This window comes from Phyllostomus hastatus, unplaced genomic scaffold (genome assembly GCF_019186645.2).
Source record: "Phyllostomus hastatus isolate PE091 unplaced genomic scaffold, TTU_PhHast_1.1 phas_contig_58, whole genome shotgun sequence".
NCBI classification, from domain to species: Eukaryota; Metazoa; Chordata; class Mammalia; order Chiroptera; family Phyllostomidae; genus Phyllostomus; species Phyllostomus hastatus.
Window position 1 is genome coordinate 21,108,468 of NW_025333916.1, and position 71,882 is coordinate 21,180,349.

Genomic DNA, 71,882 nt, shown 5'->3' on the forward strand with positions numbered 1-71,882 from the left:
CTGTGAACCAAAGTATCACAGGTTCGATTCCCAGCCAAGGCACACGCTAGGGTTTGCAGGCCACGACCCCCAGCAACTGCACATTCATGTTTCTCTCTCTTTCTCCCTCCCTTCCCTCCCTAAAAATAAATAAATCAATCTTTATTTTAGAAAGTCACACATTCTAAATTTATACCATAAGAAATCTTGCAATTCTAAGTTTTCATTTTAGTGATCAAATTCTTAAACTTTATTTTCCAAGCCTGTTTAAAATTTTATGTACCAACTGGAAACTGACATAACACCTAGTGCTCCAAGGCATGCTGAGTATTGCCCAAACTAAACAGCAGAAAGGTCTACTCCAGCTAGGGTTGAGGTACAGAGAGCTAGTTACATTACCCCACCCAGATCATGCCTGTGAGAAGACCGGGATTTGGGGTGTCTGCTAGATGTTTTGCCTATTCTGGGTTCTAAATGAACCCCTCTAAGCCATATAAGGAACTTTCAGGAATATCTAATAATCTAGTCTTCTATCTGATATTTGCATCCTTTCTGTAAAACTAACTTCTTGAACACCTCCAGGATACAGAAAACCAAGGAGAGAAGCCTCAGAATGAAATCAAGCCTCTGACTTGTTGATCTTGGACTTCTACCCTCCAGAACTGGGAGAAATAACTTTCTGTTGCTCAAGCCACCCGGTGTGTGACATTTTGTTATGGCAGCCCTAGCAGACTAATACAATCTCTAAATCCCCCTTGCATTTGTGTGTACTACCTGGAATGTTCCCTCTTCCCGCTGCCCATCCATGTCCTCCTTATTCTGTGACCCTGTCTTCATGTGTGACCTCCCAAGTTGCTTTCTCACACTACCTAAATCCAAGCCCCTAGTATTTACTGCTTGGTGTTACTAGTTTCTTCTCCCAAGTAGCTGGAAAGTGTGTCATGATCTTGTTTAGGGTTTTACACTTTGTATTTCCTATAAAATACCTTGAACATAGTAGATGCTCAGGAAATATCAATTAGGGTGTCTTCAAATACAATAACAGAAAACCCTACTCAAAATGAATTTAGCAATAAGGAAAGTTCATTATTTCACAGAAGTCCAGAGGTAGGAACTTCAGGGTTGGTTAATTCTACTCCACATTGGCACTGTGTTTCCATCTTTCTTCTGGCTCCCGTCACAGTGTCAAGATGGCTCTGCTGTTACAAGCAGGTGTACATGCAGACATAGCATCATTAGAAAAATATTTTTTTCCCCAATGCACATCTTTTGGGAAGAAACCTTTCCTGAACATCACCACCACTCTGGAAAATTGGCCAGTGTCTCAGAATTGTACCATCTGCCTCTTCCTTAATCAGTCACTAACCAGGGAAGTAGGTTAGCCTTGATTAGCCTAGAGCCTTGATTAGCTGCGAGAAGTAAGTACATCCCCATGTGAAAGAGAGTAGTTAGCTGTCCAGACTCCAGATTGCCAGTAAAGAAAAACAAACAAACACCCTGTATGTGAAGAGAAGGGGTTGAGCATTTAATATATACCAGTCATTGTTATAAGCACTTTCAGTGTATTAACCAGTTTCATCCTCACCACACCTGTGAAGTAAAAAATATTACCACTGTCTTCAGATGAGGAAATGGAGGTACAGGATGAAGTAATGTGGCCCAAAATCACACAGCTACCAAGTGGTAGAGCTGGGATTCGAACCTGGTAATCTGGCTTCAGAATCACACTGTGAGGGACCCTAAATTTTCTCTCTCTCTCAATCAAAATATATGCCTGAAAACATGTTCAATGTTAAAAACAATGTCAACATCATTCTGAGTGATGGTGATTCTTTTGGCTCCTTCCACGTGAACATTCTGAGGGAATCAGTGTTTGCGCACTTTGGTGAATGACAGGCAGTCGGGGAAGACGGAGTGACTCGTAGGTGGAAAATGGCATGTAGATGTCTTAACTGGGTGAGTTTCAGTATGAACACATTGGTATCTGCTCTTGGGCTCGCTCTTTTTCAATCCAGGGAGTTCCAGGTGAAAAGAATGAGTAATACTTATTCATATGAGATATTGCCCAAACTCAATTTTCATGGGGACTATCCTGTTGTTTTTAAGTGAATGCATGTGTCCATAGGACCTGGATTTTAAGTCTCTGAATTTCCAGTACTATGAGGGCTAACAGCACGTAACTGCTCCATTTGTTTCTTTGGCCTCCCTCTATTCTATTTTCCTCATCCCATTTTTGTTGACACCTATACAGAAGGAAACCAGGAGCATATCTTTCTTAAATCTGTAAAAGCCAAGAAATGTGGTAAGTTTCTGCTTAAACTTGATCATAATGTTCTGACACCCCTAATTCTTTTCCCACTGAAATAAGAGGAGCAGAATTGGAGGCCATGTCAGGTCAACTTGCCTCGGTCTTCATTTAAGCCCCAAGTACAGGCTGCATGGTCAGCCTGTAAATTCCTTGGACATATTTGTAAGTTCTCATTCTTTCATTTTGGCTACTTTGCCAGGGTCTTTAAAATAGTAATGGTAGATGCAGGCCTTTGAAGCTATAATGTAAACAGTGGTACTTTTAAAGGTAAAAGCAGTTAACATTTCTGTCTTGAGATGTTCACAAGATGCCTGGCCGAGATACGAAGCTGGGCCATGTCCCTGCCAAGCTGGAGAGAGGCAAGCGGTGAGGCGCGTTACCCAGCCGGTGGGGGAGCCTCGCCGCCACCTGGCATCGGCATCTCAGCACGGCTTTTTTGTTCTGTTCATTGTTGCCTACACATTATTAGTCATGTGGAAATTAAACAGAACAAAACAAACCTGATTTTTTGTTTTAAAATGTTCCCAAAAGATATGCTGGTGATGGAAATGAAGTTTAAGAAAACACTGGTCCTTGGTGCCCGTGTTCCCAAAGAGATACCCAGGATAAATAAAGGTGTAGACAGTTAAATTTGGAAGAGCCCAGCACTGTGCCACAAATGGTCACACGAGCAGTCCGCAAGCCCAGGGAGCGCTGAGCAGCCTGGCGCTGTGGCCCTCCTTCCCCTTTAGAAGCCGAGAGGAGTGACTTGAGCCCCTCAGTTGACATACAGTGCAAAGGCCACTGAACTGCACCACTGTCAGTAACCCCCTTTCTCCACTTTTCCCCACATTTTCCCAAGAATAGACTCATGCTCTCCCATTGTACCCGCTTTTCTATGAAAAATTCCATCTCCTGCTGGTCAGCTTGGTCCCTGGTCATTGCTCTCAGCCACTGGTGCCATCACCCGCCCCCATGCCTCTGCCTCTTGCTAATCTCACCCCACCCGGACCTTTCCTGGAAGCACCGCGCGCCCCAGCTGTCATGGAGCAGGAGCAGGCTTCCCTGAGGGCCTGATGGTAGTAACAGGGAAGGAGTTACAGCACAGCACAGCAAGCAACTTAGACATGAGGGGGCATGGCCTCTCCCACAGGGACTTCTCCTTGGTGATGTACCCTTCAGACCCCGCCTGGGTTGAGGCAGTGCAGGGCGGTGGATATGAGCACAACCTCTAGGCTGACGTCCTGGCTCCCTCACTTACTAGTCATGGAGCCTGGTGACCCTGCCTAGGTCTCATGCCATGTCTATAAATGGAATTACCAGTGCACATACCTTCCTCTTAAGATGTGTGTGAGGATCAGATGAGATCATCTGTGTGAAACAAGCAGCCCAGTGGCTGGCACATAGTGGTTGCTAATAAATGAGTATATGTCGCTGTCATGAGAAGTTGCCCAGGCTCCCCTTGTTCTCTCATGAGAAGTGGCTGCATGATAGCCATGAGCACAGGAAATTATACTGCATTGCTGCTTTAAACAATCCATTTTTTTTACAATGGTGAAAGTGACTATCATTCTCTCCAAATTGGCTTTTTGTGTAAGTCCCTATACATGTCCCTTCCAGACCAGGAGGTAAAGGGTTCCAGCTGCGGAACACCAGAAACTAGAAGCCACTGGAGCACAGCCCAGTGGTACTCAGAGCTCTGTTAAGATATTTCTGCCGATCTTAGGGGGCTTGCAACCCTGGCTGCACATTAGCATTCCCTGATGAGCTTTAAAACCTGGCCCCAACCCCTGCCCACCCCGAGATTCTAATCCCATTGTTCTGGAGTCTGCATCTGTGTGCCAGCATTTTTATAGATGGTTCCAGTGAGTGGCCACTCAACTTCTGGAAGCTGCTCATCTCACTTCACATTTCTCTCCCGCCCACCATCATTCACTGTATCAAGCTCATGTGTCCCATGCTGCCCCAGTGACAGAATTGCCCAGGATGCCTCTTAAAGATACAGATTCCTGGGCCTCGCTCCAGGCCTACTGAGTCAGAATCTCCAAGGAATTTTTTTGACAGGTGTCTAGGTAAGTTTTATCAGGCAAATTTGGAAAACGCTGCATTAATTCAAGTGATGTTAGCCCATTCTCCATTGATTAATAAATACTTCATTCACTTAACTAGTATTTAGTGAGAACCTAATAAGTGTCCAGCATTGTTTTAGGTGCTAGGAATACAGCAACACGACAAATTCCATGTTGTCGAAGATATTATGTCTAGATATGTCTACAGTGAACAGCAAACGATTTAATTTCAGATAGTGATGCCATAATGACCACATATCGGGATGAAGGGCTAAAAGGTGCTATGGAGGTGGGGCAGGCTGTTGTTTTAAAGAGGGGAGCAGGGAGGGCCTGGTTTTGAGAGGTTGCATCTGAACAGCCAACTGAGGGATAACAAACTGCTTAGGAATTCCACTGCAGTCCCACTCACATCATTTTTAATCTGTATGTCTCGTGTCTCCTAAATTAGATGCAATTGTCTTCAAGGTCAGGGGCTATCTTCTATATTTTGTATTCTCCCATAGCAACCAGTGTGGCACTTTGCACAAGTGAGAATTTGGTGACTAACACTAGACACAAAAGCATTTCCTCCTTAAATATACCTTTAAAGACTATGGAGCATGCTAAGTAAAAGAAAATCCAGAGAAACACATTCAAACATCAGACAGCCCTTGGTTAGACTTCCTTCCTGCTTGCTTCCAGTGGCTAGCCATAGTTACAAACTCTAATCGGAAAACTCAGAAAGCATGCCAAGATCTGGTTATTAAGTGCGTGACTCCACACTGGTGAGATTAGACACTGAGCTTCAATTATTAGTTTCTGCTGCTTACCATCTTGCGATGTAATTTCTTGTCTTTTGTAGTCAGTTTCCCCTCAACTTCTTACCAATGTCTCTGTGTGCCTTCAACCCTCATTTCCTTAAGATAACCGGCTAAGCACTGCAGAAGCCCACTGGATCCTATGATGTTTCTGAAGGCCAAAGAAGATCCTCTCATACACTTGAAAATCCTCAAAAGGTTTGGTGAAACCAATTCAGGTGTCCAGAGATGGATCACCACAGCTCCAGTTTGGGAGTCTCATGGATTTTAGGGAAGCTTTCCATTTCTTACAGGGTTACCCTGCTCACCACATGTTTTCCTTGGGCCAGGACAACATGATCAGTACTGAAAGGCTGACCCAGGAGGCCCCATCATTTGGTGGGAAAATTCCTGAATGAGGCATATCGAGACCAATGTGTTTCCTACCAGTCTACAGAAGGTTTGCTGTTTGACCTGGGTGAGTTTCTTGACCCCTTTGAGCCCCAGGATCCTTGGTTATTAAACACGACATTCCTTTCTCTGATGACACTCAGGATTTTCATAAAGACCAAATTAATTAAAGAAGAGAGCACTTTTTAAAGCATGCTAATTGCTATGACCTTACTGCATACTATTATTATAGCTAAAGTAATTGATTGTGTTTTTATTGGGGTTGGTCAAAAAGTCTGTATGCTTTTTTCTGTAAAATGAGACACATTTTTCATTTTCACCAGTAACTTTATTGATTTGGATATTTTGAGTATCTTGGCTGTCTCCCACATGGTGGGAGACATTGATTGGTCTCAATTTGATTTGATTGCTATAAACTTCAACCAATCTATAGGACTATGGAGCATCATCCAGTGAGAATCTCCAGCACAAAACTTCACAAACCACTTTTGACACATTCAATCAGTCACAGCACCTTCTCCATACACTGTCTATTTTTGTGTTTCATTTGCATTTTTACCTATCTTGAAATAATGAAGCATAATATGCTCAAAATGTGTCTTTTCTTCCATCTTCAATATTAAAGTGGCTACACAAAAATTTATCAATCTTGATGAGTTTTTTTACAGCCTGACAAAATTGTTTCAAATGAAGTTAAAGACAACTAAGCACTACTAGAGCCATCTTATGGGAAAAAAAAACAATGAATTTTTTGGCCAACCCAAAATATTTGCTATAGTAGATGTTTGTATTCTTTCAGCTTCTCATTTCTGCAGTGGAAGTCCCCCTTGGAGCTGTACTTTTGTTATGACCTCCTTCCTTAGCTTTCGTTTTCATACTTTCCTTCAAGGATGTGCTTGGATCACCCTACCTTTGAGGTGAAGTCCTTTAGTTGTGTCCTCAGTGACTGTGTCACCTTGGCTGAATTTCTCAAACATGGCTGACATTTGGCCCATGAATTGTCATTTGTCCCAATCAGTTGGCTCTTAGCATGTCCTATCTTGTTGGTTAGTTATGTTCCGGGTGCAGGGACTACCCCTGTAACTATAGGGTCTTTCTTTGAGGGCAGGGACTGTGATTTATATCTCTTTGCATTCTCAACTCAAGCAGTACATTTTCATTAACAGTGGATGACTTCTAGCCATTGTATCAGATTGAACCATATCACTGCCTCCCCAATCATGTTTTGCATATGAAATCAAGTTAAGATGAAGTCATACTGGATTACAGTGGCCATAAAATTTGGACACAGAAGAGACCCAGGAAAAGAAGGCCATACAATGATGGAGGCAGAGACTGGAATGATGCAGCTGTGAGCCAAGGGTGCCAAGGATTGGCAGCAACCACCAGAAGCTACAAGAGGCAGAGGATTCTTTCCTTCACAAGGAGCACAGCCCTGCCAACACCTTGATTTCAGGCTTCTGGCTTCCAGAACTGTGAAAGCATACATTTCAGCTGTTTCAAGTCACCCAGTTTGTGGTCATTTGTTAAGGCAGCCCTGGGAAACTACTGTATTTTGCCATGTATAATGCACATCTTTTGCCCAAATTTTTGAGGGAAAAATAAGGACGTTCACTATATATGTGTAGTACTAATTCTGTATTTATATAAATGTTTTTAATTCTTTGATTTATGCTTATGTGTTAAAAATGTAACTTTAGAAAGTAGTAATAATACTTGTATGCAAATAATACCCTGCAATATGATAATCGGTTTTGTTTCTAAATATAAATAAATAAACGAATTAAAAAATTAAAATGAAAGATTTTTTCCCCCTGAAAGTCTGGGCCAAAAACGTGGGTGCGCATTTTACATAGCAGTGCATTATACACGGCAAAATACGGTAATACCCTGGAATGCTGCGCATGCTGCAGTGTTTAGTAGAGGCCTTTTGGGGCCACCCTCCAGCCTTGGGCAATTGCTTTCGGAAGACCCAAAGTGCTGATCAGAGCAAGGATTCAAGGGAAGGGTCCATTAGTCCAATGGAAGGTAGTACATGGACAGGACAGAACAAGAGCTAGGTATGGTGTGCGTGTACAACAATGCAAAACAAAGATTACAGACTTTATGCTAAAGGTGTTTTTAAGGTCCCATCATAGGAGCAGTTTGCTTTATGACAACAGGGTTGATCTGAGAGTTGGAGACAGTGGAGCAAGTGAGTCACTACTGAACAACCACTTCATGGTGTGATCTATTCAAAGTAACCAGACGGACCTATTTGGGAGGCATAGCACGTGCGGATCTCATAGCGCCCCTTCTTGAGGTAACGGGCAGCCCCGTTGTGTGAGCCGGCCGATTACGTCTGGTGAGCCATTCGGATGCCAGTCCTGAAGCCTCAGTTTCCTGAGTTGTGAGCAGCAGGAACAACAGGACCAGCCACCTGCTTCTGAGCTCTGACTCCGCCACTTAATAGCAAATTGTTTTGCCTCGCCCCGCCTCCTCATCTGTAAAATCAGAAAACGTGGCACCTCCCTCCTTAGCGCTCTCAGGATTGAAAGCTAATTTGCGTACATTGCCTAGAACAGAACCATAGATGGATAATAGAAACCTCAGTTGTTTTTATCATCATCATCATCATCATCATCATCGTCACAATGTGCAAATGAGGGAGACCAGGAGGGAACTATGTCACCTTTAATGACTCTATCCAAGAAGAGTTGTTCACACTGGGAAAAAGACGAGTGCAAAACTAGCCATTTGCTTGAAAATGAGTCTGAAAAATGGATGTTACTTGCTCCATCCGAGCACAGGGAACTTTTAAAAAGGCAGGGTAGTCTCAGAGTCTCCATTACTGTGGACAGACTCTAGGTCCTAGGAGCAGAAAGTATGGGATCGCTCGTGGGGCTCCTAACCGGTTCTATCCGGTCCTGTCCATCTCCGCACCAATCGGCCAGGCACACAGCGGGCCCTCAGTCTACGCGGACTGGCAGAGGAAGGAATGAGGAAACCAGCTGGGACTTTCTGGTGCGCTCCCTGCCGCGTCGGGCAGGCCCTGGGAGCTCAGGCCCGGAAAGGAAGCGAGCGCTGCGGGGGTCGCCTGCAAGTGCGGGAATTTCGAGCGCAACGCAGAGCCTCCACTTCATGGAGTTAGCATATTCACAAGAACCCACTACAAAGGCAGAGTCGTTGATATTGCCCAGCTGGCTAAGTAGGTGTGTGCTTGCTTTCATGCAGTTTTTGGGTGAGCAGGCTTGGGACCGGATACCGCGCCCGCACGGCCCGCCGCCCTCACCCCCGCTTGGGGTTAAAGAGGAAGCTTTAGTGTGTATTTGGCACGTAGGCACTGATTGAAAAACAACTTTAGACACTATTTATTGGACATAAAGCTCCACCTTCCCACGCAGCTCCTAGATGACATGTCTCCAGGCTGCGTGGGACACTGTCCGCATCTTACCAATGAGAGCCGGCGAGTCCTGCACAGCCAGGGCCTCGCGGGGTCTGGCCTTCGGAGAGAAGCAAGGAGACACAGATGTGAGTTTGCTTTGTCACCGCCCTCTGAGCGACTTGGGGCAAGTCACTTAGTCTCCAGACCTGGGATTTCTGGCCTAGCGCGGCAGGGAACGGAACCTGGGTGACACTCAGGGCAGCGGCGGCCGGGCCAGAGCAGACAGCGCCGCGCGCGCCTGGGAAGTTTGCCCCGAGCGCGGAGCCGGGATCCCGGAGCGCAGGGGCCGGGAGCTCCCTCTGCGGGAGCACGGCAGCGGCGCTCCTCCTTTCCCCTCCACGTCACGGGGGCCGCTCGGCGCTCTCCCACCCCCGGCCGAGGGAGAGCAACTCCCTAGCAGGGCGCGCCGCCGAAGTGGCGAAGGAGGAGGAAGCGGGAGGAAGCCGCCGCCGCAGAGGGACCGGGAGGCCGGAGCGCAGCTTGCGGTCCCCGCAGGGGCGGCTTCTGCAGCCTCGGAGACCTCGCGTTCGGGGCTGCGCCGCTCCCTTTCGTAAGTGGACTTGGCCCCGCAGGCCGGCGAGGGACGCCGGGGCCCGAGGTGTGGGGATGTCCCGCGGTGGCGGGTGCGGAGCTCCTGTCCCAGGTGCTGGGTGGCCGGGACGCTCAGACCTTCTCCTCGCGACTCTCGCTTCCCTGCTGGAGAAAACTTGGGCGCCGCGTGCCTCTAGGGGATGGGGGTGGGGTGGGCCGGAGAGTCGCCTCGGGACTGAGGGCTGAGCCGGGGCCTGGACCCCCGCCCACCGGCCTGCGGGTGACCCCAGGGGCTGGCGCAGGCACCCGGCAGGCGAAGGTGGACTCCGCTGTGCGCGGCAACTTCGGGGCCCTGCGCGGCGGCCGGACGCTGGAAAGTTCCCCGAAGCCAGCGCTGGGTAAGACCGTGGCAGGCTACGGGGGAGCCCGCACGTGTCCGCGCCCGGGCGTCCTGGAGACCCAGGTGCGGGTTGGCAGCCCGGGTTCCGGGGCGGAGAGGCCCGGGGTCGCCGGGCGCGTCCCAGGGTTTTCCCTGGGACTCCCCACAGCCGTGAAAGCGTGGCTGCGGGGAGGCGCCCTTTCCCGGCGGGGATCCCGCTGTGCGGGTCGCCGGGCGGAAGGCCACCTAGACCCACCCAGGTGAGGGGAGCCGACGGACGAGGTCCCAACGCCCGTTTTTCTGGACTCACCCTCCAGCTTCCCCTCAGCCTTGGACCTGCGGGGCCGGGCCACCCCGCCCAAGACCTGGGCGTCCCGGCCCCGGGGGGGCTAGAGGCGAGTGGGCGGGAGACGGAGGCGGCGCGTGTGGGAATGGGCTGCGTCCTCGGCTTTCCCTATAGGACGCGGTGAGTGTGGCGGGGGCGGGGTGTCTCCTAACAGTTTGGGCGTCAGAGGCCGCGGGTCTGGCCTCCCCGCCGCGGCCTCCGCAGGGACGATCTTCTGCACTTTCTAAGGTCAAGTGTGGGTGCGGCGGAGCTGGCCGGGAATCGTCCCCCTGCGAAGCGGCGGCGCCTCTCCCGGCGGGCTCGGAGCCTCCGGAGGTCGGAGTCAAGAGGTGTGGACTCTGGAGTCAGTTTACCAGCTTTACTTGGGCTGACGGTGCGAGTGGGCGGTATTGTTTTGTTAATTTAAGAACTGAGCTTTCCGACGGGGTAGGGGGGAGGTTTTCCGTGTGTTGTGGCTGGAGAGCTTGTGCGCTGCACCCTGGCCAGGCTCTCGGAGGGGCGGCGATAGCCTCAGGCACTTGTCCTCTCCTCTTCTCATCCTCGAAATTGAAAAGCAACAAACCAGAATATTAAGGGAGTTGGGGTAGATGATTTAAGTGTTCACGCGGTTTGGTAGGCATAGAAGTCGCCCCCTTTTGATCTTATGTGCAGAAACATGCCCTTACTGTGAAACCACCTACCGAATACACTCTAGAGCCGGTCCTTTTCGACAGTTTGTGGACCGTGTCTTGAGGAAGTAAAATCTTTAAAAGTAAGTGAAGCACTGCGGAGAGCAGTTTGTATGCTGCACTTTCTAAGGTCCGTTTCTCTGTGAAAAATGACCAATTAAGAGGCTGTCGAATCATAATGAACTTGGATTTGCAGAAAAGCAATAGCCACAGCGGAAGAACCAGGTTGTGCGCCCCTGAATGTTTCTGGGAAAGACTGCGAAGTGGTTCCTGTGGGAGTGAAGGAGAAGTGTCCCTCTAGGTTTTCACTTGAACTCGGTCCTTTGAGAGGCAAATATTGCCTCTTGCTGAAGTTACTTGCTAAATGCCATATAGTCTGCGGAGAGATAGTGTATAGGGGTGAATGGCATAATTGGGCAATTAGTCAAAGTTGCCACTTGGTGGCACAATGCTAAGTGTCCTCAGGGTAGACAGGCAAGAAACAGTTATGAAACTAACTTTGCATGAACTTGGTCATGGGGGCAGACAGAGACCGTACAGAGAGTACCCAGTTTCTGCTCTCCCTCCCATGAAAGTCACCAACTAGTGGGGCTGCTAGTGCTGGGACCGTGGCTGGGGACCTGGGGCTGACTATATAGCACACAGTCTGGAAGTAAAACTAGGTCAGCTTCAAAGGATTTCCTTCTTAGGCTGGAAGCAGGAAGAAGGCAGTAAGATTATGAAATGCCAGGATGAAAAGTCATTTCATCCACCCAGGTTTATTGAGCACTTACTGTGTGCCAGGTCTTATTGGGTGCTGTGGGAACACAGACTGCTGGGGTGAGGGCAAGAGGCCTTCTTGGGGAGATTTAAGGTGGAACCTGAAGGATGAATAGGAGCTGCGTAAACTAAGTAGAGGGAGGAGGAGGAGAAAAGGGGGAGTATGCCCCCTCAAGGGTATGCCCCAAGACAGAGGAGGAGAGAACAGGCATTGTTCCAGGCCCAGCAGGACCCGAGGGGAGTATGGCACCAGGTACCAGGACTAGACGATGCCAGGTCTCTGGGTCATTTTGTGGAATTGATCCTCAGGACTCTTTCACATCTGAAAGTATATTGGTGAGATTTAAATTCAGAACAAAACGAAGCTCCAGGGGCTGTGTGGAAAATGGACTTGCGGAGCCCTTCAAGTTGTCAGGGCTGGCTGAGGGCTGTGAGGGGCCTGGTGGTCCAGGTGGAGCAGTGGCCGTGGGGATGACACCAGTGGGTGGACTCAAGGTGGACCCCGGAGTGCCCTGGTGATGAGTTCTGTGTAGGGTGTGAGAGTCCAGAGTGACTCCCGCTGACCTGGGGCTTGAGCACGTGGGGGGATGGCGCTGCCATCTACGGAGGAGGGAGCAGTGGGGGGGGCAGATTGGGGGAGGAAAGACAAGTTTGGTTTTGTGGGGTCTGAGCTGCTGTCCAGGCTCCTGAGTAGAAATACTTACAATATTTTGCCATGCATAATGCACACGTTCGTGCCCAAATTTTTGAGGGAAAAATAAGGATGCTCATGATACATGGGTAGCACTGACTCTGTGTCTGTATAAATGTCTTTACTTCTTTCATTTATTTAATTAAAGTGTAGCTCTAGAAAGCAATTATGATCTCCACGTGCAAAATAATACCCTGGAATATGATTGTCATATTGTTTCTAAACAGGGTTTTGTTTCTAAATATAAGTAAATAAAAATTGAATAAAAAATTGAAACGAAAGATTCTTTTTCTTGAAAGTTTGGGCCAACAACGTGGGTGCACATTATACATGGGAGCATCTTATACACTGCAAAATACAGTAATAAGTATCTGGATAGATCAGGCCCAAGATTACCCTCTGGTGAGCTGGGGGGTCACCAGTATTGGGCTGTTACTTTAATGCTGAGGTGGGTTGGGGGAGGAGTGTGGATCTGGCAAAGAGCCCCTGTCTTCATGGGGAGAAGTGGGAGGAAAACCAGGGTGGTTTTCCGCTGAAGCTGTGAGAGGGAGTGAGCAACGCCTGGTGTGTTCCTGTGTGCACAGGGGGCTGAGGTGGGGGGGGGCGCTCTTACTTCCCTGGAAGCTACTCCTTGAATGAGAGGTGGGACAGAGGGCTGGCTTTTTTAAGATGAGAGAGCCTGCTGATCTGTGAATGGAATGAATGAATGGGAAGGAGTGGGTGAACATACAGGATATCGCAGCCCCTCCCACTCCTGAAGTATTAGGTAAAAATCTGATCGTGCTGGCATTTTGATACCAAACTCATGTAACAAACTATCAATATCTTACTAAAACAGTCTTTTGAAATGTGAAGTTTTACTTCGTAGATATGCAAAGTGAATGATTAGGAGAAGCAGAGATGGAAATCAGAGAGCAGTCCTGTGGTGTGACTGAGAGAGGCCCCTGGAGTGACACTGCTATGGCCCTGGCTGTGGCCCTGCCACTGGCTAGCTTATGACCTTGCACAAGTTTTCTGCACTTTCTGTCTTGGTTTCCTGGTCTCTTAAATGGCACCACATCTAAGAGGTACCTGCTGTGTGGTGCCTTCATGAGGGCTCTGGTAAGGAGTGCATGTGCGCACCATGAGTGCCTCGTGTGTGCGTGCATCCTGTTGCACAGTGCGTGTGTGTGTGCACTGTGCCTGGAACCCAGTGAGCACCCAGTGAGCCTCAGCACTGGTGGGTTTATTGTGATGATTCGTTTCTATCACTTCCAGATGTAGAATCTGAGACCTAGAGAATTTCGAGAACCTGCCCAAGCCCATAAGAGCCAAACAGTGGCAAAGCCAAAGCCAGGACCCCATTTGTCCAACTCACGCATGGAGGTGTCTTCTACTTGTCATGTCAACAAGTGTCAGGTGCTGGGTGCTGTGTAAAATTAACTGTAGTGAAAGGATCTGGTGGCGCTTGCCAGAGTGCAGAGAAGCAAAGCAGACATCAGTGTTGAGGCATACAGACTTTTCCTAAGCAATTTAGAGATGTATGTTTTGTATTAATTTGCATTGCTTTGCATGTCATTTTATATGCATTTCCATCTGCTGGTAATTTTCCTAAAGTCTGAAGCTTCAAATACATAAGATCAAATAAAATTAATCAGGAATTAAATGCAGCTGCTTCACAACCTAATGGGCCCCTGGGCACGTGGGCTTAGTGTGGGTGTTGGCGAAAGGACTGGATCAATATTTACTATTATAGAAGATGTGGGCAGCCAGATACCATTCGATAAAAGCAGGTCACATCCTAATGTGTAATGAAGCTTGTTCTGCTGAACATAATAGAAAAATACAGGAAAAGTGAAAAAAGACCAAAGAGAAACTGTTATATAAAATGCCAGAAAATGAAGCAACAGCAGAAACAGAAGTCTGCTTTATGAAGCTGAACTAATAAGAAATACTAAGGGTCAAAAAGCAAAGGTAGAACTTTCAAGCATAAACTTAAATGCCAATGTGTGGGTTTTAAAAGCAATAAATTGTTCCTAAATTGGACTTACTGGGAAATAGGCCATTGAGTCTTGGTAAAAACTTGGAATATATATTCCAAGTTTTTGGAACTCTAATTTTTTTTCTTAGAGCAGTGGTTCTCAGTGTGGTCCCTGGGCCAGATGCATCAGCCTCCTCTGGGAACTTATTATGGTAATTTGCACCCGTGAAAAGCAGATTCGGAAACCACCAGATATGCTGAATCAGGACCTCTTGGCCCAGCAACCTGTGTTTCAATATTTGGAGTCAGCTTTGGTTCCTCTAATTTTCACTTCTTTGGTCTTCACCTTTCATTTCCTTCTTGTGGTCACTAGCTTCTCACTGTGCTGCTTCACTTCATCAGTCAGTATCCTTGCAGAAGGTGGTACCCAGACACAAACCCATCCCCTCCTCCGTCCCAAGGTCTAAACTGGTAGAAGGTGCTTTCTAAGATCCCTTTAGGCTCTGATGTGCCACAGCTCTGTGGTTCTCACAGCATAAGATTGATTTGTTTTGAGTTTGGTTTTGCTGCCTTAAAAAAAAAATCTGGCCGTCTTCTATCAAACAGTGACACTTCCAAACATACAGTCAGCCAAAACACCGAGCTATTCTGTACAGATGTTCCTGTTAAACCACGTTTCTCCATCTGGTACAAGGGCAGTTAATTTCTTGGGCCTACGTGTTAGTCTTTGTCTCTGTTAAATTCCATCTTACTAGGTCCAAGTCTGTCCAGATCTGTTTGGGTTCTATTTCTGTCCTTTTTTCATAGAAACCTTTATGTCCTCTGCCTGTTTGGCTGCTGATGTCCTGGACTGAGGAATTAATGATATGAGTATTTTTATCAGAAGCCTTCCCCACAGTTAATGAAGCTTGAGAACTTGACATCTTTTGCAGTCCTTGTGGGCCTCACGTCGGAGCTGGGTCGTCACGCCCGTTGTGGTTCGCGTGAAAACGACCGCTGTTTTGCAGTACTCCCTTGCCCCGCTCCTCCCTCGGGGGGCGCTGTTTTCTAACTCCATCCTCCCCGCGTCTCTCACCGCGGCCTCTACAGCGTGTAACCAGGAGCTGTTGGTGATGATCGCTTGCCCCTCCCCCTTAGGTTTATACCGCCAGGTGACACAATTCAGAAGTTTCAAAATCATAGGAAATAAAAATCGGGTCTCCTCATTCCTCTGCTTCACTGCACGTGCCCCTCCCTCAAGCTCCAGAATGCAACAGCTATGCGATCAAGTCCATATTTAGCCAAGAGTGAAGTTATTTAATTTTTTATTGTAAAATTTTGCTCATACATGATTCTTTTTTATTTTTAGAATTTTGTAAATTAAACTTATTGGGGTAGCATGAGTTATAATAACATCCATGTATTGCATTGCGTGCTCACCATCCAGAGTTTAGTCTCCTTCGCTCACCATATATATTTGACCTTCTTTGCTTTCTTCACCCTACCCCTCCCCCCCCGCCCCTCTCCCCTCTGGTAACCATCATGTTGTTAACTGTGTCTGTGACACAGTTTTGTGTGTTCATTTGTTGTATTCTGTTTTATATCCCACATCTGAGTGAAATCATATGGTTCTCATCTGTTTCTGTCTGCCTTATTTTATTTACTAAATGTGATACTCTCAAGATGTATCCATGTTGTTGCAAATGGAAATTTTCATTATTTTTTATGGCTGAGTAATATTCCATTGTCTCTATGAACCACCTCTCCTTTTTTTCAGTCATCCGCTGGAGGACACTTAGGCTGTTTCCAAGTCTTGGATATTGTGAACAACGCTGCAGTGAATATGGGGAAGCATATAGCTTTGGGAATAAGGGTTTCCAGTTTTTTAGGTAGATACCCAGAAGAGGGATTGCTGGGTCACATGGTAGTTCTATTCTTAATTTTTTGAGGAACCTCCATGCTGTTTTCCATAGTGTCTGTACCAGTTTACATTCCCACCAGCAGTGTACAAGGTTCTTTTTTCTCCACATCCTGACCACTACTTGTTATTTCCTGTCTTACTGATAGTAGCTACTCTAACAGGTGTGAAGTAGTATCTCATTGTGGTTTCGATTTGCATTTACCTTATAGCTAATGAGGCTGAGCATCTTTTCACATGTCTGGTGGCGATCTGTCATACATGATTCTTAAAGGAGTACAATTAAATGATGTAATTATACCAGGAAGAAAAAAGTTTGAAAAGGCAGAAGCAAAACAACTTTATGGCAAGAATGCATTTGGCCAGGGTTGCCAGAGCATGAAGTGCCTGGAATTCTACACTGTTATTTATGATCCTTATCTAACCCTACTCAAACCCTCTCCTTCCTCCCTTCCCCTGCTTTGAAAGACCAGCCTGAAACCAAACTGCAAAAATCTCCAAAACATCCAAGACTGCTTTCTTCCTCCAAGATGCTACTGAACCTCTTACGATGTGATGTGATGTTCTCCCTTAGCGCAGCAAGTGAGAAAGTAGGTGCCTGGTGCTAATGGAGCTCTTTGTAATCTCGAGTAAACATCCATGAATACTCGGTACTTCTAGCTCTTCATTTGCTTTCATTCTTCCTTGGTCGCCTTTCGTTGTTTTCTAATCTAGTTAAGGGGAAAGTAGGAAACATTGTCCCCTTGGAGCAGGGCTTCCTGTGCCCAGACAGGACAGTCGGCCTCTCTGCTCTTGGATAGGTTGGATGTGTTTCCAGAGGCTCCACATACCCTGGCATTTCCCCTGGTCATCTAGAGATCCTGGTAGCCCATGACAGAGCTGCTCGCCTGGACTACAGCGGAGAGTGGGCCAGAAGGAACAGTCTCCGCGAGGCTCCTGGCTTGCCCAGGTTTCTCTTCCTTCTTCTGCTCCTCTGTGTCGCCAAGGCATATCTGGAATATTTGCACTGCCGTGTCCTTTCTCTGCATCCCCACATTCCACCTGGATGCAGTAAGGAGAGGCTGTGCCTGCCAGCCAATCTCTCCCACCAGGTTCTCTCTTCCTTTGGCCTTTCCGGCAGCCACACTGCCCCCCACTGAGGCAGGCAGAGGCAGACAGATCCAGTGTCAGATGGGTCAGGAGCGAGGAGTGGGACGGCACGCCAGGCAGACACACTTGGCTGTAAAGACTGATCGCGACAAAACAGTGGCAGAAGGATGTGGAGGCGGTGGAGCTGGAGGAAGGGATGGGGAACCACGGGAGAGATCCTAGGAAAGAGGGAACATAAAGTCAACACTATGGCAGGAAAATCCCCGAGTAAAAGGAAACATTTCCAAGTGCTAGCTCGTGACTTGCCTTTTCTCAGAAACTATCTCTACAATAAAATTTAAATGTAACGAAATGACGGGGATTTCTTGAGATGGTGTCCAGGTTGCGCAGGACCTCGCTGTGCCTTTCTGCATCCCCAGGCAACCCAGGTTCTTGCTGTGTGTCCCCGGGATCCAGTGTCAAGTCTGCCTGGCACCCGCAGGCACTCAGTACACGTTTGCTGGGCAGGGGGGGTTATGTACTGAACGGGGATGGAAGTAGGATATGTGAGAATAAAGCATATATACACGTGTCATATGTTTGTGTGTGTGAGGGACATACACCCAAAAGAAGTGAGAGCAGGGGCGAGGACAGATATTGTATATCCATGTATCCATGTCCATAGAATTATGCACAACAGCCAAAAGATGGGAACGATCAGGGCATGTCCATGGACAGACAGATGAACAAAATGCTGTGTATACTTACAACAGAATACTATTCGGCCTTAAAAGGAAGAAAATGAATGAAACTTGAAGACACTGTGTTAGGTCAAATAAGCCAGTCACGAAAAGACAAGCCTTGTCTGATTCCTCCTGTATGAGGTTCCTACAGCGGCCAAATTCAGGTAGTGAGAACACAGAAGGGAGGTTGCGGGGGGAGGGAGGGGGAGGGGGGAGTCGGTGTGCGGGGCCCTGCGTGTCAGTGGGGGAGGAAGAAAAGTTCTGGGGGTGGGTGGTAGTAAAGGCTGCAAAACAGTATGAATGTACTGACTGCCACTGAACTGCACACATAAAAATGGTTAAAGTTGTACATTTTTATGTTATACATGTGATATGTTCTACCACAATACAATTCTAGAAACATGTTTTTATGATCATCGCCTAATTCATAATTATGGACAAGAAAAGAAAAGTTATTTCTATAACAAAGAAGGTAAGCAGCTAATGCAAAGTGTATATTCCAGAGAGAGGACAGCAGTGATTCCACACTCAAAAAGATGTTTAAAACTGTGCTGTTGAACCCTGGCTGGTGTGGCTTAGTGGATTGAGTGCCACCCTGGGAACCAAAGTGTCGTGGGTTGGATTCCCAGTCAGGCCCATGCCTGGGTTGCAGGCCAGGTCCTCAGTAGGGAGTGAAGGAGAGGCAACCACACTTTAATTTTTCTCTCCCTCTCTTCTCCTCTCTCTAAAATTAAATAAATAAAATCTTTTTAAAAAAACTGCAAACAGACAAACAAAAACTTCCATTTTTGAAAAATTTAAAACCTACAGAAAAAGCTGTAAGAATATTGACCTTGAGAAAGAATATTGACCTTGAGTTCAATGACGCTTCTGCATGTCCTGCCCGGTGAGACCCTGTGGTGGCCTCTGGGAGGTGGTCTCTGGGTGCAGAAGCTGGTGTTGATGATGAAGTCCAGTCCCTGACTGCAGACCAGCCCCCCGCTCTGTGACACCCCGAGCTCCTTCTCTGGCTGTGGCTGTCTAAGTGCTTTCCGCCCCTCACCATCATGCGGCCTGTGTGCCAGCCCGCTCCGCCTGCCAGAACGCACCGTGCCGGAGCTCTGCCATCTCAGAATCCATGTGAGTCAGCGCCCTGGGCCCTCTTTCACACAGAGGAGGAGGCAGAGGCTCAAGAGATTAGCGACAGCTCTTGTGTGCGATGGGGACTTAAATTCAAAGCCATCGGCTTTAAATTACAAACCCGTTCTGTCTAACAAAGTTAGAGGAGGGCAAGGTGGAGGAGGCCAGCGTGTGGCAGGGAGGAGAGGAATGGAGGCAGGCAGGCAGGCAGGCAGGGGAGGAATGAAGGAGTGACTCACAACTATTCTATGTGGCTCACCCTGTGAGTTGTTCTGATATCTTTTTCTTGATATGTAACAAGCTTGTTACAACAAGCTCTCAGGGAGGCTGCTCATCTGTAACGTGACTTTCAGACATTACGTGGCCTACCCCCAGCTTATGGCCAGAACCAGATGAAAGGGGGTGGGGGCTGCTGTGAGCTGAGCTGTGCGTACCTGAGGCAGGCCGCACAGTTGATGCCAATGTTGGAGTTAATTTGGTAAATCTTGGAGTCTGCTGTCCTTCAGATGTTTACCTAAAGCCTCTATAAGCTCCTAAATACAGAGGGATGAGACATTAAGCATCATCTGAAACATAATTTTGAGCTTAGCTATATATGGAATCTTACTGTTGTATAAGAAAGATAGTTAAGCCTGGCTTAAATTTAAGCTTAATTGTGCATGTATGTTCTAAGTATTACTCTTTCTCAATGGTCATCTTTCAAAATATATCTTTGCAATGTGGCTTAAATACATAAGGGCCTTATTTTTCTCATATGACGAGAATGCAGAGTGGGCATTTGCTGCTGGTGGTTCAGTGGTTTGAGGGTTTGGGGCCTGCGATCTCCTATGTTCTCTTGACCTGTTCTTCATGGTCCCAAGGTGGCTGCTGCAATGCTGGCCATCACGTCGGAGTCTAGACAGAAAGGTGGACAAAGAGAAAAATGTAACAAAGTGGCATACTTATCTCCAAATCAGGTTCCTTAAAAGAACTTTCCCAGGTAATGACATTATATTTCATGGACAGATGTTTTATAATGCCTCCATTATAAAGGGCTGGGAATGCCTCCATTGGAATGCCTCCAGCCTCCATTATAAAGGGAAAGGGCTTTCAGAGGGGCCCATTTCTGCTACCAACAATGGAGGGGTTCTCTTACTAAAGAATAGAGGAAGGATGGATGTTGGAAGGTGACTGGCCGTTGCTACCACAGCCATATGTAAAACCTTTCCCTGCCAGGTCTGTTCCTGAATTCCACCCCGCGGCCCCCCGCCCCACCCCCTCGCCATCTGTCCAGCACAGCACCATGCCGTCCTAAAGACTGTGGCATTATCATGCATGTGCCAGTCTGAGGGGCCTGGTTTTTACTTTTGTGTCCTATGCCCTCGGCATATGTTTGCATAGATGTAAACATATAGTTGTATTTTAACTAAATAATCTTTTCACTTTTTAATTCCATTAACCTAAAATAAAACCTCCATGTTGAGACCTACCAGTGTAAGTAAAACCATTGCTAGAATGCATCCTTGTAGGAGATGCCAACTGGAGAGCTTCCTGGAGTCATGTGTAGAATTGACTTTTGGCAAGACAGTTGACAAGAAATCACTGCTTTTGAAATTCCTATTTCAGCAGAATTTTCCTGAGCACTGCAGATATTTTTCCCACTCATTTAACTTAATTTTAAGTTCCTGGATCTTCACTTTATTGTATCTATATGCACAGGAGCTTTCAGGACAATGTAAACATTTTAAACCAAAAAATACAGGTCTTTCCTAAATGATGGCATCGTGCCAGGGTTGCCAGCCTCGAATGTTGTAGCGGAAGTGCAGAAGCACACTGACGTCTCCAGCCCAGCTCCCCACCACGCTGGCAGAACGCAGCAAACAGGGGAACTGTCCTGCTGACTTAGAACTGAGTGTGTCAAATCCATTCACGAGAGTGTGGCCTGGCCTCACGCCACTTCTGCTGTGATCCACAGCTGCTGCCTTCGTGATGCAGTCACGGGCGAGAGATTCTGTTTCAAATGCCCAGGGGGAAATCAGAGTTACCATGCCTCTGTAGCTCTATGTAACCTTTGAGGGATTAATTGTGGCAGTATAAAGTACGGACTTAGCCATATTTGTCCTCACATTGCTGCAGAATCCTCAGTACCATTTGTTACGTGGCCCTTAGGAATAACTTGGCTGAACAGGGATGCTAGAATGGGTCATTGCAGTTTTGCACTATGTGGAAAATTGCCTCTAAGGACACTGGATGTAGGGAAGTTTGTAGCTCCTACAATGCATAGGGTTACAAGCTATTCAGCGGACTATAAGTCTGCACAAAACTAGTTGCATTGCTCTTCTTGGATGTCTTTAAAAGAATTGTTTGACTATTAATCTTTCATAAGCTATTGAGCAGACTTGGGGAGAAAAAACTTTGAAGTTTAACCAGAAAAACTATCTTCCTGTCTTTGAAAATCCAAAACAGGTGTATGTCTCCAGGAACAATATATGCAACAGACATTAACAAGGAAGAATGTTGTCAAATAGTGAAAACGAATAGCACATCAGAAAGAAGGGAACAATCCAGGCACTATTTCAGCAAAATAAAACTAAACTGCAACGTATTGACTCCCAGTTTTCCCAAGAAATCATCTCTCTCACAGAGGTCCTAGTACCCCAAATCTGCATACCAAAGTTGTTTGGTTTCTTTCGCCCCATAGACTGGGTCATAGGACTTCACAACAGCATTGTGGGATAGGAAAACCATTTCCCATTTAACACATGGGAAATAAAGACTCGCCCAAGATTAATGACTTGCCAGGGTCAGTTGAGGAATTTTTGATGGCAGAGCCCAGACTAGAACTTGGGTCATCTGACTTAGTCGCACTGAGCAACTACCCTGTGCCTGGTAGGCAGGTACGTGGGGCTGGGGTAGAGCGTGAATAAGGGCTGTCCAAGTAGCAGAGGAACTGCCACTGTGGGGAGTGCTTTGGAGCAAACAAGGCCTTTGGTAGTCGAGAGATTTGAGAAGAGTGGTCAGCAAGGACCCCAGGAAAGATTTTTTTCCCTTCATTGAGGGATGTGGAGGGGCCAGACCGAGGGGGCGATGGCCTCAACATGGGGACAGCAGTGCAAAGGTCCTGAGACAAGAAAGAGACTGGTGTTCTAGGAAATTTCAGAAGGCTGGTGTTCTTAGAGTGCAGTGAGCAGAATAACACAGAGCTGGAGAGGAGGGCAGGCACAGGAACTGGCAGGGCCTCGTGGCCATGGAAAGAAGTCCTGATTTTATTCTAAGTGCAATGAAACCCCAGTGGAGGGTTTTAAGTGGAGGGAGTTGCACTAGCGAGGGGGGGTGGTAATCTGATTTATGTTTAAAAGGTCCTTTTGGCTACCGTACAAAGAATGGATTAGACAGAAGCAAAGGAAGCTAGTGAGGAGGTTATTTCATGTGCGGGTAAGAGCTGATGCTGGCTTGGAGTAGAGGGGCTCCTTTTGGAGTAGAAAGGGTGGGTGGATTCAGAATACATTCTACTACTGCCAAGAGATTGGAGAGGCCTCCTCACATCGTGGTTATAAGTGCAGGCTCTAAAGTCAGGCCATAATTGAAAATCCTGCCTCCTTCACATACTATCCTCAGTGACTCAATTTCCTAATCCAAAAAAATGAGAATAATGATAGCACCTTTTTCCTAGGTTTATTGAATAGAGAAAATAAGATAATGCAAAATCATTCTGGTGCTTGGTATAAACCATTAGGAGGGGACAGGTATGTGTCCAGTGACTTGGGCAGGATGAAGATTTGTGTTGACTTTGGCCAGAACCATCTAAGGGGAGGGGGCAGTGGAGCCAGGGCAGACAGAGTGCCACCATGAGGGGCCTGGATGCGGGGAGTAGAAGCCCCCTGCCCCATGGTCCAACCCCTGCAGGGGAGGCAGTTGGATATACAAACATGTGTGCAGTGGGGAAAACATCCCAAGAATAGAACACTGTTAAATCCTGGCTCAGCCTGCCTCCTTGTTCAGAGGAGGAGGAATTTGGATTCAGTCACCGTTAAAATCCTTGTCCATTTTAAATTTTTGGATTTATGGATTAATTAAGCTTTGGCAGAGAAGGCTCTGAAACATAAACTCTAGTATTTAAATGTTTTCTTCCTATAGAAAAGCATGTTGAGCCCTGGCTGGTGTGGCTCAACGGATTGAGCACCGGCCTGCAAACCAAAGGGTCTCTGGTTTGATTCCCAGTCAGGGCACATGCCTGGGTTTCAGGGCAGATCCCCAGTTGGGCATGTGGGAGGCAACCACACATTGATGTTCTCTCACTCTCTTTCTCCTTCCCTTCCCCTCTCTCTAAAAATAAATACAATCTTAAAAAAGAAAAGTATGTTGACCTCTGCTTGAAATCATTTACCTGGTAACAACTTCAAGACCCAGTTCAGAATAGGACTGTTCACAGTACTTTGTGAAGTGAAAGAAACATGAGATGGTGCTACGTAGTGAGACTCTTTGTTAAAAAGCAAGCCAGCAAAAGGCACGCAGAGACCGGTCTGGACGGACCCGCCGTCCGCAGGATGGCGTTCTCCTGGGTGGTGGTTTGCTGGGGAGCTTTGTTTTCCTTTTTACACTTTGCTGACTTTCTGACTTTTTTTAACTTAATGAAAGTATTTACTTTTATAAGTAGAGAATGACAAACATTTTCCTTTTTAAATCTATCCCCTCTTATTATTTAAAGACTGCTTGTTCCCAGCTTGTGTCATCTTGCTGACCCTGACGCGCCGTTCTTGTTGTGTCTGCTGGCTGTTCCTGCTCACAGTCCGAGAACTGTTTGCCCTTGCCACCTCTCCTGTACATCTGGGCCAGGAGCCTGCCCTCCGGCTCCTTTGGAGACTTTGCTTGGGCTGCTGGTGGGTGAGGAAATTCGCCTCAGCTGAGTACATCCTCCTGCTTGCTAGCAGTCGTACTCCAGAATTTTCTCTGGGTTCAGTGATGAGCACGTCATCAAAGAGAATCAAAGGCTTTATTGAAATCAAGGAGCTACATACAGTAGAAGGACCGTAGCCTATTCAACTAGATGAGGGTTTTTTTTTTTTAAGATTTTATTTATTTATTTTTAGAGAGGGAAGGGAGGGAGAAAGAGAGAGAGAGAATCATCAATGTGCAGTTGCTGGGGGTCATGGCCTGCAACCCAGGCATGTGCCCTGACTGGGAATCGAACCTGTGACACTTTGGTTCCCAGCCCACGCTCAATCCACTGAGCTATGCCAGCCAGGGCCGAGCATTTGTTTTTTTTTTAATGAGCTCATCTTTATATTAGTGTTCTTCAGTAATGATTCTTCTTTGCAAAACTTTAGCGAGAAAATGTTGACACTTCTAAATCAATAAACTCTTCAAATGCTGTTTTTCACACTGACATATAATGATATAAAGGTTAAGAAGGAAAGGTGGCCCACAAGGAAATAGTCTCCACACAGAGAGCAACTTCACCCAGAAAGTTTTCTAAAATAGTTAGCAATTCTCAGAGAGCGCCAGTTGCGTCACTGGTCACTGCAAAAACAAGTGAGTCCATATGCAAGGAAGCAGTGACGGGATGTGAGAGGAGGCAGGGATGACGAATGCCTTAGGATGAGCTTTCCTTTCCTTTAGTGGCTGCCCTCGGCTGGAGGATTGCCTCAGCTCTGCCCTAGCACTGGGTTGGCCTGCGGCTGACTGCCAGAGGGTGTTCCTCACCCAGCATTCCTCCAGGCTGACTGACCGTGTAAATAAAAGCCCCTAAATGGGGTGGAAGGGCTCAGGACCTCAAACCTGGTTTGCCATTCATTTCCATTCCAGCTTCGGGACAGTTAGATAAGGCAGAGTAATGAGAAATTTTAGTCAAGGGCCAAAACTGTTGTGGGAAATATATTTTTTCTTTAGATTCCAAGAGACAGTATTGGCTAAAGGGTCAAGAGCACATCTCTGGAGCAAACCCTTCGGTTTCAAGTTCTGACTAAAACACTTTATAGCGCCATAGCCTTGGACAATTTCTCAATCCCACTGAGCCTCAGTTTCCTGTCTTGTAAGAAGATTAAAGGTGGTGCCTGCCTTGCTGATTGGTTGAGGGGGTTGAGTCCTTCAATTCCAAGTATTTAGAACAGTGTCTCGAGTCTCCACTCTGAATTGAAGAGTTCTCCATTATAATAATAGTATTATTAGATTAATAAGGAACATTACATGGAGGCATTCAGGCATTATTAATTCTAAAATATTGAATTTATATTGAGACTTTCGGGGAGAATAGAAAGTATGTTGAAAAATAAGACAATAAGCCAAAAATCTGGGCAAGATCTTTAAAAAAAAGGGGGGGATAGTAGTACCTACACTTGAGGGTGGAAGTGATGGGGGTGAGGACAATAATGACAATGTGCACGAAGCCACAGCTGGCATTTACCAGGTGTCCATGATGGACCTCGCATGCTTCACCTCGTTTAGCCTCAAACTGCCTTAGGTAGTTACTGTTGGGAACGTCCTATTACCAACGAGGATTCAGAGGTGTGGAGAAGTTGAGGAACTTGTCCAGGGTCCCGGGGATCGCCATTCCTGAGCTGGGTGCAGGGGCCTCCCTGGAGCTGAAGCTCCAGTGTTTGCAGGAACCCGTGTGGCTTCCTCCTTTCCTACCCAGCCCCCGAGTGAGCTCTTAGCTCTCTGAAACTTTCTCCTTCCTTAAAACATTTCCATCTCCCACTTTGGTCAGAAAAGTAAAAGTTATTTCCTTAACATTGTTTGCATAAAATTATCTAGTGGATTTTTTCATAAACACACACCCACACAAAATCAGCACATCCCCCATGCCTTGGAGTCAGGCAAGCACAGGAAAGAAAAAGCCTGTTCGCGTGTGCTGAGCATCTTCGTGGGGTGACCCTCAAAGACAGGGTCATAGACAGGGTCTCCTGAGCCCTCACAGCAGCTGGGGGTAGGGGTTCTAATCCCCATTCTGAGATGGAAAAAAAACAGGCTTCAGAGGTTAGTTTGATCAATCTCACAGTTACCAAGTGTTTCTCCAGGGGACAAGCCCAGGTCTGGCATCCTGAAGCCCATACAACTTCTTTCCTTCCTCTCCCCCAAGCCCCCCCCCCCCAACCCCGCCACCTGTGGTGGTTATGGGAAAGAATTGCAGGCATGCAGGGAGGCAACAGGAGAAGGAGGGACTGGGGAGCACTGAGGCCACCTAATCTGCAAATACAGCCCATGGGTCTCTTGGAAAAGACATTTGGTACTTTTCTCCCACTCTCCTTCCTCCCATTCTTGATTTATCATGCCCTGCCTTCCCTGGGAAGGGAAGCATGCTCTCTGTTGATATGCCTGGACTTTGAAATTGCTGACTTAAGGAGGGTTCACTGAGGAGCTGCTAATGGCTGTGGCCATTTGGCCCTGAATGCAATTATAACCACTTAGCCGGGTGTACGGATGTGTGTCTGTTATTTCCTTTAAGGCTGTAAACAGCACCTGGTAGGGTTGGGGAAAAGGCTTCATTCAACGTCCTGTCAGGTGTTTATTGAATTATCGAAATAGACCCCATTTCAGCTGAGCTCTAGTGATCAGACCTTGCCATTATTTCCTTCTCGTTCTGCCATCATTGCTAGGTTCCTGGACCCACGTGGGGACAAACGCTACAGCAGGTCAGGCTTTCTTCTCTGTCTGGGCAGGTGTACGGAGGAATACCCTTCTCCTGTGGATGGGAAATTATTGGTAATGTGATAATAAGACTACCTCAGGGCAGCAAAACACCTGCCTGCTTCCCATTACCCAGCCTTTGGTCCATCATAACGGAGCCTTTAAGAGGGAAAGAGCCCAGATGGAGTGTTTGCAGAAGGTGGCTTTACTGCCCTGGTCTCCTAGGAACCTCGGGGCTAGCCTCAGACCAGCCCACTCTAGTCAGAGCTGGGTCAGGCCTCAGGAGTTCCTTTCCTGTCTCCAAACCTGGCGCCCTGGGGTTTCCTCAGGCCTGGGCTGTGGGTGGCAGGGAAGGGAGGCAGTGCTACAACAGGCAGGTGGCTGCACTCAGCTCCCCTCTGCCCCCCGCAGCTCCTGGCCCCTGAAGCTGCTGCTGGGTATTCTTTAAGCAGGTCTCAGGCCCTGCTGGGTGGGGGGGTGGGCAGGCAGTGGTGTCCCAAAGCAGAGCCCCATTGGGTCTCTAACCTACTGCAGGCTTCAGAGCCCGGGATGACCTGCTGACTTCTCCCCAGAGGGAAGGGGTCGGAAACCCCTTTCAGGATTTGACAAAAGCTCACCCTGTACTGGAAGCTCTTCTAACCCGGGGAAAGGAATGCTTGTTCCATGAAAGGAATTTCTGTGCAGGGGCTTTGCTTTGACTCGGGACAGAGTGGCCTGTTAGGGCTGCTTCTTTCCCCTAATGTCAAAGGTTAGCTCACAGACAGACAAGGTGTCCCCTTTAAAGACACCTGGGTGGAAGAAGGATCAAAAGCCAGGTGCCTGGGCTGTCCAACTCCCTTGCCGTCTTCTTTTAAAATGAACTTTCCCATCCCAAGCTGATGAAGCTCAGACATGGGACCCAGAGTGACTTCTCACAGCGTGACTGCCATCTCTCCCTTCCCAGGGCCCTGTGACCTTCCCTGTCTGGGCAGGCAGCCACGGTCTCCCAGCCCCACTCAGAGCCGCCAGGCGCCAGGTGGGAGTCAGAAGTGTGTGCTCCAGGCAGCCTGTTCTCAGGAAGGTGCAAGGGAAGCGTGGGTGCAGAGGAGGCCCCGGGAGAGGGTGATGGAACCAGGAGCCAGCCTTTGCCTTTTTACATAAGTGTGAAGGTGATAATTAAATGGTACATCGTAAATGACATGACAGCTCTAGGAGACACTGTAAACCTCTTTAGAAATGTGAGATCTTCTCATTTTATCACTGTGCTATCAGGGAAACTATTCACTGATGCTCACTGAGATTCCATGGGCCAACAGAGTAAGAAAAGAAAAAGCAAAAATTCACTTTGGGTAAAATTCATTCTAATTTTATCCATTTATGCAAGTTGCTTCCAATTTATGCCTAATTAGCTTGAATTAGGGCAATGACAAGACTGATTGATTTGGGATTAATAAATCTTCTGAGTTTATTTTATCACAACCCCTAATTTCTAAATGTGTGCTCAGGTTTCTGGGGCTATAGTTTGTGTCTCCTTGGTCATTGAGAGCCAATCTTCTCACACTTTCCAACAACTGGCAGCACCTTTGGCCTTAAGACTGAGCGGACAGAACCCTGTTCAGGAGGAGCCAGAGGCTGAGGCCTGCCAAAGGGCTCAGCCCTGAGCCCAAGTGGGATTCCCTCCGCCTGGGTTCCCATTCAGCAAAGATGTTGTCTGGACCTAGTGGCAGGCACGAAGAAGAAAGCATGGATCTGAGGCGTGTTTGTGAGGTGGTTTGTTGATGTGGGTATAGGGACAATGGAAGGGTTGGATGACCCTTGAGTCTCCAGCTTGGGTCATCGAGTGGATGGGCTCACTATAAGCTGAGCCAGAAGACACAGGAGAGGTGGGGAAGTCAGGTTCGGCTCTGGACTCACTGACGTTGAGCGCCCATGAGACCTCTGATGGACACGTCCGTCAGGCAGTCGGATGTTCACTTGGGAAGCTCGGGCAAGAGGTGAGGGTTAGAGGTGAAGCGGTTGATGACATGTACATGGAAGGTGGAGCCCAAAGACCCAGGAACAGTGTGATGAAAAGAGCAGTGAGCTGACAGCAGGACCCGGGGAGACCCACAGGGGAGACGCTGGGATGTGGCCGGAGAGGACACGGGTTCTGCGGGACAGCTCGCTGTCCATAAGGAGTCCTTGAGGGGAGAGTGATTCAGGTGAAGGCGAATGAGTGTGTGTTCTTCCCAGCAGAGCTGTACAATCTTGCAAAATAAATCCGGTTCAAAAAGTTCATGCTAAGTCTAAGGAAACGGGCACAAGTTTACACTCTCATTTAAGTTTTATTGGGGTGTGTTAGGAAATTGCATATGGGCCCCTCAGACCTCCCCAGTTTTCAGCATTTGGACTTCCTTGGCCAGCCCTAGGAGCTCAGCCAGTGCTCCTGTCCCTCAAACCTTGGGGTGGTGCTCCCTGGATCCCTGCCTCCTGCTGCTCCCAAAGTAAGCACATCTATGCCCTCCCCCTTATTAGGCTGCTGTTACCTAATAAAGTAATATAATCATTGTTTAAGTTCCAGTAGCTCAAAAGGCTATTCAGTGATAAGTAAATCCCCCTCCTACCCAGGCCTCTAATCCTCAGTCTTCCCCCACCCCACATTGCACAGAACTCCCGTTTCCAGTGTCGAGTCTCTACGGTATCCCACAGGAAATTCTGACCCGTGGGCCAGATTCAGCCAGTTTTCTGTTTTTGTAAATAAAGTTTTATTGAAACACAGCCATGCTCACTCACTCACACACTGTCTGCTTTCCCACTACAGCAGCAGAGTTGAGTTGTTGTGACAGAGAAAGGAAAGCTTTGTCAGTGTGTCCTGTGTGCAGACACCCGTGTGTGTAGTGGTGTTTTGTTTTTGTTTTTGTTTTCTTTTTGACGCACATGAGCACCCTACACACAGTTCTGCATTTTGCTCATTTCCAGTTCACAATGTCTCATGGAACTTGTTCCACATGGGCATATCAAGATTTGTCCCAGAATTTTTCACCCAGCGTGGGTGTAATTAATCCACCCCTGTTGAAGGACATTTTAGTGCTTTTTAGTCTTCAGTCTGAACGAGTAACACTCCCAGGAGCCTTCTCATGCACACGCCTCCCTCGCACACCTGAGCTCTCCCGGGCAGGCACATGTAAGACCGGGAGACCGTGCCTGACTGCCCCCTGGTGGTTTTTCTCCCCCACCCTCCATGAGAGTCGTGTTCTCACCACAAGGGCTACATTGCTAAACCCTGTGAGGAAATGGAGGCTAACAAAGTAAAAAAAAATGTGTAGGATTATCAAATTTGTATGATCTTTACAAAATTTTACATTCTCTGATACCTGCTATAGATCCTTTGGGTGTCTTCCCACTGCTCTTATTTCTGAAGGTAGTCTTAGTCTCTATAGGCTGCTGCAACAAAATACCACAGGCAGAGTGGCTTGTGAACAACAGAAATGTATTTCTCCCAGTTCTGGAGGCTGCGAGTCCCAGATCAGATAACGGGGCTCTGGGGAAGGCCCTCTGCCAGGTGCAGACTGCACACCTCTTGATCTGTCCTCGCTGGGCGGGAGGGACGAGGGAGCTATCTGCGCTCTCTCCTCAGGAAGGCACTGATCCCATTCATGGGGGCTCCACCCTCAGGCCCTAATCACCTTTGTGACCCAAAGACCCCACCTCCAAATACCATCACATTTAGGAATTAAACAAACACATTTTGGAGGGGATACACTCAGTCCATAGCAGCAGTGGGATGCACTGGGTTTTCCCCATCTGGCTTCAGACATCGACCAAGTCAGGATCTGAAGGTAGATTTCAGATGGGTATTTCTTTCAGTCTCAGGTGGGCCATCTGCATCTCCAGAGATCTCTTAGCGACATCCACTTCTCCAGACCTGCGCACAAACCACAGTACTCTCTCCCCAAATGTGCTAAGCAGACAATATAAAATTACATAGAACCTATTTTTTTGTAGTTTACATTATTTTCCATTCTATTTGGTAAGCAACCTCTCTCAAAATTAGAAGGTAACAGAATACCACAAAACACCACCATTTAGTTTCATTTCCTTTTTTCTGGATTCTCTAAGGGCGAGAACTTTGTTTCATTCATCCGTGGGCCCAGCATTCTGCCAGCACGGGGTAGGTATCCAGTGGACTTTGGTTGAACTGAACTAATTTCAACTGAGTTATTCCTTTTGCCTCTTACAGAATGAAGATATTCAGATGTTGCTTTAAATACCCGCTACAGCAGAAAGTTTTCATCCTGTGTTTAACCCTGTGGCTGCTCTCCTTGTTGAAGCTTCTAAATGTAGGAAAACTCCTCTTCCCTCAGAGAGGCATTTATTTGGTCGAATACGCCCTAAGCACCTCCCCTTTTGTGAGGAACAGATACACCCACGTTAAGGATGAAGTCCAGCACGAAGTCAGCTGTTCGGGTGTCTACGAGCAGGAGCCTTTGGAAATTGGCAAGACCCTGGAAATAAGAAGAAGAGACATCATCGACTTGGATGATGAAGATGTTGTGGCAATGACCAGCGACTGTGACATTTATCAGACCCTAAGAAGGTACCGTCAAAAGCTTGTTTCAAGAGAGGAGAAAGGCTTCCCAATAGCCTATTCTTTGGTTGTTCACAAAGATGCAATTATGGTTGAAAGGCTGATCCACACTATATACAACCAGCACAATATTTACTGCATCCATTATGACCTGAAGTCACCTGACACCTTCAAAGTTGCCATGAACAATTTAGCTAAGTGCTTCTCCAATATTTTCATTGCTTCTAAACTAGAGACTGTGCAATATGCCCACATTTCCAGACTCCAAGCTGATTTAAATTGTTTGTCAGACCTTCTCCAGTCTTCAGTTCAATGGAAATATGTTATCAACCTGTGTGGGCAAGATTTTCCTTTGAAGTCAAACTTTGAATTAGTGTCAGAGCTGAAGAAACTCAATGGAGCGAATATGTTAGAGACAGTGAAACCCACTAACAGTAAAATGGAAAGATTCACTTATCACCATGAACTCAGACAGGTGCCTTATGAGTATGTGAAGCTACCAGTCAGGACAAACATCTCCAAAGAAGCACCCCCTCATAACATTGAGATATTTGTTGGTAGCGCTTATTTTGTTTTAAGTCGAGCATTTGTTAAATATATTTTCAACAGCTCCCTTGTTAAAGACTTTTTTGCCTGGTCTGAAGACACATACTCACCTGATGAGCATTTTTGGGCTACCTTAGTTCGGGTCCCAGGAATACCTGGGGAGATTTCTCGGTCCACCCAGGATGTGTCTGACCTACAGAGTAAGACTCGCCTTGTCAAGTGGAATTATCATGAAGGCCTCTTCTATCCCAGTTGTACGGGCTCTCACCTCCGAAGTGTGTGTATCTTTGGGGCAGCTGAATTAAGGTGGCTTATCAAAGATGGACATTGGTTTGCTAATAAATTTGATTCTAAGGTGGACCCTGTCTTGATTAAATGCTTGGCAGAAAAACTTGAAGAACAACAGAGAGAGTGGATCACTTTGTCTTCAACAAAGCTATTTATGGGTAAAAATCCCACAGTCACAACATGATAAAGTCACGAAGGAAACAAGGTGGAGTTAATATGGAGTTGCAGACTCTGCCGTGTCCTGGACCAGCTGAGCTTAACCTTCTCATCGTTTGAAAGGTATCTGAGATTCCATGCACAAGGGAACGTGACTTAGCCTTTGGTGACGATTAGCCTGCAGTGGGTTGAGTACTTTTGTTTGTTTCTGCCTGTAATCTCACTGAGCTAAATCAGCGATCTTAAACAGTCATCAGATATTTATTGAGCCCCTACTGTATGTCGGGTACTTTTCTAGAAATAGGCAGTGATTAAATCCAAGTTTTAATGAGTCACACAATGCCCTCAGGGGACTGTGTCTTGCCCTGCTCATTCAGCAACCTTAATATCTTGAGTTCTCCACGGAACCATCAGGATCCTGCTGAGGAAGTTTGGGAGTGTGTGGTAATCACCCCATAAACCACCCATTTCAGAACAACAGTGCAGTACAGCGACCAGCATTCCACTTGCCTTGCAATTCAACCCACTCGACTTTGTCTAACCAGTAGAATATTAGAAGGAAAGACTTCACTACCTCAGAAAGAGCTCAAAGAATTTTCCAGTTTCCTGCTTTCCAAAGCAGAAGTTACCTTTGGGCGCCTCACCCATTCAGCTCAGGTTCAGGGGACTCTGCAGGTGTGGCGGTCACAGTGTCCGAATCTCAGGGAGGCAGTGGGGGTAAGTAGGGGGGTCTGGACACACGGTGCCTGAGGAGGAACAAAGGGATTTATATGACTGTGGCATCATGTTACACAGTGGTGTCGTGATGGCCTCCTTTTTAATTCAGCTGTTTCTTTAAAGCACATTTACTGATTAAAAATGAGAACTGATTAATATTCAAGGTGTTATATTCCAGAACATTGAACCCGAGTCATCCCCTTCATAGATGATCATTATGTGTAAGTTTCCCAAAATGAAATTATGCTACTTCCACAGTAATCCATCCAGGGTGAGACTCCCTGGAAGACTGAAGTATTCACCTACTTTTTAAAACCTCTGTGACCTAAATGTCTGTGAAGTGGACTTTGCTTGTTTTAGAGTTTGTGATACCAGCTGCCAAGTGGCGCTGATGTCTCCCTTTCTTGTCTTCAACTCGTTTTTCTTGCTTCCTTTTTCCTGCTCCCTTCACATTATTTTATTCTTCAGAAAGCGACGATTACCAAGTCCTTCTTCTTAAAAATAAGGAACTGTTGGGTAGAGCTGAGTCCTGCAGAAATCCTTCCCGGGCATCACTGTGTGTGGCTGTGCCCGGCTGTGGCTTTGGTCCGCAGGAGCCCACGTCCCAGGCCTTCGGACTGAGCACGTGGCTGCCTAGCCCGGTTTCTTCACAAGTTGTGTGTGTGTGTGTGTGTGTGTGCGCGCGTGCAAGAATCACGTGAATGGTGTATGAAGTGTTTTTAAAACAGGGACAAACTATTGAAATGTCAGAGGACAGTCTTACAAAGAGGCTAAGGTCGATCCAGCGCCATTGTGAGACTTCACCATTTACCTTTTCTGAAAAACCTTTGAAACATAAAAAGAAACCACAATTGCAGGAGCAACTTCTGTAACCAAATCTAAGTACGAAGAAACTCCAGTCACCACCCCGGGGTTGTTCCTAAACCAACGGGACTGGCAAGTTGGTCCCGTGGTGCAGACTAGGAAGAAGGGTGGGTGGAAGCGCTTTTCCTGCCCTGCAGACTCGAGCGCACTGGGTCCTGCCGAATTCGGGGGTTTCACGCCTTTGGCCATCAGAGTACATGCAGATGCTGAAAAATAGATGTCCGCCTCGTGATCCAGTGTGTTGCCTCTGATGGGGAATGATTCAATTCCTTGTTTATTGAGAAGTTCGCCAGTTCTTAATCCGTCTAAGTCTGTGTTCAAATGACACAGGGAGCTGTGAAGAGATGGCAGCGCCTTCTCTTCCCACCCACAGACACATTCTCGGAGTCAGTGCCCGACCCTGCAGGGGGCTGGTCAGAACAGCCCTTGCCCGGGAATCCTGCAGAATCCCTGCACGCCTTCCTACCCAATCCTTCCCTAAAACCTTTTGGCATGACTCCCTCTGGTCTGGAGAATGTTCTGCTGTCTGTATTTTATAATTATTCTTTGGATAGTATTTATAGAATCTACACTCTAAGTTATTTGGTGATGAGACCAGGACCTTGGAGTTTCTAAACTGTATGAGATGATACTAATAACAAAAGAGCTACAAAATTATACATATTATGCGAACAAACTACTGTAATGTAATAAAAAAATACCATGTTGCTGCTGTTCTTAATGTTTTGGTTATTTTAAGTGAAATATTTATATAAGTGTTCAAATTTGTAGAGTTAAATCTGAAGATGTCTCTTGCCTTCCAGAATGTGACTATTTTAGATGTATCTATGAAATGACAATCTTCTTTGGGAATGTAAGGTGTATGTACCGATGCATGTTACAGCTGTTTTTGTTGTGGTTGATGACAATAGAATGAGCGTTTTGATTTTGTAAAACATTTTTATCAACTGATCTCTGTCTCCCACTGTGTGTATGTTACCATTTTCAAAAGATATTTCTCATTATGTGAGTTTTAAATAGATCGATATTACATTTTATATTTGCTGCTACCAGATGTTAATTCTCCAGTATTGTAAAATAAATTGTGTTCCAAAAACCAACCCCCAGGAATTTATGATGCAGAGAACAAATAGAATCTGAGAAAAAGTCACGGTCAGTGATCTGGGTAAATTTATTTTACTTTTTTATTGTTGTTGCTGCTGTTGTTTCTTATAGAACAATAAAGGAAATTTAAACAGAAACACTTTGTATTCATAATTCTAACATCCTGACAAACACATTATAGCTCTTTGAATGCTCTTTGAATCTTACCCATGTCCACATCCCTTTTTTTGCCTCTCTTCCCACTGCCTATATGTTCGCAATCACTTTCCTGTGTTGCTCTGTGATCTTTATGGCTATCTGCCAGTCATACAGTAATTCACCCTGATTTTTAAGCTACTGTTTTTTTGTTTTTTTGTCATAAATAACAACGCTGTCAACAGTTTTATACATAAAGCTGCTTCTGTTCTTGAATCAATTCCTTATGATGCATTTTCAAGATTACAATCCTTTTCAGGGATTACAATCCTGAAAAGAATGCAATTTTTATTTTATCTTATTTTTTACTGATTGCTTTTCATATATGTTACAAATCATGCACCCGAGGAATTATATAGGACACTTGGTATAAATCAACCACAGCCTCAACCTATGGGAAATTAATTGTATTTATTTATTCTGATAAATGGCTGTTCTGCTTCTCAAGGTGAGAAAGACCTTTGCCTAAAGTAAGAATGTAGCCATACTTCTAACAGATCAAAGAATGTGTTTAATGTATGGTTACTGTAGAGCTCTTTCAGAATAATATGCTCAAAAGTGTAACTTTGATCACTGACTCCATTCCAGGAAGGATCTAAAAGTTGCTAGTTTCTACTAGTATCCATTCTCCATGGCTTTTGTGTTTTTATTCTGGGCAACAATATAACCAGCTATTAATTCTCAGCCTTCATTTCAACTAGGAGTGGCAAAGAGAAAAAGCAGAAGTCATTGGGTGGGGCATCTGAGAATGCACTTAACACATGGCTTACCTAGCTTGTCTTCCACCCATCTCCCTTACTTTTTTCCTGCTGCCTGGAATGTGTTTGTAATGGCTGGAATTTCAGCAGCCACTTTGAAACCATGAAGATGAAAGTCATATGGTAAGAACAGAGTAAAAATATAACATTTGAACCATTCAAGACTACCTACTTCCTGGCTTCTTTTATGGGAGGAAAAAAAATGGACACGTACCTTAAACTACTGTCATTTCAGGTCTCTATTACTGACAGCAGAACATAATCCCTAACTCACACAATGTTTTCCTAGGACAAAGGTTTTCAAACTTTAGTCTACATCATAATCTTGGCTTGTTAAACACAAAGATTGTTCCCCTTTCCCCCCAGCTTTCTCATTAAGTTGGATGGATGTGGGGAGAAGAGAATTTGCATCTTTAACAAGTTCCTAGGTGAGGCTGTTGCTGTTTTGGACTACATGTTCAGAACCACTGTTAGGATATCTTTCCTGAAAATTATTTCTTCAGCGTTGTAAACATTAGACCAACTTAGCATTTAGAAAGCACCAAATGTTGCAATAAGCATGCATACCTTTAGATAGTAAAATGCTGTGGTCAGAAGTTCAGGAATATTTTATATGCTCTGCCTTACATGTTCTTTTTACATTGTTGGCTAACTATATTTTCTGAATAATGACTCAAGTTGATACATTTCCATAACTATAGGTCCCCCAAACATATTTTCAACCAAATTGCTGCCTTATTTAGAACTATTTTATAAAATGCAATAAAACCAAATGAATTTGAAGACTGCAGTTAACCTGAAATCACAGTGGTGAAGTCTCAAGTTCAGACCTACGTGTTAATTCTGTTAAGCAAAAATATATGCTGGTGAGACAAACTCTACCCGCATAGAATTTTTTTGTGAGCATTTTAATGCAATGGTCCTAAAAACAAGTTGTAAAAAGTTGAAATGAATCAGGGAGCCATATATCATTCTAACTTCAGTATTTCAAGTCATCACAGGAATGCCACTGTGAAATAGAGAATCATGTGTCATCTCACAGACACTTCCAAGCTTCCACTTCAACCATGGGTGGATACTGAGAAAAAAAAACAAAAACAAAAACAAAACAACTTGGACCAAGAAAATTCCACAAATGTGTCTGCCTAAGGGGACTTTATTTTCATCTTTTAAAGATTTTCAATTAGTATGTTTTAAGTAGCTACATGGAACAGGTAAGTTTCATTGCAATAATTTCACCTGTGATTTAATCTAGTTTTAATGGCTATTAAGTGTTTTATATTCAGGTTATTGTTCCAGTTTACAGGCAGTTTCACAGATTGCTGCTGGAATACCACTTCTGCAGGAAACTAGGACAGAGGGTCGCTACTGCGGTGGCGAGGGAAATGCCAGGATGAGAGCTGGGTACTGACGGCGGCGACCAGCCTGAGCTGGCGGCCTCGGAGGCTTCTTCAGCCTGGTGAGCTTGTAGAACGCCTCATAAATCTGCATGTGTCTTGTTAGAGGGAAATGAGACGACTGGAGAACTGGGACTGAGTGTCAATGGGAAAAACATGTGAATTCAAAGGAGCACAAAAAGTTCTGCAGCTGCGGCTGAGCTGGAGACAGTGTTTACATAGTCATAATCATGGCATGTTAGAACAAGTCTAACATGGAAGGGTTAATATTGATCGAATCAATATGATACTTTAGGGAGCTTGGGGGCATAGGAAGGATAAATAAGTGGGGTGGGGGGGGTGTGCAAGCCATCAGGATCACTCCCCGTGGTGGAAATCCATGGATAATGCCCAAAACCAAAAAATCGAGTGTAGCAATAGGATATCGTTTAGATACATGGAAGTGGGACGAAAAGAACCAGTTCAGAGAGTTGAAACTAGTTGCTGCCAAGGAAGGAAAATGGGGAAGAGATAGAAACTACTAATTTTTTTCAACAAGCCTTGCAATGAGTTCTATAAACTTTAAAATAAAAATGGGAAAGAGAAAAAAGAACTGGGAAGGAAAAGTCATGATCTGTGATCAAAGACTGCTCGTAATCTAAGAGCTTGTGCAAACGACCCGAAACCTTGTAAGGGCAGCTATTGTTTCTGTCTGCTCAGCCCTTCTCCCTCCGAGTCTCCAGAAAACAGCCCGTCTGGCTCCCGAGGTGGTCAGGTGACCCTGGGCGGGCCAGTTACAGACTCACAGCCACAATGATTGATTTAAGGAGTGGATATGTGACCTAAAGGAGGCCAATCAGGGTTCCTGGGGCTGTTCAAATTGCTGTCAGGTGATAAGGACCTCTTGTTCCTCTCTGATCACAAAACCCAACGCAAAACCCAAGAATATGGGCCTACTAGCTGTGGGCAGCTCTCTGCCCCACCACCTGAACACGTTGGTATCAGCCAAAGCAGTGAACGCGGCAACAGCAATAGAGAAGAAAGAGGACAGAAGAATCTCCAAGGTGGTATTTGGGCACTGAGGCCAGTTTTTCCCGAGACCAGCTCCACCCTTCCCTCTGGTCTGTTTCACAGCCCAGTTACAATACATCCCTCCTTTGGCTTAAGCAAGATTGAATTGGGTTTCTGCCACAGTCATACACTAATACACAGTTGAAAAGCACAAACACAACTTTAAAAATAAACAATTTTATTATGGAAAATTTCAAACAAACACAAAAGTACAGAGAATGGCATTAAAAAAAACCCACATTCTCATCTCCCAGCCTCACAATGATTAATATTTTGACAATCTTGTTTCATCTGTCTCTCCTCCTTTTTTGTGTCTCAGAAATATTTAAAAAGAAAATCCCACACATCACATTTCGCAGAGCCCCTGCACTCTACCGGAGCTTTACAAGGGAGGACCCCAAGGAGGTCAGCTGACGTGCCCAGAGTTACCAGCTAGCAAGTGGCAGAGCTGTTGGAATTCAGGCTGTGTGGCTGCAAAGCCCAAGTTCTTAGCCACTGCACTCGAGCTGTGCTTTATGCACCATCCTGGTGAGCAGTGAAGAGCCTGACACCTGCCTGTTATTGTTTTACTCCACAGAGTACTGACATCTTGTAGGGAGACGGGTGATAAGAGCTCATGGAAACAGTAAGCCGGGGATGAGTGACTGTACCCCTGCAGTTCAGGGGGAGTTGGTGTTGGGGACTATTCTCCAACTCTTTAATTATAATTTATTTGATCAGAGCGTTTTTTACTCTTGTGAACCCTGAAGCCAATGAACCCAGCATTGTTTCAGATGAAAGGACCCTACTGCTACAGGATGATCTAATTCTCTCCATTTTTCATATAGTGCCCATGGGCGATCACAGCAGGCACACCAGCTCTGCTGCCCACTTTGGACTTCTCCACTGTCGCCATGAGGTCACCAGGGAGTCTGGCTCACAGAGCATGTTCCAGGGAGCTCTCGGCTTCCTGGGGGCCAAAGGGATAGGAAGATCATGTGGTCAGTACTTCTCGAACTTTAGTGTGCATAGAAATCACCCATGGGCCTTACTACAATGCAGATTTGCATTTGGCAGTAGGTCTGGGCTAGGGCCCAAGAAGCGGCCTTTCTAACAAGCCCAGGTGGTACCAATGCTACTGGTCAATGAGCCCCCCTTTGAGTAGCCCAAGTCTAGACCGACCACTGGTTCTCAACAGCAATTGGGCATTAGACCCTCTCAGGTGCTTCTAATTAGGCGGTACCTAGGTGCAGCGAGTTACAAAGGCTCCCCAGCAGATTCTAATGAGCAGAGTGGAAAACCGCCATTCCGGAGGCTGAAGCAGCGGCAGCAGTTGGGTGGCAGCCAGACGGAAGGAGTGGGGTGGCCGGAGGAAGGTGGAGCTGCTGGCTCCTGTCTTTGCAGGGGAGCTTCCCACCTCTCCTGGCTGTCGCTCACGTTCCTCTCTTTTATGTTCCCCCTACCATTCTGTCCCCTTCCTAAATGGTTGTATCAATAAGAAAAAGGTTGAACAGACTAAAATCAACAAGTCTTCTCAGATCCCTCAGAGAACTGAGGTCACAGGGCAACGGTTGCCTTGAGAATGGGAGAGCCGGGCAAACGCAGAGGATCACCTGACCAGGAATGTGAGGCCACAGCAGGGGCCGGGCCGGTGGGAACAGTGCAACCGTAAGTGACAAGTTGTTGGCAGCCCAGTGTGAACAACCTCAGGAATGAAAAATTCTGGGGGTGGGGGTGGTACCCTCCTAGGGGACCACTACACTTTTGTTCATGTCCAGGAGACTCATCAGGTTCTCAGGATGAAGACGTGAGAAAAGTCCCCCCATGCTTCCAGCAAGTGGAGGGGAAAAGGTGTGGCTTCTAGGAAATGTCTTTCTGGGAAAAAAAAGTTGGAATTAAAAACAATCGTGCATTTGAGCAAGTGTGCATGCAAGTTAGCACATAATCAGCAATGAGTTAGGTGCTGGGGATTTAAGATGTACAAGACTGGCCCCTCTCCTTCAGGATCTTGGGGTCCAGTGGGAAATGCTTAAGTGCACATGATAACGCCAGAGTTTGATAGCTGCAGATGCTCACAGCTCATCTTGGCATCTTCCATGGTAAGAGAACCCTCCTTTCAAGCTGAGCACATGATTCCCAGAATAAAGACGGTATTTTCCAGCCTCCCCTGCAGGATAGGTGTGGCCATAGACAAAGTACTGGCCCACAGCTGTAGTGGAAGTTTTACAGATGTAATTCAGTTAAGGATTTTGAGGTGAGGCCACCCTGGATCTGAGGGGCAACAGCTCTCTATCTCCCCTTCTCTTTCTTCTGCTAGCCGACAAGCAGGTGTAGTAGCTGGACTAAAGGAGACCTCTTACATAACAGGAAGAAACCCCAGTCAAGAGCCGGGTTCCTGATTACTCTGGAGTCACCATGGCAGCCTACACTCCTGTAAACAGAAATAGAAATAGATTTCTAATTTAGTGAAACCTTTGTGATGCTGGATTTCTGTCTCTTGTAGCAGAACTTTTTTGCTAACAAATATACCAACTAGCCACAAAACATTTGTTTCTTTTTAGGCCTCACATAAAAATTCAAAACACAAAACAACCTATTAGTCAAGTTCTATTTTACTTAGAATAAAATACAAACTGCTTCAAATGGTCAGTAAAGTCCTGTGTGATTTGGCCCCTGTCTACTTGTCCAGTTTCATTTTATGCCACTCTCCTCTAGCTTGGCATGTGAGCACTTGAAATGCAGCTTGTGTGCCTGAGTGTAACCGAGCAGATGGGGGCCCAGCCACGTGGCACCTTGGTGAATGACTGAACAATTAATGCTGGCAGGAACAGGTCTTTAGTTACAATATTCCAGCCTTTGGGGGGAGGTGTGGGGGGCTCTGAGCACTTATGCTCAAGTGCTTATGCATAAGTGCTCAGAGCCCCCCTTTTCCACAAGACCCAACACTTCCCTTGTTCCCCAAAAGGCTATAAGCCAAAAGCCCCAAAAGTTCCCCATCTCCTTGTCTGAATTTAAGCCAGCTGTGCAGTCTCGCAGCCGCTCTCCCCTTCAGGATCTGGGGTATGTTGTCATCAGCCTCCGTGTAATGGTCCAGGAAAGCATGTGCCATGGTGCACTAGGTCATGGTGAAGTTCAGGAAGGACAAACCCAGAATGCAGATAGAGTCCAGGTATGCAAGATTGGCGTCTTGCAAGGCAGTCCTCGGTGGGTTTGGAGTCAGGGCAGGCACAACCAGGGCAGCATGCCCACTTTCTTCCTACACTTGGCGGACCAGCTCCTACCGCCCGTGTGGCTCCTGTCTCACTACCGGCAGCGTGGCCCTTCTACACCCTTCTAAGCCACATGGCTGAATCCCTCATGGCTGCCTGCTCTCAGTTTACATCCTGACTGGGAGCCTCCTGCGTGATCTCAACTCCACCTCCTCCCACAATGAGCTACATACGTGTGCCAGTTCTCCTGCATTGTTTACATTTATTCAGCTGCTATCCCCAGTCAAGAGTGACTCAGTGATCCAGGGGCATCCATCTCATTGCTGTATCATGAGTCAGGATATATCCTGAGAGTCATGCCCACCTTCCCCCAAGGCAGTAGCACAGCTGTTGTCTTGCCTTTGTTATGAAAAGTATCTTAAGCCATATTGCCCACTCCCCCCCCACCAAGGTTTGTGGGGATTTTCTCCTATTTTCCCAGGCACCCCTTTCCCTGTACCCCATCACATAAGAAACTGAATTTCTAATTTTATTTAATTTTAAAATAATTTACATGTAAATAGCGCCATGACTAGTGGCTGCCAGCATGGGTAGTACCGATTGTGCCCACTCTACCCCCTGCCACAAAGGGCCCGCTCCTTGAGGTGTTTCAGAGCATGGTCACAAATTCTTCGACACGCCTCTCCCTCTCCGTGAATCTGGGTGGGCTTGTGACTGTGACGGAACTGATTTTCATGTGTCTTCTGAGCTGAGGGAAGAAGCCCGCCCTGGCCTGACAGCTGAGCTCTTGGGCCACTTGCTTCCAGGAACCTCTGTCTCAGAACCTGGCCACCGCACTAGGAGAAGCTGAGAACAATAAGGAGGCCACCTTGAGCAGCTTCCTCCTTTGAATCATCTCAGTCTACAAACCTGTATTAGTTTCCTGTGGCTGCTGTAATGAGTTACCACAGACTTGGTGGCTTAAAACAACAGAAATTCATTCACTCGCAGTTCTGAAATGGGCCAGAGGTCTGAAATCAAGGTGTCAGCTAGTGCTGCCTGCTTCTGGGTCTTGGAGGGAGATTCTGTTCCACTCCCCCCCACGCCCCCGCTTCTGTGGTAGCCAGTAATCCTGCACATTCCTCAGCCCGTGGACACTCCAGTCTCTGCCTCCCTCTTCACGGCGCCCTCTCCTGTGTTTCCAACTCTTCCCAACTCTTCTCGCTCTTACAAGAACACAGGTTTTTGGCATTGGGACCCTCTCTCAATTAAGGATGGTTTCACCCAAGACCCCTAACTAGATCACATCTACAAATACCCTTTTTGCAAATAAGGTCCTCTTCACAGGTGCTGGGGATTAGGACTTACTTATCTCTTTGGAGCCACTATTCAGCCCAGTAGTGCTCCAGCCAAGGGTGTGAGGAAGCTGAGAGATGACTCCAGCCCCCAGCTGTTTGAGTTACTCCCAGACATTCACACTTTCCTTAACATCATGGAGCAGGAGCGGGCCGTTACCGCCGTGTGCTGTTTGAAATCCTGACCTATGGAATTTGGGGGCACGATGAAATGGTATTCTATGCCACTAAATTGGACATTCATATTCATCTTATAAGTCCCTGATCTCATAACCTGTCATCAAAGAGGACTCCTTCACAGACTAAACCATATTCCCCTTTTTTTACTTTTCCTTTATGGCATGTATCACGGCTTATAATTATATATGTAATTGGATATTTTTCTTTGCCTTTAAAAAATATTATTTTTTTTAGAGGAGAAGGAGGGAGAAAGAGAGGGAGAGAAATATCAGTTGGTTGCATCTCTTACACTCCTGACCTGGGACCAAACCTTCTACCCAGGCATGTGCCCTGACCTGGGATTGAACCTGTGACCTTTCACTTTGCTGGACAACACTCAACCACTGAGCCACACAGTCAAGGCTGCTTTTCTTTTTTAAATGTCTGTTCCCCCCACTAGACTTAAGTTCTATCAGGGCAGAGACCAAGTTTGTTTCATTTAGCACTATTTTCTCAGCACTAAGTTTGCACACAGCAAATGCCCAGTAAATGTTTGCCAAATGAATGAAATTCTGAGCTTTCTCTGACTGAATCTACAACTGACATTTCTTTGTCATCTGAGCTGAAGCAGCTCTTAGAAAACATTATTTATTTTGCTTTATTGCTCTCAGCACATCAAATAAGTTAGAATGCGGCAAGTAGAAAGCAAAATGTTTATTTTCCAAGATTCAAACATTCGCTCTTGCAATTTCGGTTCTTTGCATTTGAATAATTGCTGTGGTTTTTAATTGCAGTGGAAACAAATGGACACAAAAGACAGCCGACCAGACAGCCAGGCTGTGAGAGAACCTCTGCAATTTTTATAAAAGCGTCTGTAAGTTCACAGAATGAGTCTTAAATTGTCCTTGTGTGCAAGTAATAATCTCAGGAAACATTCTTCCATGAAATGAAAACTTAATGACAAATCAAAATGAATAGGCTCTTCCTCACATCTGAGCCACCATCCATCTTGTTCTAGAAAGCCTGTTGGTACAAATTTCTGCTCTTATTTTCTTGAAACAGAAACAAAAATAGGACTTGAATGAAAAATCAAAACATACTAGATAACACCAGGAATGGTCAGATAAAACTTATAACCAGCTTTACAAGTTAGCACAGGACTAGTGCCTGAAAGAAATCAGGAACTATATAGCCATCTTAACTGAAAACCTGAGTACGAACAGCTGGTGTTCACCTTTGTGACTGTCACCTGGTCACTGTGGTTGGCGGACGGGTCCTTAGGAGTGGAAGGATTCCTCCTGCCCCCAGACACACCCAGCTTGCGCCCTGTAGGAATTTTAACCTGATGTACTACACCCTATGTGATCAGTTCTGTGTTTTCTTAGAGTCCGTATTTGTCTGTTTGGCATCCACCCATCACAGGGCCAAACTAACACTCAAAGGTGCTTCCATCTCCCCGGGGGACTGCAGCCCATGCTCTGAACCACCTCTGCATCTACCTCTCCCATACCCCGCCAATATTCCCCTGCCCTAAACCAGCCTAGGGCCAGGTACCAAGCTACACAGAGCACCTTCATAGCCACAGCACACCAATATCACTCAAACTAGCCAGTCAGCCTTTTCTTCTGCCCTGCCTCCCTTTCCTTCGGACACCCTGGTGGAGGCTCTGGGCTGGGCATTCACTTCACTCCACTTCTGCTCCCAGACCAAACCTGTTTTCTCCCCACGTGGCCCTGCATGGCATGTATCATCCTTAGGAACTGTAAGCAATCAATTCTGCTTCCAATGACATTCATGTTTCCATGTCATCACTTAGTCACCTTCATGGATTGTATCCATGGGTGCAGTTGAGACTGATCAGCCCTCAGAGCCTTGTAGTCCCTGTTTCCTTTGCCTGGAACACTCTTCCCCTGTATGCACATGGCTCCCTCTCTCACTCCACTTAAGCCTTTGCTTAAATATCACTGCTTCCAAGAAGGCTCCCCTGACCACCCCACCTCACTAACATACCAACTCCCCCCCCAACTAAAAGTCTCTACCCCTTTGTTCTACTTAGTTTTTCCCAATAGCTCTCATCACCTTCTGGCTCATTATATATTTGTTTACTTTGTGTGTCTTCTCGCTCTGCATCCCAGGTAACCCATGTTCCATTTGAGCAAGGCACGGATTTTAACAGCAAAGCTCCTACCACTTAGAACAATGCATAGCACACAGTGAGTATAAAATAGATATTTCTCAAATGGCGTTTTATTTTCCCGGAGCACCTGGCTAGTTACAGAGTACATGAATGCTGTAAATCCCCTTCAGATTTGCACGTCTCACTGGGCCCAGAGATCCATGAGAAGCCAGCCCTCAGGATCAATGGAATATGAATTTCTACGAGGGAGTCTGGTTAAAACATATCCTGGGTAATCCCAGGATCAAACCCCGGGCAGTTTTGCAGAATTAATCCTGGGGATTAGGAAGAGAGAGCAATTACTATTCCTGAGTTCTGTGGCCCTGGGCCCTTTCTCCGACAGTGCATTTTGGACTGGCGAGTCTGCGGGAGTAAAGAAATAGTTTCATTTAGGGTGTGGGAGCAGTGCCACACCCTCTCACGAGGCAAGGCAGAGTCTGGGAAGCAGAGTCCAGGAAGCGCAGTAGCAGGCGTTGGCCCAGACACGGTCTGTGTGCGCAGGGTGCGTTCCCTACGCGCAGAGCTTAGAGCACTCATCTCTGTGGATGCAGCTCCCAAGCTGTATGTTTTATACGTTTCAGCTCAGTTCTAGTTCACGCTTGATACGGGCAGTCTTTTTCTCCCAGTGATCACAAACACTGCAAGTGCTTTCCTCAAAGTGCCATGATGACTTACATCGAAGGTATACCACTTGGGTAAAGACCAAGAGGGTACAACAGTGGTGACCAAAACCACAGAGGCTGGGGAAGGAAGGAATTTCTGCTCTTCAGCAAGGCACGGGACTTACACTCCCCGCGGGATGCCCCGCTGATTCTGAAACAATATCCCCCAAATGCATTTTTATGCCGGCTGATTTGGGGGCTGGTCAGCTATTGACTTTAAGAGGCTGCCATTTTGCCTAACCCAGATGCTATCATTTACAGCTAAAATTAGTTCAATTTTTCTCTAGTCTCAGAGTTTAAAGACATTATAAAAAAATTACTGAAATAAAATTAGAGAAAGGAGTCAGAACATTTACACAGGGGACTCTGGTTTTCAGGGGGCCTAGCATACCTGGACACTAGGTCCAAACCTGCAGGACTGGAGGACCAGGCTCCGGGCCTGGGCTGACCCCTCAGGGTCGGCGCCCCATGCTCTGGCCTCACACGTAGTCACAAGCTTATCCCTTAAGGAGTCAGAAAGAATTTGTGCCAGGAATGTGTCTGGCCTCTTTATTTATATATATATATATAAAGTTTTTAAAATTAAATAGGAATACAGGGTTAAAACAAAAAGTAACAATTACTTCCCCAACACCTCTCTGATCTCCACATCCCACTATCCAAAAGCAACCATTTTCAAATCTTTTCATTTTATTTTTAAATATTTGCCCCCATGATTCTAAACAACATGGTAATGAATACTCTTTGAAAGTACAGCATAACAGGTAAATAATGAGATCCTCTGTCCCCTTCGTCCACTTTCTCTAGTCCTCCCTGGGGTTTTTAAACTTCACTTTGAACAGAGGGAAGGTCTGGCCATTTTGGCCATGGACTTCACGCTGCAAGGCTGCTAGCAGAGCACTGGCCTGAGTGCCTAGCCAGTGGGGAGACCACTCTCTCACTTGTGAATGTGGGCACTGGGCCACTTCCCTGAGCCCCTGGTTTTATAAAATAAAGCAGTGGTTGCCCTGGCTGGGTAGCTCGGTTGGTTAGTGCATCATCCTGATATGCCAAGGTTGCAGGTTGGATTCCTGGTCAGGGCATATACAAGAAGCAACCATTGAGTCCATAAGCAAGTGGCATAACAAACTGACGTCTCTCAGTCTCCCTCCCCAGCCCCTTCTTCTCTCTCTCTCTCTCTTTCTCTCAAATCAATAAATAATTTTTAAAAAATAAAATAAGGGTGATTCAGATAACTTATCTGGGTCTTTCCAGCTCCGCAATCACTAAATCCATATCAATACTTACTGACAGTAAATGTCCCCAGAGGGATGTAGAAATATAACCTGCTCCTGTGGAGAAACGACGTCTATGGAGAGCTGGGCATAGCTCTCCATAGTGTCCTGAGGGTCGTTATCACTGCCGGCATTTCAGTGCTTACATAGGGTTGGCACAGATACCGACTCCCTCTTCTCAGGGATCCCAGCCGAGGGCTGCTGGGTGTTCCTTTGCGCCTTGATGCCAGCTTCCAGGCCCGGGAGATTATGGCCAGTGGTTTGCTTTCTTTAAATCCCCAAACAAAAGAAAACATAATGGTTGTATTTGGACTCAGGATCATTTTTGAGATCCTGTGGACTCCCTCCTCTGACAGCAAAGGCAAGTTCTGTGGGTGAAGGAAGCAAAGGAACCACCTGATAGACTGGTCACAGGAAGCTGCAGAGACCAGCTGCGGTCTACTGGGTCCAGCTGGTTGTAGGGTCCTAACCCCCAGTACCTTTCCTTATTTGGAAATTGGTCTTTGGTCTCTGCAGAGGCAATTAGTTAAAATTTGGTCATATTGGAGTAGGGCAGGGCCTTAATCAAACACGACTGATGTCCTTAAAAGAAGACCAGTGAGAAAACAGCACTGCGAGGTCAGAGCAGAGGCTGGAGTTACTCAACTGCAGACCACATTAGGAAACTAGTACACAGGGTTTGCCTGTGCAGACAGCCAGGCTGAAAATTGCCTCTGGCCTTCCCTAGCTATCTTCTAGTTAAAAAGCCATCCAAGAAATGTTTACGCCCAGTAAACTTCATAGCATAATTAAATGAACATCAATATGTAAATCCTCATGGTAGGCAGCCCAATTCGTGAAAGGGAAAATTTCGTACTCTCCTCAGATCCCTGCCATCAATCCATCTGTATGTAAAATGTTGGCATTTGCTTCTTGGGCCTGGTTGACAATCTGGCAACAAAATTATTAGGAATTTACTGTGTGCGAAGAACAGTGCTAGGTACTGGGAATACAAAAATCAATAGGAAACAAGTACCCCGTGCCTCCTTCATAGGGTCACATTCTCGTGAGATACACAGACTTTCAGCATGCTATTTCAAATGATAAATCAAAAGATTATAAACATGGAAAGACCAAACAGAAAAGCTTGGCAGGAGATGGGATGGCGGGGTGCTGGTGAATAGTAGCACCTACTCTCCAAAATACACTTGAGTTGTAGCCTTTGCTCAGTACTCTCCTGCCACGACTGATTTCAGGTACTTCCATCAGCAAAGCAAGAGTTGCGACAAGACGTACAACAGCAGACCAGTGCCTTGTACTTACAGATGGCCTCACGGGCGTGGATAACAGTACAGTGGAATAACTTAATTAGGATGCATTGTGTTTCAAGTGTTTATTATATTTGTTTTAATGCAATGTCTTAATTGTATTTTTATCATTTAATTTCTAATAATGGCTGTTAAACATCCAGCTTGCAAAACCCCACTTCTCACCAGCTGGAATAGGTTAGGCGCTGGGGGTTAAGGGAGGCTCCCAAGGAGGTGACACTTAACCTGCAGGATGAATTGGAATGAACTTTAATGCAGAAGAGGTGAGGATGACCCTTCCAGGCAGGAACAATGACGTGTAAGAAGGTCCCAGTGTAACAGGGTGCAGCCAAGAGGAGGGGCCCCAAACAGGGATTTGAAATGGGCTCCAGAACTCAAGGTATCCAGGAAATATTAGAAAAATATATAGGATGTGTTCCCCCTCCCCCGCTACAGGTTTGAGTTGGGAGAAGGGACACATGCAGCAGGGCCATTGAGAGCTATTTTGCATAGCAACAGCTTCGTAGCTAACTAGTTTCATAAATATGTTAAATAGCTGTGACCATGCTTTGAGCCAGGGGGATGGAAGTGACTTCCACCCAAGATGTAACTGGGGGGCAGCTCCCCCTGGTTACAAAGCCTGGGTGAGAGCTTGGAGATGATTGGCTCCATGCCATGGGGCCACACCTACCCAGACTCATGATGGTAGCCCAGTAAAGCTGGAAGTATACGGGAATGCTGGCAGGTATAACCAAGTGTAGGAGGAGTGGGAAATGAGGCTGCAGAGGAAGATTGGCTCGGGATTTAAACCCAGATGTGGCAGCCATTGGAGAGAGAACCACGTGGCTTTGGCAGAGTGGGGAGCCCCACAGCTCTGGTGAGAGTGAAGACTCTCACTCTTTGGGGTACTCCCTTTTGCCACGTGGCTTAGGAGGCAGGAGAGACTTTGCCTGGAAGAAAAGGGGTGAAAGGACTCTTGCTGGTGGGCCATGAGAAGGTGCCACATGGCTTTGGATTAACTGGAGATCCTGGCGGCAACACAGCTGATGGTGCTGGGAGTCTGAATCATGGACGTCTACTTCTTTTCCTGAGGTATGGTACCCCAGATTAGGGCAGAGGGAGAAGGACAGACTGTGTGTGTCTGTGGATATCCTAAAGGACTTTAATATTTTAATGAAGACATTAAGTCATTACTCTAAGTCTGTATAGCTTTAAATAAATGTTTCCTTTCCTTTTCACAAATCTCTGGCATTGAGAGACATCTTTCCTCTGGTGGCAGGCATAGTGAACCTAGTGGGGAGGTCCTTTTGGTAACAGTATATTGTTCACCCCCCTTGGGTCTGTTCTGTAATACTGGGATTAAAGAGAGCCCGGCATACTTGAGAAACCAAGGGCAAAAAAAGTCAGAGAAAATGTGGAAAAATGAGGCCAAAGAGAAAGACAAGGATCAAATTATGCAGAACCTTGTAGTCCACAGAGATGATTTTAGACTTTATTTTATGTGCAATGGGAAGTTATTGAGGGTGTTAAGCAAGGGACTGATAATCAGGCTTGAATACTTAAATTGTTCTTTTCTGCAATGAATTAAACATGAATGCAACATGCCAAAAGTATATGCAACAAAAGAAAAAAATGGACACATTGGACTTCATCAAAATGAAAAATTTTGTTTATCAAAGGACACTACCAAAAGGGCCAAAAGCCCACCCACAGAACAGAGAAAATATTCACAAAGCATGTATCTGAGGAGTTCAGTATCCAGATATATAAAGAACTCCTCCAGCTCAGCAACAAGAAACCAAACAAGTCCATTACACAATGGACAAAAACCGTGAATAGCCGTTTCTCCAAAGAAGGTATAAAAATGACCAACAAGCTCTTGAAAACAGACTCAATGTCAATAGTCATGATGGACATGTAAGTCAAAGCCACAGTGAGATACCACTCCCTCATTAGGATACCTTTAATTAAAATAACAACTGTAATGAGGATGTGGAAAACTTAGAACCCTCCAGTTTTGGGTGGGAATGTAACATTGTGTAGCTGCTATTGAAAATTTTTGACAGTTCCTTAGAAAGTGAAATGTAGATTTACCATAGGACTCAGCAATTCCACACTCATAAGTGTCCCCCAAAAGTGAAAAAGGGAGTTCAAACAAAAACCTGTACACAAAGGTTCATAGCAGCATTATTTACAATCACCAAAAGGTAGAAACAACTCAAATATCTCTTAACTGATGAATGGATAAAGAAAATAGGGTACATTCACATAGTGGAATATTATTTGGCCATAAAAGGGAATAAAATATTAATACATGCTACAACATAGATGAACCTTGAAAATATTGTGTTAAGTGGCAGAAGCCAGACATAAAAAGCTACGTATTGTATGAAATGAAATACCCAGACTAGACAAGTTCACAGGGACGGACAACAACGACTGGTTGCCAGGAGGCAGGGGGAGGGAAGAACAATAAGCACCGCTTAACAGGCATGGAGTCTTTTGGGGGGGGGGTGATGAAAATATTTTAGAACAAGATAGTGGTAATGTTTGCACAACATTGTGAATGTTCTAAATGTTACCAAATTTACACATTAAAACAGTGAATTTTGCCACGTGCATGTTCCCACAGTAAGAAAAAGTGAATGCAAGAGGTCTGTAAAGAAGTGCGGGGCTGGTAGGATATTGAGGACTTGAAAGTGTGGGAAGTGGGTCAGGATATGTTCCAAGTTTTCAACAAGTTTTAGATGCCATTTACCAAAATAGGAAATTCTCAGTATAGAAATGGGAAGATCCTGAGTTCCCTTCTGGACATGTTGTGATAGAGATGCCTGAGAGACAAACAGAATTTCAGAAGCGTAGTTGGTCCTTGGTATGTCTTTCTCATACTTCTTACTCATAACTCAGGGTACTGTGGCACCCCAGGCTTCCTGTCCCTGTGACAGAAAAGAAGAAGGTGTGTGTGGGGGGGGGGGGTGCAAGAAGAAGGGGGAAGAGCTTTCCCAGGAACTCAGCCTGCATCTCATTGGTCAGATGAGTGTGAGTGGCCAGCCTTTGCTGCAAGGGACTGTGGGAAAGTAATCATGCTGGGCCCATTGCCACTCCTAACAAAACTGTGATCCTGTTTGTGAGGAAGACACTGGGATGAATATCGGGTAGGCAAACCCCACTGTCTGCCGTGTGGTGTAATTGATGTCATGAACAATTCCAGCAGAATTTGGACGAAAAGCCTGGAAAATAATACTGGGTAGAGGGTAGATATCCTCTTACCTTGTCTTTGAGGCTAAGTGATTTCAGTTCATCTCATCTTTCCTCACAGCTCATTTGTATTTTTCAAAATTGAATCACACCAGTAACTTTTCTTCAAGTTGCTCTGACTTTCCAACATCCCCTGCGAGCCATGTACAGGAAGAATAGTAGCAATTAGCCTCCTTCACCTGGGAAGTTCTCTGTAAGGTATATGTGTTGGTGCCATGCTCTAGAAAAATAGATCACCACACAGATGGAAGCTATTGGGTTGGCCAAAAAGTCTGTTCAGTTTTTTCCATAAAATAAAAGACACATTTTTCATATTTACCAATAACTTTATTGATTTGAATATTTTGAGTATGTCAGCTATCTCCCACTATTGACTGCTAATGGGCAGAGGCCAGGGGTGCTGCTAAACATCTTCCAACACGTAAGACAGCCCCACAGCAAAGAATTATTTGGCCAAAATGTCAATAGTACCAAGAAACTTTGCAAACCACTTTTGACACATTCAATCAGTCACAGCACCTTCTCCATATACCGCACAATCTTTTTTTGCATTTCAGTTGTGTTTTTACCTTTCTTGAAATAATAAAGCATAAAACACTAAAATGTTGCATATCTTCTTCCATCTTTAATAATAAAATGGCTGCACAAAAATTCACCAATTCTGATACTTCTTTTTCAAATGCACACTGATATGACAGCTGTCACAATATAATCTACCAAATTGTTTAGAATAAAGTTAAAGACAACTAGGTGCTACTAGAACCATCTTACAGAGAAAACTAAATGAACTTTTTGGCCAACCTCGTACGTTCCTAACTTTTGTTTGGCACATTGGCTATTGATAGCATGCGAACTCATTACGGTTTTCAGTCACCCATGAACTTGGTGCAATACTCATTTTCTCATTCAGCCTCAGGTAGGATTTTTATTGTTCGGCTTTTGCTCAAAGATGAGAACTTGTGTGGAATAAAACAAACTTCCAGCTCTTCATGACTAAGCCTGATCTAAAATAAATTTAGTTTTAAGTTAGAGAAAAAGTCATGCCATTTAAAAAGTGTCAACTAGCACCAGATGACTGAATTTTTACACTTCAATTTTAACATATAAATACCCTTGGAAACATCAGGATTGAAATGCCCGATGCTATTCCAGGCTCGTGGGCTCAGAGGAGCAGTGAGCAGAGGCAGAGGCTGGCTCCTGCAAGGAAGTCTACGTCTGAGAATTATTTAGGGCAAGTGGTATCATTTTCCTGCGCTTGCCTCAAGAGACCAGTGTTTAATGTTTGCTTTGTGACTCTAGGAGAAAATATCACCTTTCTCTCCTGTACCACAGGGCTCTGTTGCCTCATTTATAAAACATACAATTGCTCCTCTAGGTAATTCCACTTGTAAGCATAAAATTCCACTCTGCATTTTTTCTCCTTGTTCTAAGGAAATGAAATTGAAATTTGAAAAGGCAGGCTGCGGGATGTTCTAGTGCAAAGAGCCCTGCTCTGGGAGTCAGGGCTTAGGGGGTCCAGGAGTTGTCCTGGGCAAGTCCCTCCACTTTTCTAGGTTCTTGTGTCCTCATCTGTTAAAAAAAATTGAAGTGGTAAAAGTGGTGGGTAGGTGGAGGAGAGTTTAAACAGCTAATCCCCAAGGTCCCTTCAAGATTAACTTTTCTGTGATTTTATTATGTGAGCCAAGGTATTGAACAGAGGTGGCAGCAAATTTTGTTTCCAGCTGCAAATATGGGGAAAATGACTTCCTGTGGTATAATTACTAGATTTTTTCATAATCAATATTTAGTGATGTTATTATATAAAGCTGTATGCAAAGCTAGCAATTGGTTAAATGGTTCAACAATGTGAAAGAAAACATTTTTTATTTTCTACAGATTTATAGCAGTCTATAGACACCAAATAAATGCCATATAATTAAAGTGAACAGTCTGAGGAATTCTGACACATGTACACACCGATGAAATCATCACAACACTCAACATAGTGAACATGTCCATTGCCCTCCAAGGTTTTCTCATCCCCTTTATGATTCCTCCCTCCCTTCTCTCTCCACCCTCCTCAGGCAACCGCTTACTGATCTGCTTCCTGCCACTATAGTTTGCATTTTCTAGAATTTTATATAAATAGAATCAACAGTATATTCTCATTTTGCCTGACTTCTTTCGGTATAATCCTTTTGAGATCCGTGTTGCAGCGTGTATCAATTGTTTATGCTCTTTCATTAGTAAGTGGTATTCCACCGTGCAGATACATCACAGGTCATCCATTCACATATTGAAGGGCATTTGTGTTGTTTCCAGTTTTTGACTATTACAACTGAAGTTGCTATGAACATTTGTGTAAAAATCTCTGTATGGAATATATTTCTTTTTCTCCTGGGTAAATATCCTAGGAATAGAATGGCTTGGGCATTTTATTGGTAATGCAAATGTTCTGTTTCTGTTTTTTTTAAAGGAAACTGCTGAACTATTTCCAACATGGCTTCACCACTTTGTCTTCCCACTGGCAGTGTCTGAGAGTTCCAGTTTTGCTGCATTCTTGTCAACACTTGGTGTGGTTATTCCTCCCCCCCCCCACTTTTTTTTTTGCATTAGCCAGTTTAATAGGTACATAGTGGTATCACATTATTGTTTCAATTTGTTTTTCTAATGATTTTTTCTCTGCAATTATTTATATACATTTTCTTCGTGAAATGCCTGTCCAGAATTTTGCCCATTTCTTTATTGGGTTGTTTGTTTTCTTATTATCAAGTTTAGACAATGATTTATGTATTCTGGAACTGCCTTTTATCAGATACATTATATGCAAATATTTTCTTCTAGTATGTGGCTTGTCTATTCATTCTCTTGACTGTGTCTTTCAAAAGAGCAGTTTTTTATTTTTATAAAATTTAACTTGTCAATTATTTATTTGTTGGGTTATGCTTTTAGTGTTGTGTCTAAGAAATCTTGGTGTGACCTAATGTCACAAAGGTTTCCCATGTTTTCTTCTAGAAGCTTTTTAAAAAATTGTTTTAGATTTTACATTTAGGTCTATGATCCATTTTGAGTTAAATTTTGTGTATGAAGATGATATGAGGTATAAACCAGTTTCTTTCATTTTGCATATGGATATTCAATTGTTCAAATATCATTTGTTGAAAAGACTATCTCTACTAAATTCTTTTTGCCATTTTGTGAAAAATAAGTTGTCAATTATGTATTGGTATATTTCTGACCTTTCCATTCTGTTCCATTTATCTATTTGTCTAGATTTGTATCATCCTGTCTTGATTATTGTAGTTTTATGAGTCTTGAAATTGAGTAATATAAGCCCTGTAATTTTTTTTCAAAGATAGCTGGCTACTTGTGGGGACAGAACTGCATTACAATACGAATTTTAGAATCAACTTGTCAATTTCTATAAAAAAAGCCTTCTGGGATTTTGGTTGAGATTCATCAAATTTAAAGATTGGGGAGGAATCTATAATGAATCTTTAAATTTGATTCATCAAATTTAAAGATTGGTGTTGAAACTATAATGAGTCTTCAGACCCATGAACACAGTTTCTATTTATTTGCATCTTTTAATTTTTCTTTTAATAATGTTTGCAATGTGGGTTGAACATTTTTGTTAGATTGATCCTTAAGTATGTCATATATTTTATGTTATTGTAATTGGTGTTGTTTTTAAATTTTTTAATATGTGGTTGTCCATTGCTAGTATATAGAAATACAATTAATTTTATATGTTGTGTGTGTCTTTTGCAACCTTGCCAAACTCACTTATTAATTCTAACAGCTGTTTTGTAGATTTCACTGGAATTTCTACAGATCATATGGTTTATAGACATTTCAGTGTCTATCCAATCTAGATGTTTATGTATGTATATATGTATGTACGTATGTATGTATGTATTGCCTGATTGCACTGGCTAGGACCTTAAAGGCAATGTTGAATAGGTGTGTTGAGAGTGGTCATCCTTGTCTTTTTCCTGATCTTAAGAGGAAAGCATTCAGTCTTTCATCATTATGATGTTAGCTACACATTTTTGTAAATGACTTAATTTTTTTTACTCCTCACATGAGGATATGTTTATTGGTTTCAGAGAGAGGAAGGGAGGGAGAGAGAGAGATAGAGAGAAAGAAACATTAATTTGAGAGAGCAACATCAATCAGTTTCCTCCCATACTCACCCTGACAGGGGATTGAACCCACAGCCTAGGTATGTGCCCTGAATGGGACTCAAACCTGCAACCTTTTGGTGTACAGGACAATGCTCCAATCAACTGAGCCACCCAGCCAGGGCAAAATGACTTTTATAAAGTTAAGGAAAATTCCTTCTATTCCTAGTTTGCTGAGAGTTTATGTGAGGAATAGATGGTGAATTTTGTTAAATTGTTTTTTTCTGCATTTATTGAGAGTTTATAGAGTTGTTTTGTTTTTCATTTGTTTACATAGTGAATTACATTGATAGATTTTTCCAATGTTAAACCAATCTCATTTCTATTTTTTTGTTTAGAATTTAGCATCTTATGTTCATGGGGGATGGATAATGAGATGTAGTTTTCTTTTCTTGTAATGGTTTTGTCTGGTTTTAGTCTCAGGATAATGATGGCTTTATAGAATGAGTTAGGAAATATTTTCCTCATCTTCAGGTCTTTGGGGAAGGATTTCTGCAGGATTAGTATTATCTCTTTCTTAAATTTGGGTAGAATTTGTGAGCAAAGCTATCTGGACTGGTTTCATTTATTGGACCCTGTTTAACTTCAAGTTCTTGAATAGACAAAGAGCTCTTCAGGTCATCTGTTTCTTGAGTGAGCTTCGGCAATTTGTGTCTTCCAAAACATTTCTCCATTTTATCTAAGCAATGAAATTTATTGTATAAAAGTATTAATAGCATTTTATATTATCTTAGAATCTGTAGTGGTATTATTTCTATCACTCCCGATATTGGTGACTTGTATCTTTCTTTTTTTTTTCCTGATATGATTTAGCAATTATATTGTTCTTCCAAAGAGGTGGTTTTGGTTTCACTGATCTTCTGTATTTCTTTTTCTGTTTTCTATTTCATTAATTTCTGCTTAGATGTTTATTATTTTCTTTCTTCTATTTACTTTGGGTTTCATTGAGTCTTTTTCCAATTTTTTTAAGATGAAAGCTTGGACTACTGATTTGCGACCATTGGTTGTAAGATCTCTCGTCATCACTGATACAGGTGTTTAGTGCTGTGATTTCCCCCTCAGTACTGTTTAGTGGCATCCTCTAACATTTAATATGTTGTTGGGGGGGTTTTTTTTTCAGTTTAAACTACATTCTCATTTTCTTTTTGATTTGTTTGATCATGGTTATTCAGAAAAGTGTTTAGTTTCCACATCTTTGGGATTTTTCAGAGATCTTTCTGTTATTAATTTCTAATTTAATCCATACGTTCAGGCAAAATGCTTTAATTTATCCAGTTGGTTGTTTTCTTGGTCTTAGGTGATTTTCATAAATGCATGTGTGGATCCATACTTGGCTGAAAGGCCCTCCGCAGATCTCTGGATTTCCGTGCGTGGTTCTCTCCTCTCCCAGACTCCGTCCTACGAACTCTAGCTGCTATGATCTCCTCAGACACTTGGCTCTATCACCTCAAGTCAGAGCGCCTGCCAGGCTCCGCCCGGATTCCTCCTCCCCGCTTCACAGCCTGGAAACTGTCAAGTCTGTATTCTTGGAGTAATCACAGGACTTTTTTCTTTTTAAGCCTCTTATATATCATTGTTTTTCATTGCCTAATGTTCCAGAGTCTTAGTACAGTATTTGTCTTTCCATATATTTTGTCCTAGTTTATGTTCATTTCAGGTAAAAGTGTAAATCTGGTCCCTGTTGCTCCATATAGCCAGAAGAAGTTGTAGGAGAGTGGGGGCTAACCGCTTCACCTTTCTCCTGAGACTTTCCCTCACTCTTGGGGCCTAATGATCACAGAATGGCTACCATATCAGTGAGCATTATCTTTACATTTAATGCAGGATTTAATGCCAGCAATACTTGTCCATTTCATTACAAATGCAAAATATAGGGTCCAGCACAACACCCCTCTGTATTATAAAAATTTTTTACTACAAAATCATAAGCATGTAATTTTATAACATACAATGTCACACTCAAGCACACCATATGACATTTTAGGTGAGATACTAAAATTAAAACTATAAGTTATTAAGCCCATATTATTACCCATCCAACCACATTCAAGCAGGCCTTCTGCCAGACCCTGTATTCTCCCAAAAGTTCCCCTCCCAAGCTGACCCCTACATCTCATTCGCCATAGAGAGGCTATTCTTATCTGAAAGTGAATCTCAGAAAGCAGGAAACAGTATTGTCGTGATTGGCTTATATGTTGGTGGGATTTATCACCCAACATATGGCCACCCCAAAAGAATTAGAGAAGGAAGGGGATAGTGACATAGGATATTGGACAGGTAACTAACAGGACATGCCACTAAGGCAACTCACAGTGTTTTCTACAGAAGGTGAGCTCATCTTTGTCTCTGCCCTGGGGCCTCTTTGCCTGCAGAGGCTTATCTGATAATTACCTGCTTTCCAACCTCTCTCTAGCTGCTAGAGTCCTGTACCCCAAGGACAAGGGTGGGGGTGGGGTGGGTGGGGAGGGGAGGGTAACATTCTGGTGCTTTCTGAGGGCTACTACTTCTCATCTTCAGAGTGGTCTTTGAAGCTTGAACATAGTAAGCCCAGGAGAAATCATCAAACTGCTCATTATTTAAGCTCCAGTAGTGAGATTTTCTATGATTTCCTTCTAATTAAGTTAAAACAGCAAGTGGACATAGCATTCAAGTGACATCTACTTCTCTAACTTCAAAGGTCACCTTAGTAGATTTCTGAAAGGACCTGTTGTTCTGCTTATCTTGTTGGACACAGCTCAGAGGTAATTAGGGAGAATGAAGAGCAGCTAAGTTCCTATCCGTTCTTCCCAGCAGTCACAGCACCTAAGTGGGAAGTTTCAGACAGACTGATGGAGCAAGTCACAAGACAGCAGACCATTTTATCTGGCCATTTGCGGCAATTGATTGGCAGTACAAGTTTGGGTCACTGGCAGAGGCTTCAGGTGCTTAGGTGTTAACTTTACAGAAAAAGAAAGAGCAACCATGACTTTTATACTAACATTTTTAGCCCTAAGGTTGATTAATAGGTGTCAGGGAAAAGAGGACAGGAGTTCTTTTCTTCATCTAGTAAAAACAGACTTGACCTACTTCACAGTTTAGTCAGGTAAAAAATACTTATTCAGTAAAGAGAGTCAAATGTTCCCTCTTCTCTGGATACTAAAATTCTCCATGGGGCTTAAAATTTGTTTCATGAAACAATTGGATGAGTTTTCAGCAGAATTTCCTGCTTAGGCTAATGTGGCAGAGGAAGATTCTTGGGTCTGCAGTGTCCTCAGGTTCAAGTGGTTAAGCATAAACTCCGCACTGAACAGGATCTGAGGATGGTTTGGCTGTGGAAGAAAGGCCTGGGAGGGGCGTCCAGCTTGGACTGGAGAAGACTGGAAAAGACAGGTCTAGCCTGGAAAATAGTACTTGAATAAAAGAGAGAACGGATGGAATCAGAGGAGAATTAACAGTCATTCCATTGAATGTTACTTTTTATATTAGTAAGGATGATGTAAGTTATGCTGCAGTAACAAACAACCCCCAAAATCTTAGAGGCTGAGTACAATAACAGAAGTATATTTCTCTCTCGTGCAAAGTCCTGAGTGTTCCAGCCTGCTCTCTAGGACAGTTGTCTTCTGTGTGGTAACTGAGTTATCCAGGCTGCTTCGATCTTTGGGCCTTCTATTCCAGCATAAGGCTTTCTCCACAATTGCCCCACTGGGGCAATAAAGAGCCTGGAGAATCACACCTGGGCATTTCACAGTCTCATCCTGGAAGTGAAGTGTGTCATTACATTATCCATCACAGGCAGTCACTCAGTCCTGACCAACTGCAAGAACTGAGACTGAGAAGTACAGTTGTTCATATGCCTGGAATAGAAAAAGCAAACAAACAGATATTGGCATGTGCATTAATGTCAAACACACTACTCTGATTCATAAGACTTCTCCTAGGGAAGAATACTATGCCAGTTTGGCCCTTGATTCAGAAATTCTTTCCAGAAGCCATATTTACATAGCAGGAAACAAGTATTTATATAGACTGAATGTTTGTTTCAGGAAGATTTGCTGATGGAGGCCATGAGTGAGCAGAATCCCCCAGTCCTTCCTCTCTTCCTCTCCCCTGCCCTGTCACTTACAGCGCCAAGCTTCTTCAAGTGCTTCTTCAAGTGCAGTGAGCACATGCACTTTGGGTGCCAGCCAGAGCCCCAACGGGCAGACCACCGCGGGCAGGAAGTACTGAGGAAGTGGTGGCAGGCACCTACGAGACACTGGCTCCCCACAACAGGGTACCTCAGCCTGGGCTGATATCTTTTTGCAATCTCTGTTTCCTACAAAGATCAGCATCTTCCACACCTTGCAACACAGTAATGTGTCTTTAGAAAAGCACAACTGACAGATTAAATCAGCAATTTTCAACCGGTGTGCCACAAGATTTTTTTAAAACATGCAATATCTAACTGTGTAGTCAGGGGCACTGACCTCTTTTCCCTTAGATTGTCAAAGAAAAAAATGACAACAGCCAACACAACAATAACTGTCCTGTGTGAATGCCCTGTCCTGAGCAATGAATTTGAGACCATTAATAGAGTTAATGCCTGCAGAGGCTTTTAGAGTTGCATCTTATTGGTTATGGTGCATAATAAATTTGCATCTGATTGATTAATTCTAGGTATCAGAAATCCTTATATATGAGTATAGGCCCCTGATCTTTTAAAAAGTCACTTTGAAGCAAAAAGGATAGGTAATTACTATTACTTTTTTGGTAAATCAATCAAAATCACACCTGTTTTTTGTCACATCGGCAAAAAATATATTTTTCTTTGGTGTGCTGCAGAATTTCAGTAATTAGTTCTGCGTGCTGTGAGATGAAAATGAAAATCGCTGGATCAGATGAACGCCACGAGTCCTTGAGCTCATCTGTTAGAGCGGAGTCTGTGCACTCGTGTCTGAAAGGGCAGAAGAGCAGAGAGCGGCACTTAGGCAGTTGGCTCCGCAGGAGTGTCAGTGCTGAGCACTCAGCCCAATCAATGCACTGGGAGCAAGGCAGACAGGAAGCTGTGCAGCCGGATGATTCACAGCCCTCCATCCTGAGATGCTCTTCTTAGTCTAGGGAATCAGAAATCAAGTCACACAGGGGCAGGGACAGTGAGAGTGTTATCATCTGAAACAGCTACGTTGGCCCTTCAAGTGACATCCGCAGCCATTTTCTGACCTGCCAAGTGCGGTAACCAGATGCTGGTGTGTTCGGTGTTTGCTCAAGGCTCAGTCTACCTCGCACACAAAACTGTGATATTTTACAGGTCTGCCCAAGGGATACCAAGAGGAAATAAACTTTTCTTTCTAAATGTTTCTTTTCTAAATGTTCCCTTTGTGCTCCTCTTCGGAGAAGCAGCTCTTCCTTCCTCCTCTGTGCTAAATCAACCAGGACAGCCCTCTCTGGTTATAGTGCCCAGTCTTATAATTCCTCTAAATTTTCCTGTCTTAGTTCCCTGTCCTTAAAGGATTCTCTGCTGTTCTGCAAACTGTTCTAACAAGTGGATAATTAACAAATTTTATGCATTATCAATTAGTGAATTTTATTCAAATCAATTATTTTTAATTCTTCAAGTGCATTAATCCACCCACTTACCTATTCTATTTAATAGATTCCCTTTGACTACACAGAGACGGCGGCACCCAGCTCCCCCATGCCGCTGCAGGGGCGCATGGGCCGGTGCCTTCAGCACCAGTTCGAGCCTGCAAAGGACACGTTCCTGCTTTTCTGGACGCTCTCGGGGGGCCGGTGGCCAAGCTCTCAGGAACGAAAATATTGCTTGAAGTAGGGTCAGGGTCTCAGGGTCCGGAGTGCTTTCCACATTCCTGGACTCTGATAGGTTCTCTAGCTTTGTACATGCGCACAGATATCAACCCTAAGGCAGCAGCTTATAACCTGGAGACAGGACGCAGTAAGTTCACGTACAACCGTAATTACAGATTTGGTCAAAGACTTTCTACTAAGATTGAAGGGAAAAGCTGATCTTCTGTTGTTCAGTCCCTGTCCCCGGAAAGGCAGGAAGTCACGGAATAGGGGCAGTTTGGCCTGACGGCAGAAATGGCAGCCAAGTCATGAACAGTTTCTTTCCACTGGTCCCAGATCTCCTTTCGCCAAGAGGATTCTTCTGTTTCATTCCCGTTCAAGAAAACAACCCAGAAGACATTGTGAGAACAATGAAGGCGAAAGGTCTACGAGGGACTACTGCAGTCCCTGGCAAGCCCACCTAGAAACCCTTCCAGCCCCAGACTTCCTAAGTCCTAGCATGCAGTGTGTGCTCTATATTATACTGGATAATATATATTATACTGAGTATGCATATAAATGCATATTATATGGAATATGGGCATTATATATGAATGTATATAGGAACTGAATGTATTCACCATATTTTGAAACTGAAGTCATTTCTTGGTCAACAAGTAAAATTGTTAGAAATTTGCCCCATAGAAAAAGGCAGAAGGGCAGGGCCCTCTCTTTTCCTAGAAATCGAGCCTATAGAAATATTTGCATAAGTGCAAGTAAATATACACATATATAATTTGCATTTTACATATTAAAGATATTTGTATTATATATGAATTCATCATTTCTTATAATAGCAAAACAAGAAAGTCAACCTACTTGTCTATCATTAAACAGATTGGTAAACACATTATGGTATATCCGTGACACTGAATGCGAGTGAAATCCAGCCATTACATAGGAGTTGGGTCTGTATATACTGAACCAGAACAGGGTCATGATGTACACCAGAGTGGGAAAAGCAAAGCAAATTAAAAAACTACAGGCGGGGATGGATGGGGTGGGGGGGGAGAGAAGGGGGGAAAAGGCAGAAAACTCTACTTGAACAACAATAAAATAAAAAAACAGTATTTATCCTATATGTATAGTTTTTAAAGACCAATAGGTTTGTATGTGTCTATAATTCAGCCTTAGAAGAGACCACCAGGTAGGAACGGAGGAACCTTCACTCTTTTGCAGTAGCATTTGTATGTACAATGATAATGTATGATGTACAATTTTTTAAAGATTTTTATTCAAAATATTTTTCAATTTACTTTCAAAAAATTTCTTTTGAGAAAAATACCGTGTATATATATAAAGTATTCTGTTGGTGCCATTGGGGTGTGGGGGAAGACAGGGAGTGCGGAAACAGGACTATAGAAGACACCCATGGGTTTCTGGGCAGGACACCAACATTGACCTCTCCAGGAGGTGACATGACATTGGAGTCACACACACACACACACACACACACACACACACACAGAACTGGTCATGCCAGTTAAAGAGGAAGAGTGAGCTTGATGGGTCCAGGGCCTAGAGAAGGTCACCAGGCCTGGACAAGAGGGGAGGAAGCAGAGAGCGTGGTTTGGGGGAACGAGATCACGCAGCACTTTGCCGGCTGGGAGAGGCATTTGGAAGGCATTGGTTATTTTAAGCAGGGAGCACATGACTGAATTCTGGGGTTTTCTCACGTGGGTTTATCCCTGACTTTCCATTCATAATGTGATAGTAGTGTACCCACTTAAGATGATATAAAATTTTCTTTTAAAGTAAACGTATTTAAGGAAACAGTAAGACCTCATAAAAAATACTGAGTGAATATAGATAGAACTAAAATCATAAGGATGGAAGTGACTAAAATTAGGGAAACCCTTTCTCAGGCAGAGCGCAATGGAAGAATCTGTGCGCGTCTCCCCCAAACTGTCTAGGAGATCAGATGCCTGGTACCCAGCAAGGATTTGAGACAGTGGCAGTCTGGAGAGAGATGTGGCATTACCTGAGGCACAATCAGAGTTCAATAAATGTTAGATGGAGCCAAATGGAGCTGTAGCTTTTGTAGATTAAAAAAATAGTTAAATATTAGCAGTTACTTTTTAGTTCAGTCTAATATTTGTTGAATAAATGAAATTTTTCCCCATAAAGTATTGATTTCTAAAGAAGCCACTCCCATCAATATATTTGTATTATGATCCACTGCAAATATAATAAAATCTGCTTTTGAATATTTCTGATTTGTTTCACCCAGAGTTTTCATAAACTGCAAGAGGCCTCCAATAATTTCTTTTTGTCATTTACACCACTTCTCATATTACTGGAGTTATTGAAGCTTATCCTACCCAAATTGCACTGTCTCTAATGGCAACATAAGTCTGTTTTCTCTCACTCTATCATGCCTGAAATTGGGAATCTGACCACCATTCTATACCTTCTATTGAATTCATCAAGGAAGCATTTTACATGTGTCATAAGCCAGGACTGTGGTAGGAGCTATCAGGTATATAAAAGAGAATAAGGCGCAATGTTCACTGCCCAGGAGCTCACAGTCTAGTAGTAGAGTTAATACTTGACACCAGTTTAGCGTTCTAGGCAGAAGGGGAAGGAAGGAGATAAATTCCGTAAATGAGGCACAAAGTGTTATAGGGCATCTTTATGGGAGAAAATAATAAGATCCCTAATTATCTGAGTGAACAGTTTGAAATCCATGTATATTAAAAGTGCGTGTGTACAGTCAAACCTCGGTTCTCAAACATCCTGGTTCTTAAAACAATTCAGTTCTCAACCAAGTTGTTCATGGAAAACCTGCCTAAGTTATCTAGCAAAACTTCTAGCTTTGATTCTCTGCCTGACAATCCTTTTATGCTGATACCTATAGTATTAGTCATGTATCTCTCAGGTGACAAACACAGGAGATTTGGGTTTTGCTCTTGAACAATTTTCCAGAATTAATTAAGTTTAAGAATGAAGGTTCCACTGCATTCGTGTGTGTCCATAAGCATTTGGGGAGAAAATAGAAAAGAATACTGTTATAACCTAGGCTCAAAACACATTCTGCCAAGGAAGTCATGACAAAATCCAAAAGCATTAAATAGAAAAAAATTTAAAACTTACAATGAAAGATTATAACAAAGTTAGATGACAAGTAACAATCTTTTGACCCATCAATTACATTTCCAGGGATCTCTCCTACCAATATGCTGTGCAAATACAAAATGAGATGTGTAAAAGGTGATTCATTTCAGTGTTGTTTATAATCATAAAATAATTGAAAACAACCCCATTGTCCACATAAACCATGGTCCATCCACACAATAGAGTGCTTGGCAGCTGAAAACCAGAATGAGGAAGACCCTAGGTACTGACCTGGAATGATCTCCAAGTACGTTAAGTACAATATTAAGTAAAAAAACTAAGGCCAGAACATTCTTTATTGTTAACTACATGTTATGTAAGAAAAAAGAGGGAAAGACTATATAGACATTTTGCTTATTTTTAAAAAATAAAGAACAGGGAAAAATGGATTAAAAGGGGGGAATGAAGAAGAAAATGTAATGAAATAAAAAAAGTAAATGTCAGTCTAGAGAAACTACATAAATGATTAAGAAGCATGTTATGGACTGTATGTTTATGTCCACACCCCCAAATTCATGTGTTGAAATCTTAACCCCTAATGTGGATATTGGGTGGTGGGGCCTTTGGAGGCGATAAAGTTGAGGGTGGAGCCCCCATGATGGGATTAGTGCCCGTGTGGGAGAGGCAAGAAGGCTCTCTCTGCCCTTCACCATGTGACAGTGCAATGAGACGGTTGCCACGTGCAAACCAGGACCAGATCTGCCAGCCTCTTGATCCTAGATTCTCCAGCCTCCAGAACAGTAAGAAATAAATATTTGTTCCATAAGCCATCTAGTCTTAAAGCAGCTGGAACTAAGACAAGCCATAGTAAATAGAAAGCCTACACCACTAAATAAGAAAATTTAATCTAATAGAAAAATTAGCAAAGGAGACTGTTGTAGAAAAACACACTCCTGTGTGTCTCTTCTACTCTCAGCACTCTACTTCACACTGGCCTTCCTGATTACCGAATTCGTGGTCGTTTTTCCCGCTGCAAGCCATTCTGTAATACCAGCTGGGTGTTTTAACTCAATCCCACTATCTACCTTAAAGAAAGAGTGAAAATAGGGAAAATATTAAATGGAGTCATTTTAACCAAGCTGCTAAATTATTTAAATTATTTACATTATAGAGGCATGAGGAAACATTCTTTTTCTTGTCTTAACTAGCCTAGGAACTTAAACTTTTGAACTTTCCAGTCCTATGCCAAAACCTAGATGCACACCAGTTCACCATGTGTCAGTGCCTGCTGATAACCCTCTGTCTGTGCCCTAAAGGACTCAGGTCACGAGCAGCCTTGCTGGAGCCCCTCCTCCAGACTATTGAGAAATTAGCTCCGGAAACTGAGAACCATGGAATTTGGCCAAAGAAGCATCTTGAGCTAGGGCGGCCATCTGGAAGAGACAACAGACATGTTCTCTTCTGCTCCTGAGGGGCAAGGTCACTTAGTGGCAGTTATGGAAAGAGAGATTGTGAGTGAATATAAACATAATTTCTTTATCTCTGGCACAGAATTTCTTCCCTGGACACAACTGTCAATGATTGGGGGAAATGCCTTAAAAAGTCTAATTTGTGTTGGTGAGATTGATTGCTGGAGCAGAAGTGTCAGATTTGAAAGGATTCGAGGACATAAGGAAAACTCCCATCAGAAGGCAAGGAGAAAGGGGCTTTGAGAACAGGAGAGGCTGTGCATGTAGGGGTAGTGGGTGTGGGGAAATCTCTATCTTCAGTTCAGTCTTGCTCTAAACTTAAAACTGCTCTAAAAAATAAAGTCTAGTTTTTAAAAAGGGAGAAGCAGCAAGAGAAATGTATTGTTTTCCTGAGAGGGAAGAGTTTGTCAAAAAGGGAGAAGGGAGAGAGGGGAGCCAGCAAGAAATGGGAAACTAGGGGAATTGCATAGAGGCAGATCTGGGGAGGACAAAATGGATTGAGAGAACTAAACATATCTTCCTTTATTCATTCACTTACTCCTTCATCCATCAATCAATATGCATTTCTGAGTATTCAGACCTCTGTGCGTGGTGCTGTTGTAGCCACTGGAGAAAGGGCGGTAAATAAAGCAGAGGGGCTGAGTGCCTGCTCCCATGGGGCACTCGTTAGTGGAGAGATGGACAGCAGACTAACATGCAAATAAATGCACCATATGTCAGCTTTGGGGAGGTGCCATAGCTTTGAAAAACAAAACCAAGGAAAGTAATTGGTGAGTAGAGTGGTCAGAGAAGTTGTTTTTGAGAGGACATTTAAGCAGAAAACTGAATTGAAGTGAGGATTTAAGCCTTGGGAGACTCTGAGGGTTAAAGAATAGGAAGTCCATTTGACTGGGGCCAAGGGTGAAAGGGGAAGAGACAGTGAGAGTCAGTTGTTTTTCAGTTGCGGGCTGTCCTGTGAATGATTCCCAGTGCTCCGTTCCTCAAACGTAGTGCTTATAGAGGCAGAGGTGGCACAAGACTGAGAAAGTATGTGAAGGCACGTGAGCCCCGAGCCTGAGACGGTGCTCCCACCCATATCACGATGTGAAGTGCCTGACCCCATACTGCCCTCCCTCTTTGCTCCCTCTCTGAAACTTGCAAAGGTCTTAGGGACAACTTTAAATTTTAACATGTTATGAAATTGTTAGCTTTTACCTAAATCTTGCAGGGGCAAGGGAGTCTCAGGTGGGACTCCACGTGATCAGTGACACACGGAATCTTCTCTCTAGAGAGTTCTCACAGGTGTATTGAATGTCAGTTTCCGAAGGGATCTGCACCAAGGCCCCAAGGGTTCCTACATCAGGTAGGAGTCTGAACTGAATGGCCCTTATGCCAGCTTTGGTATCAGAGTCATCTGGAGATTGTTTTAAAAATATAGGTTTCTTGGTCTCACACCAGAAATTCTGAATCAGAATTGCTGGAAAATAAGGACCAAAAATATATGCTTTTAAAAAAAGTTTTCCTGGTGTTTCTGATGCAATTATAATATAAACTTTTCCATATGGAAACCACAAAATCAGATGATTTTTAAGGTTTTCTTCAGTTCAGAGCTTTTGATGACATGAAATGTTAGCTCTTCCATTAGGTCAGCTCTAATCTCTTCAACTAAAGTTTTAAAAACTTCTTACGGTTTTAAAGGAATACAGGTTTGTTGAAAACATTCAAATGCTACAGAAATATATGCTGTACACCCCAGAAATAACCATAATTAATGTTTGCTATCTGTTATTCCAGATTTTGTCATATATGTGTGTATAAACACAAACATATATGTATCTAATAAAACCATGAGTCCTTTGGTTTATAAAATATTGCCATAATTTACATAATTTGCTTTGTACACTTGATAATGTCTTTTTTAAAGATTTTATTTCTTTATTTTTAGAGAGGGAAGGGAGGGAGAAAGAGAGAGAGAGAGAAATATCAATGTGTGGTTGCTGGGGGCCATGGCCTGCAACCCAGGCATGTGCCCTGACTGGGAATTGAACCTGCGACACTTTGGTTCGTAGCCCGCTCTCAATCCACTGAGCTACGCCAGCCAGGGCGATAATATGTCTTAAAGATCTTTCTGTGTCAGTAAATATAGAGCTACCTCGTTCTTATAATGACCACCTAGTGTTTCATTGTACGGCTGTGCCATAATCAAATGGATGTGTAGGCTGTTTCCAGTATTTGTACTATTATAACCAGTGTTGCCATAAACACCACTGCAGTGTGTTTATTAGTGTTCACTATAAGCTTGTGTTTAGCATAAATTCCTAGATTTGGAATTTTGAAGATATTTCCCTAAAGCTCTACCAACAGTTGTATTAAAAAGTTTCTGTTTCCCCATCCTCTTATCTTTCACTGATATTATCAATCTTTTTTTTTTTTTAAAGATTTTATTTATTTATTTTTAGGGAGGGAGGGAAGGAAGGGGGAGAGAAACATCAATGTGCGGTTGCTGGGGGTTATGGCCTGCAACCCAGGAATGTACCCTGGCTGGGAATCGAACCTGGGACACTTTGGTTCCCAGCCCGTGCTCAATCCACTGAGCTACGCCAGCCAGGGCTATTATCAATCTTTTAAATTTAAGATAATCAGGTGCATGAAAAGTATCTTATTAATTTAAATGTCTTTGTTTCCTTCTGAAAACGGTATCACATGTTTGTTGCCATTTGTTTTTGGTCTGTGAATTTCATAGTCATGTCTTTGGTGTTTATCAGTTTCTGGCACAGAGCTCCTAAAACCCTCAGAATTTCCTAAGTGATAAGAGCTATAAAGGTGCCTTTTGTTGCTCATAACAAGTCCTTTTAACCACCCCGGAGTTTGTGTTAATGAGGTGGCTCCTAAGGATGGAGCTGGTTGCCAGGCAAACCACCCTTAAGATAAGAAGGTTGGAACTTTCAGCACCTCTCCCACAAACCTCTGGGGAGGGGAAGGGTTGGAGACTGACAGTCACCAATGGCCATGATTTAATGGCCATTGGTTTTGATTAAACCATGCCTACTTAATGAAGCATCCATAAAAGTCCAAAGGACACGTATGAAAAGCATCTGGGTTGGTAAACAGGAGTGCTTGCATGTGCTGGTGTAACCAGGCAGCACAGGGTCTGGCCATGTTCCACCTCTGTGTATGCATAACATGAATATTTGTGTGGAAGGAGATAGGTTTTTATAAACTAGGTTCCCAGTTTCTGAGGGCTAGGAGCATTTCTGTTCCAAGTCAAGCTCTCCTACAAAGCATAAAACAGCCACTAGGAAGATTAAAGTCCAAATCCAAGTTCCTAAATTCCCCATTATTGCTTATCTGTAGCCCAAGGTGGTTACTAAAATGAGTCTCCATCTGTACAGCTTCAGGCTCATTCTCTCTCTCTCTCTCTGGTGCCAGAGTCACTAGTGCCTCGCAGCAGCAGTCTCTCTCTCTCTCAGGGTCTGGGGTGCACTGCCAGATCACTCCAGATGGTCATGTAGGGGAAGCTCCTTCCACAAGGAAGTTCCCAGCTCATGCCTCCATGCACTGCTCTCAGGGCGAGAGAGTGGAAGCAGTCCAGGACCCATGAGCTGTCCTGCTCTGGGCCATAGCATCCCATGGGCTGGAGCCAGTGAGGCACACATCCCAGAGTGGGTCCCTGTCTCCAGGAGCTGACTTCCAACTGTGCAAGGGCCTAAGCTCCAAGCAGACCCATCATCTGCTGCTCCCACTCATGCAGGGCAAAGCAAGAGCCCCAGAGCCAAAAGGCCAAGCAGCCCAGAGGCCAAGAGACCAAGGGAGCTAGCTTCTACCCGCCTCCTGTTTAAAAGTCCTCTCCCAGAATCCTATGCACTCCGGACGCCAGTGGGAGCGTCCAGCTTTTCACCAAATGAGAGCCAGTTTTGGCCATGTTTGCCTTTGCCCCTCTACCTGCGGCCATGTTTTGTAAGGGGACCACGTCTCCAGTCACTTGTGCTCTGTAGAAGCTCCCTTCTGGCAAGTCAGGAGCTTCCTGACTGCCTGAGGCAATTTCCCTTCTCCAGTGGCCCCTCCCCTCCCAGGGAGGGCAAGCTGCTGCTTCACTTCTGCCCTGGGGCTCCCCGCCCATCCCCTCCTTCTCTCGAGCTTTGACCTGATCTCTGTGTTGCACTGGGAGGGTGGCCTGCCCCAAACGTCAAGGGGACAGAAGCTCAAGACCCTTCAGGACCTTGCTTTATGTTTCTCTTCAGCTGGTTATTCATTTGTATGCTTCACTATCCTTTGGAAAACGGGTAGTCCCCTAAGTAAGCTGTTTTCCTAAGCTCTGAGAGCTGCTCTAGGAAAGTGAGTGGACCTGTGCAGGAGGCTGTGGGAACCTCTGATTGGCAGCTGGATGGTCAGAAGCACAGGCAGCAGCCTGGGTTTGAGACTGGCCTCCGAAGGCAGGCACAGTGTCGATGGACTGAGCCCTCACTCTGCAGGATCGCATGCTGATTCCAGGTTGCTGAATAAACTCAAAGAGTCTGGAGGCTTTGCTAGAAATAAGTTTCAAAGATTTATCAAGGGTCTAATTGTTTGCAAACTGGAAAGTCAGCTAGGTGCAAACCCAGAAGTGTTCCAAAGAAAAAAAGACAAGGGTTCTAATAGTAAAAGTCACATTCTGGAGAAAAATGGGTCCTGAATTCTTCGCTCTCGGTAGGTGGAGGACAGGTGTCGGGCAGACGTCGGGGTCTGGATGATGGATGCAGGGCTGGCTGCAGTGTAGCCCGCCCCCCCGAAGGCTGGTCACGTCCTGAGTCCTTCCGCATGGACCCTTCAGTCAAGGAGGATTTTGGTTTCACTTCTTCAGAATTAAGGGATTATCTACTAGACATATTGGTGCTACTTGCAGCTTTGAAATCTAGGAATTTTTGATTCTGGAATAAAATGTCAGTGTTTCAGAAATTACTTTAATGAGGCTCCACTCTGATCCTCATAAGGAGCTTTGAGTCTGGGACAAGGGCCCTTGCGGCTCCCATCAGAACCACTCACTCAGGGTGACTTGAAAGACACATCGGAATAAAAGCACAAATAAACAATAACTAAGTAACTAAATAAATAAATGCCACCCCTCCCCACCACTCCCACACACAAAGCCTTTCAGAGAAGTGAGTTTTCTTAGACCGCATTGGAAATGGCATCTGAACCCCGAAGGAAAACTGTATCTAGTGAGGCAGAAAAGTCACTTTATAGTAGCTCTTTATTGTTCACAAAGTTTAGTGAGTAATATTTAAATAGCACAGGTAGTAAATGAGTCACCATAATCTTAATGCTTTATCCTTATGGGATGCCGGTGGGAGCTTTGCACCAGAAAACTACGTGGAAGTACATTTCCCAAGGGGAGAATTTGTAGTGAGTTCTAGCAGAAAAGGCAGACACAGGGGTACCGTCTGCAGAATTCTGTTAACTGAGTGCACTAAACATGCTTCTTATTCTGGGCTGATATGTTTGGAAAGACATACAGGTAATCTTTGTTCCAAACAAATTCTGTAATTGCCATCTCTGCCTTGGGAGCCATCATTTTCCTGGAACTGGCGTTCCCTGTCGGGCCACAGGAAGCGAATTTACAGGCAGGGCAAGAAGCTGCCGGGGCCTGGCTCTCTCTGCTCCCAGCTCAGCCATCACCAGGGTTTTAGTCGACTCATAAGGATGCTGATGCTGTAAAGACCTGCCCCATGATACTCCGTGGGCACCAGTCACAGGTGGTGGCTGGAG

The 71,882-nt window shown here is 44.6% G+C and overlaps 1 protein-coding gene and 1 pseudogene across 3 annotated transcripts; both read left to right on the plus strand.

Annotated features, from left to right (window-relative positions):
* The first annotated feature begins 8,601 nt into the window (after positions 1 to 8,601).
* GCNT4 (glucosaminyl (N-acetyl) transferase 4) lies at positions 8,602 to 35,070 on the plus strand. 3 transcript variants are annotated; one of them, XM_045848411.1, is made up of 3 exons: positions 9,317 to 9,496; positions 10,431 to 10,531; positions 30,911 to 35,070. In XM_045848411.1, the coding sequence occupies exon 3, from the start codon at positions 30,912 to 30,914 to the stop codon at positions 32,274 to 32,276; it is 1,365 nt and encodes a 454-aa protein (XP_045704367.1). In that variant the 5' UTR covers positions 9,317 to 9,496; positions 10,431 to 10,531; position 30,911; the 3' UTR covers positions 32,277 to 35,070. The 3 variants fall into 3 exon arrangements, with proteins under 3 accessions (XP_045704368.1, XP_045704367.1, XP_045704366.1); XM_045848412.1 differs by lacking the exons at positions 9,317 to 9,496; positions 10,431 to 10,531 and adding an exon at positions 8,602 to 9,032; XM_045848410.1 differs by lacking the exon at positions 10,431 to 10,531.
* Positions 35,071 to 38,209: 3,139 nt separating this feature from the next.
* On the plus strand, positions 38,210 to 62,060 carry LOC123824946 (annotated as a pseudogene).
* The last annotated feature ends 9,822 nt before the right edge of the window (positions 62,061 to 71,882 follow it).

Excerpts from the sequence above, each read along its gene's own strand:
- GCNT4 (XM_045848412.1), top strand. The coding sequence starts at position 30,912 with ATGAAGATATTCAGATGTTGCTTTAAATACCCGCTACAGCAGAAAGTT.